Source organism: Camelus bactrianus, chromosome 33, assembly GCF_048773025.1.
Source record: "Camelus bactrianus isolate YW-2024 breed Bactrian camel chromosome 33, ASM4877302v1, whole genome shotgun sequence".
NCBI classification, from domain to species: Eukaryota; Metazoa; Chordata; class Mammalia; order Artiodactyla; family Camelidae; genus Camelus; species Camelus bactrianus.
Window position 1 is genome coordinate 20,625,112 of NC_133571.1, and position 72,089 is coordinate 20,697,200.

General features: G+C 45.1%; 1 long non-coding RNA gene across 2 annotated transcripts; it reads left to right on the forward strand.

Moving 5' to 3' along the window:
• Positions 1-1,383: 1,383 nt before the first annotated feature.
• On the forward strand, positions 1,384-18,100 carry LOC141575845 (uncharacterized). 2 transcript variants are annotated; one of them, XR_012503782.1, is made up of 3 exons: positions 1,384-1,961; positions 7,342-13,185; positions 15,877-18,100. It is a non-coding gene; the product is annotated as an uncharacterized LOC141575845 (long non-coding RNA). The 2 variants fall into 2 exon arrangements; XR_012503781.1 differs by lacking the exon at positions 1,384-1,961 and having other exon boundaries at positions 1,975-13,185.
• Positions 18,101-72,089: the final 53,989 nt, after the last annotated feature.

Below are 72,089 nucleotides of genomic sequence, written 5' to 3' on the forward strand. Positions count from 1 at the left end.
TCAAAAGGCATGACACTGGACTCATTCCCCACTGACAGAGGGCGAAGGAGAACATCAAAGCTTTCAGTGTTGCAGGAAGCGGCATTCCGCCCCTTCACAAAAGCGCGGCCGCTCTCACGTGCCCTGGTGCCTGAGTCTGCACCGCAGCGTTTCGCGCCCAGAATGTCCGTGGGCTATTTACACGTTATGTGGCTTCACCTTCCGAAACTTGCCCTGAAGAGATGGCAGTGTCCAGTTCTAGGATTTAGTGTTTGGCATCTGTATGTCCTCGGGAAAAACATCAGCATTAAGAATTCTTAACATTGGTTTCACACCTTCACGTCTACAAAATGTTTCCCATTCATTACATCACCCAATCCTCTTAGACCCAGTGGGTGGGCACCCCCGGCATCCTGTTTTAAAGATGAGCAGACAGTCTCAGAGGCTTGTGATCTGTCCAGGGAGGGCTACAGAGGTGCAGGGCTACAACTGGAACCCAAGACTCCTGCTCTGCAAGCCTGATGATTATGAAGACTTCTCTGTCTTGTAGTTTGGAAATCGGAATTGGGCTGTCCTGAGCAGTCAGGCTCTGACAAACTCTAAGATTAGGCTTGAGAGCTATTGTGTGTGTGTGTGTGTGTGTGTGTGTGTGTGTGTGTTTTAATTAAAGTATAGTTGATTTACAATGTTGTGTTAGTTTCTGGGGTACAGCAAAGTGATTCAGTCATATACATACATACATACATTCTTTTTCAGATTCTTGCCCATTATAGGTTATTATAAGGTATCGCCTACAGTTCCCCATGCTCTGCAGCAGGACCCTGCTGTTTATCTACGTTGAGTATAGCAGAGGGCTCTTGCTTCTGTTCTCGCTGGAGAAGCCAGCCCCAGGCCAACGCTGGCCTTTCACGAGCACGCTGCCATCACCCTGTCCCTGCTGGCCGTCAGTCCGGCTGGAAATCCAGTGTTGCTCTGCCGCATTTGCTATCAGAAGGGAAGTTAGACATAGGTGAGAAGAGACACCGCCTGCCCCACATTTCAGGAAGGAGACTTGAATTCCCAGCTGTGTTATCTAATGTAACAGGATTCTTTCCAGGTGATTGGCTGCAGTCGCCATAAATCCAGGAACAATATGTTCTTAAACATGTTTGGAATGGCCACCAGGGAAGTTATTGGTTAAGACGACATGTGGCTGGAAGGGAATCATGCACATCTAGGTGGGCCCATGACGAGGTTAGCAACCCTTCTGAAGCCCTGGCTCACATGTGCTGGGGAAGACGGAGGGCAAGGAAGACGGGCTTGCATGTTCCAGGCCCTGCCCTGCAGCCTCTCCCCCTACACCTCTCCCCAGAGCCTGGAATCAGGAGAATCACAGAATCACCCCGGCTGGTCCAGGACAGCAGCCACCCCCTCAGCACCTCCTTTCAGGAACAGGGGCTCCTTTAAGCAGCTGTGGGAATTGTGCGCATGTGTGCGTGTGTGCACCTGCCTATGGCCTGCTCGTGGAGCCACAGAGGGCAAGGGGAAGAGGAACTAAAGGCTGGCTAGCATGCACCGGGCTGTGGCTGAGTCCTGCTCTCCTCTGCTTTCTCGGCCCGACGACTGCCAGGCATGTTTCTTATCGCTCTGTGGATCTGTCTTGTGCTGATGGGTGGGAAGAGGCTGGCGAAGCAATCATCGTCTCAGTGACAGCAGTGACTTTCTGGTACCCTCCACGGATTTCCCACAGTCTTTGCTAATGCCTTGGGGCCCTTCGGGGTTTAGAATTACAGTGAATATTCTTAGGCTCATGCTCACAGGAGGGGTTGTGAAACAGCACCGAGTCCACCACGACGATCCATCCATGATGGGCGTCCAAACACTGACCAGAGGCGAGGAGCGACCACTACGCGAGCCCCGAACGTTCCCGGAGCGTGCAGCCCGCGCCCTTCCCGTCGCTCTGTGTGCCTTCCCTGACTTCATCTTCCCAGCGATTCTAGGAGGTATGGGCTGTTATTATCCTCTTTTGATAAATGGGGAAACTGAGGCACAGAGAGGTTAAGAGACTTGCCAAGGTCACACAGCTAGCACGTGGAGGAACTGAGACTCAGGGCTGTGCAGTCAGACCTCACCAATTCTAAGCTTCTGCCTCTTTTCTGGAAGCGAAGACTGGAGAAAGGACAGAGTCGAGTGATTATTTCACACTAACTCTAGTATCACTAATTAAAGAAATGGATCATTAAATACGAATAGAAAGCAACTTATTAAATATGAATAAGGACTCTCTCCTTCACAAATGGGGGTATTTTTAAGATTTTCTTTTTAATTTTTTACTGGAGGTACCAGGGGTTGAGCCCACGGCCTCCTGCATGCTAAGCACGTGCTCTGCCACTGAGCTACTCCCTCCGGGGCTTTTAAAGTAAAGATTATGCTATGTTTCTATCTCAATACAATTGCCAGCCACAAGCTTTTGGTTTGATCATCATATTTCAAAAGGTGTGAGTGGAAGGACCTGTGGGGTCCCTGCTGGGGAAGAGGACTGTCGTGTTCTGCACACGACGATGTCCTGACCAAGTCAGGCTTCTGTGCTAAGTACGGCTGAGCCATCCAGCCTCCGTTTTTCCTTCCCTGCTGGCCAGCTGGGGCTGAGACACAGGTGGTCTGGGTCTGTCGAAGAGCATTTTATGTTTTTCTACTCAAAGCTCAACAGCCAGAGTGAGGCATCTCTGCCCTCACTAAGTCTGTGTTCTCGCCAGCTGGGCCATCCCCCTGGCTTTCACAAGAGGAGAGGAAGAGAGAAATTTCCAGATGGTAAGCAGAGCCTCCGGGGTCTGGAGCACGAGCACGATGCTGCTGTGAAATACGGGGACAAAGACGGTGGAGGTGAAACCACATGGGGAGTCCAGTCCCAGGGTGGAAGCCGCTCTCCGAGGACGGCCTCACATTTCAGGGTTTGCACCCCAATTCTCTTTTGTCACTTTTAAAAAATAACAATACATCATTTCGAGGATTTTTTTTTTCCCTCTAGGTGACAATATTCACTTAACTTTTGATGATGTTAAAAATACCCCAGGGTCATACTATTTTAACCTGATCCAAAATCTTACATAAAAAAAGAAAGAAAAAAAAGAATGTTGTGGGGTTATAACAATCAACTCTGGGGTCCTAATCAATGCAGATCGATCTGATGAATAAGTTACTTTCCCTAAATTCTTCTCATTTTTAATAGCAAGAGTTCTTCAATTATTAGGAAAATGTGTGTCACGTCATTTTAAGCTATAGTTGCACTTCCTCTTAAGTTAGAAGATAAAAGGGCCAGCAATATGCTGCAAGCAGGAAAAAACTGAAAGCACGGACCTTCCAGAAGACAGTCTGAGCAGGCAAAACCAAGAAACAATGGGGGAGAAAAACCAGCTTGGGTCAGCCTCAGTGTCCATTAATACGCTCTGTAGGATACATAAATATAATGAAATTATATATAACCAGAAAAAATAGAGAATATTTAAATAACATGCAGACATGCCCGGCTATACCGTTAAGTGAAATAGTAAATTACAAAACAAATGTATCCTGTCAGCCCATTTAAAAAAAAATGTGTGTGTGTGTAAATGTCTGTGTGTGTATATGTGCGTGTAAATGTGTGTGTGTGTGTAAATGTCTGTGTGTGTTGTGATATCTATAGAGAAAAACAAACTCAAAAATTACATCTGTAATACTGAAACAGGCGTTTTATTTCCTGGTGGTAGGACTTTGTGTGGTTTTTGGTTTTGCCTCTTTGCTTGTTTGTAAGTTTTTGACAATAAACTATTAAGTAGATACTGACAGGGTGACATTTAGGATTTTATTTTGATTTCCCTGCTGTACACTGTGGTGTTGATATGAAGATGGTTATATTTACCGTCATCGTTAATTCTGCATGTATTACCCCTCACTCATCTGTAGTTAACAATCCTTATCCTGACCAGGCCTTTTGATAAACATGCTGACCAGCTGGATTATTTAAGTTACTTCTTCTCTTGCTGTTTCTAATTAGGCTCCATAAACCAATACCTGTCATTGGCATTTATGATTCTTTGTTACTTTTTCAAGGTCCATTAAGTCATTAATTATTCCATCTCTGCAATGTGTTTTCCCATTTCCTGAGCCATGAGATTTCCAGTTTATTTGCAATGTCTTTGAGCCATATCTCCTCAGGGCAACACAGTGATTCAATTCAACACTTACGTCTTAAGTACACACAAGGTGCAGAACGTGCCACCTGGGAGAGTGGGAATGGTACCAACGGGCAAGACCGAGCAGCCCCAAGTCTAGGGACCAAGAAAAACAGGCGTAAGTAACCCCAGTGCGATGATTTCAAAACAGTAGACAAACACCCATGCCGACTCCTGGAGTCACCCTTCATCTCCACCGACCGCTTACAAAATTCTCCTTTGCTTTATTCTTTTTAAAATATCTTGTGTTGGAAATATCACAAAATGGGAAAGCATGGCATTACACATCTTTGACAGCTATAAATGCTTACAAAGCAGGGACGTGGTTATCTAGTATTTTGATGGTCATTTCTTAACTAAACTCCAACCCACTCGTTCGGGAGCCAGACTGGACAAATGATCGCTTTGTGTTGTCCAAATCCTGGCTCATCCCCGAGTGCAGACCCTCTTGAATTCTAGCCACATGCACACTATTTTGCAGGTGAGGACATGGAAACACAGGGAGGGGCTGTATCTTGTCTTCTTTCCCCAGAAGCCCATTTTCAAGTCCACGTTAAGTCACAGGATTATCGCTTAAGAAGTGGGGCCCTGATCCTTCAGGTGGTTCTCCAAGTGCAGGATTCTCTCCATCACAATTAAGGGTTTAGGGCTTGAGACTGGGTGCGGGGAGGGCTGTTGAGGCAAAGTTTACCCCAACAGCTGCCACGTACGCCCCTGAGCAGATGAGAAAACTCGGCTTCGAGTGCTGTGTTTGTCACCGGTGTCTCTATCTCGTACATGAGCAGCGATGATCGGTATCTTGTTGCCTTGGAGACTGTCAGACCTGGCATCTCTGTTTATCTGCAGAACACTCGGTGGTTTCTGAAAACAGGTGTGGCCTGGTTGAGCACAGCGTAGCCACAATCTTTTTTTTTTTTTTTTTTTAAGAAGTCGCTTTGACTCTGGTGGCTTTTACCAACTTTCCAAATGTCACTCAGTCTACCTCAGAGGCTATTTGTTAAGTTGCTGGTAAACTAGTCTCCTACCTGCTTTTTCTCTGTTTTGAGAGATGCAGTACTAGATAGACAAAAGGAAAAAAAAGAGCTTGTGGAAGCGAAAACGGGTTTGAAGTGACAATTGTGTGTTAGTTGCAGTCTGTACAGGACAATCGTTCTGGCCCCCTCACTGGTGGTGTGGCTTCTGAGGTAAATTGCATGAAGAAAACCAGTCCTCGTTTGGTAATCTCTGCGGGGTTACAGAGCGGAGGGAGCAGACACAATTGCCAACCACCAGATACACGGCCCCACTGGTAAGGAGCTTGTGACCAGTAAAGTTACGGAAAGTACGTTAATACTAGGTCAGATTGAGCAAGAGAAACAGACCTTAATCAGCGATGAACTTTTCACTAAAAGGAATAAAAAGAGACAGAGAGAAGGGAAAAAAAAAAAAGAGAGACAGAAATCAATATCCAAACAAGGGACCATTTGGAGAGTCATGAAAATCAGTAACTATGAGAAGAGTTGGAGAAACCAAGTCTGTTTCGCTAGAGAAGAGATATTTTAAGCAAGTCAGGAGAGCTGACTTCAAATATTGGGACAATACTGTGACGTCAGTAGCCACATTCGTTGAAGTGCCAGAGAGCAGAACGAGGTCAGAATGGCAGACTTACAGTTTAAGAGGGGACAGAATTCAATTCCATGGAGGCAAGACAGTCTAACAAGAGCCCGCCTACCAGTAGCAGAGCAGCTGCCCCAAGACGCGTGAAAAGTCCCACCCCGGGAGCCAACGCCTCGGTGCGACTTGTCAGGCTTGCAGCACAGGATTCCTGTACTAGGAGGGAGATGGGGTTAGACCTCTAAGGTCCTTTCCAAATATAAGATGCTATCCGTCTAAGCAATTGCCAGTCAGAGTCTTAGGTATCGCCTTGGGCACTCCTCTCTGGGTCAATGACATTTAGATTCACTTCCCCCTCACCGTTAGATCATTGAGGAGGTTCACATCTTTGAATCAGCAGTCAGCAGAAATAGTGATGGAGGATAAACTCCCAGACATTCAGTCTGATTAACTGGTACCGCAGAGTCTTGTTGAGGAAAACGCAGGGGCCCATCAGGCCAGTTGGAGTTGAGTGTTACCATCGTGTGAAATCAGCCAGGTGCCCGTCTCTTTGCCTCCTCTAAGGAAAAAAGTCATTTCCATCTTCGGTTGTTTGAGTTTGGAGATGTTTTGGTATTCAGTAGGGGGTTTGTTTGTTTGTGTGTTGGCCAGGAGTTCTAAAATGCATCATAATAAACACGCGGGTGGCTAAACCACTCTTGTGTCTCTTGTTGGGGAGAGTTAAGAGCACACAGTCTGCAGACGAGTTTTGGTCTCAGCTCAGTCCTTTGTGAGCTGGGTGGCCTCGTGCACATGGCTTCATTTCGTGGTCCCCATTCACTCCTTTCTGAAATGAAGTATTTTACAAGTTTAGAGGAATCAAGTGAGGAAATACACGTGAAAATACTTTATATGCTCTAAAGTACCTTTCAGAATTTAGCTACAGTCATTCAAATTTCCTCATCTGTATGTTGTGGTCAGTACTAAACAGAAGCAGCCCATTTTCCACTCCATGCATTAGACATCATTTTTTTTTTTTTTGCCTCAAAAGCAACACTTCTTGGTCTTCCCATAAGTTCTGCAGAAAGACAAATGATTGTTGAGAACTGTCATTTTGAGTCTATACTTAAGTGGAAAAAACCTGAGGTCAGCATCTAGAAAATTGTCTTCCTCAAACTCTCAGCTCTAGGCTGGCATCGATAAGCCAACAGACGATTAGCAGGAACTCTTGTGCTTTATGAAGCGAGGCTCACAGTGAAGGCAATCAGCCTGGAAACGGGTAGGGGGTGGAATTCTGAGTATCAAGTCTCCTGCCTCAATTGCTTGTGGTTACTAATGACACTTGGCATCTCAACAGTACCTCTGCTCTAAGGGGAAAATGCTCAGAGAGCCCCTCCAAGGTCAAGTGGCAAAAAGAAACTTCCCCAGGAGAAGAGGTGAACCATTTCACGAAACAGGGTTTAGCAGAGTTGCTCACGCGCTTGTGGAAGTAAACTTGTGCGGCCCGGCCGTATCAACCATCTCTGCCAACAGGTATTTGGCTGCTTGATTCAGGCCTTTCCTGCATAACATGGAGGCTGTCTGTGCTGTTTTCTTTCAGCACAATCACAGAAGACATGTGGCCACAGAACTTCAGTCTATTATCAAAGGTGCAGTCAAATGTGACACTTCTCAATTGCGGCAACAGACACACCCTGGAGAGAGAGAGCTTTACGCCTTCACAAGTAAACAGGGAAACCGATGCCTTGTGAGCTCTTGTGCAGACCAAGGCAACTGTGTCCTAACTCTGAAAGCCCAGCTTAGGGCTGAGCAGGACCGTGCGCAGTGACAACACCGAGAAGCTGGCTTTTGCTGGTGCATTTCCCCGCCTTTTACAAACGGACACCTGAGTCTTTGAGCTGCTGCACACAGCACGGGGTTTCACACCGGGGCCTCCCATCTCCACCTGCTTTCAGGACTTCAGGCTCTCGTTGCCTGACAGCAGATTCTTCAGCTAGAACTTTCTGTGGCCCGTGCTCCCCTGACACAATTCTCAAGTGACAGGACCTGATTCTTCCAAACCTTCTGCATTCATTCACCTTCATTAGGATCCCCATCTGAGGTACCTGCTCTGAGTGTCAAAAGCGAGCTTCCAGAGATTGACTCTTACGTGAAAGGAATGACTTCAGCAGCAGAAATTTGGTGCATCATTGCAAAAGCCGGCAGGAAAGATTAGTTGTTGACAAAACTCTGAGGACCTGCAAAATCAGAGCATACAGAAAGCTGCCCACCTTGCTCAGGCCGGGATTCCGAGGTGCGGGAGAGGACGCCCTCATCCGCTGTTACACGTTCCCGCCATGGCGCTTCTGCCAAAGCAAGAGGGGGCGGCGCTCCTGGGCCGACACACACCCCAGGTGTCTAGCCCGTGCGGTGCGAGACTAAACTGAAGACGAGGTAGCCAGGCCTTTAGGAACAATGGTAGGAAACAATACCTTGGTACACAGATGCTCTCAATGTCACTGGCTTGCGGGGAGCACTAAATTGATGCCTTTGGGCATTCGGTCATTTGCACTTAAATTTTAGTTACTTAAGCACGTATTTAACCAACGCTCATTGCGCGTTACTATATGGCAGGGGTGTTCCGGTCACTGCGGATCTAGCGATAACGAGGCACAGCCCTGCCCTCCAGAAGCTCACAGTCTGCTGAGCAGACACGAAGGAAAAGCAAATTAAGAGGCAGTGCTGATAAGCTCTGGGTGCGGTGGGGACTTAGAGCGGGGGCACCTGCAACAGTCTAACGGGGTCAGGAGAGGCTTCATGGAAGACGTGCTATCAAAGCTGAACCCCGAGAGAAGCCACGCAGGGCTGCCTGGGAAGACAGACGGAAGGCTGGCTTTCTTGGCAGTGAGTCCAGCATAAATGTGAGAGAGATCAGAGCACATGAGAGAAGGTGAGTTTTCCAGCGTGACCAGACACAGAGCAGGAGAGGCGGATTTGGAGAGAAAGCCATGAGGATGACTGTATTGGGTTTATGTGTTTTTGATGTCACTTACAGCCAAAGGCCTGGCCGGGTGGAACCTCCCTGAGGGTGCATCTTGTCTGACTTAAGGTCATGGAATCATGATGTTAGAAGGAGTTTAGTGGTAACCTGATACAAGACCTGACCCCAGTGCTTAATTACCGTACATGACATCTAAACAGGTCCCCAAGAGCCCACCCCAGAAAGCACCTGCAGTGTGGAGACTGAGCTGCAAAACAGGCAAGGGGCAGCTGCACAGAAACAGGTCAGCTGGGCAAGCCTTGCTGACTCGAACCAGAAGCAGCTGCTGCCTCACTTTAAGCGATGGTCAGGGACTTCCCACTGGGCTTCGGGCGGAGCAGCTCCTGCTGGAGCTCATGAGACGAGTACCCTGGTCCTGACCTGGAGACAAGCCCAGGGGTCTACCTGTGGCCTCTGGTCAGCTCTCCAATCCACTCCCCATACCACAACCAGCCTGATTATTTCAAAACAAACATCAAGTTACCGTCTGTGAAACCTTAAATGTTTGAAAGGAACAAACCATCTTAAGGGGACTCCCACTGCTTTTAAGATGAAACCTGAATTTTTCATGTAGCCTCCAAGTCCCTGTAGATCCCAGCCTAAATCTCAGATTCATTTTGGTAGCCCTGTCCCCTCCCTCTGGCCAGACTAGCCATATTTTTGATTCTTAAGTTCACTACCAAGAGTGTTTACACCTGCTGTTCCTTCCTCCTGGAAAGCTCTCCCCGCTGCCCGCTTCAGCCCTGGCTCGGGGAACTCAGGCGTCCATTCATTCTGATTTGAGTCCTTTTGTGATATGAATGCATGGTACCAATCTCAGTTTTTAATTACATATTTATCAGCACAAGTATTTAATTAGTACATTCATACTCTCTCTCCAGGCTACTAACCCCAGGAGAGTGGAGACAATCTGTTTTGCCCATTATTGTATCCCCAACGCTTAGCACGTGGTCAGGCTTCACAAGCTATTGACTTGAATGAATGAATTTTTGTCCTGATTCATTCAGTTTTATAGCATATAAAACTTTTAAACTAAAAAAGTGAGATCAGATCAATTTATACATTTCACCCTCAATCTTCTTCACTAAAATGAAATTGAAAGTTACCCAAAACCGTGATTTTCCGGGAATATTGCCAACGTGAGTCTCTAACCAAACAGTAACTTCTTGGTGAGACTTGGCAGCTGTTTCTAAAACATAAACTCCTGCCTCACCTCTCCCTATTCGTCTTCACCTGCTTTAATTTTTTCCTTACCGCTAATTGACATTTAAATAAATTTAAATAAGTGTGTCTATTTTATTGTGTCTCTTACTAATAGAAGGTTAGCTCCGTGAGGGAGGAAAATTTGATTTTTTTTGTTCACAACCATATTCCCAGTGCCTAGAACAAAGCTTAGGACACATTAGGATCTCAATAAATATTTGTTATCAGATACTGTATCTCAGTTCAGCACCGTTGGACCCACCAATTCCGGTACGAATGTCTTCTCGACAAAATCAAATATGCTGCGAGAAAATCAGCTTTTTCTGATGGGATGGGTTTTACAGACTGGTGGTGTCCAATATGGTGTCCACCTGCCACATGTGGCCGTGGAACTCTGAAATGTGGCTAGTCCAAACTGAGATGTGCTCTAAATGTAAACTATACACTGGATTTCAAAAAATTAGTACGAAAAAAAGAATGCAAACTATCTCATGAATTATTTTATATTGATTGCTTGTTGAACTGATCATACTTTGGATATACTGAGTTAAATAAAATATATATTATTAAAATAAAGGTTTTTTGTACTTTTTTAACAAGGCTACTAGAAAATTTAAAATTATACATGGGTCAACTATATTTCTATTGGAGAATGCTGTTCTTGAATATAATATTCCAAGGCCTAAAAATATTTTGGGGGGAGTGAATCTTAAGATGCAAATCAAAATGTAAAGAGTCCAATCTTTTAATCCTCTTTGAAAGAGTTCATGGTAGTGGCGTGTAAGGAATGACAGTTTCAGGAAACAAATTCACTTTTACGTGGAGTTTTAATGTCTTTCTTTTCCAATCATGAAACAAAGGAATTTTGGTAGAACCCAGAGTGGGCTGGGGAGCCTAAACTCAGAGAATGGTAAAGGATTATTTATTTGTTTCATTATCTGGCATACAATTATTATTCTCATTGTCTTAGGTTTGAATGAATTCACGAACAAGACTGACCTAGTTTGTCTTAATGTTTTTATCACCCTTGTTATGTTTCAGAGCTGTATTCCTCCTACAAGATACATGCAGGTTCTTTAGAGGTGTTATGGCCACTTTATAGTCAGAGCTGAAAAGCTTGTTTTCCCGTGAGCCACTCATCTAAAAAGGGTGGGTTAAATCAAAGAAGGTGACACCCATCAAGGCATCAGGAAGCCCGGCGCACGTGAGTGTCCCTGGGACTCACACAGAGGAGCATGTTCACTGAGTGTCTTTTGCGCTTCTCAGTAGGCTTTCCAGATGATAACGTGTTGAACCTATCTTTGAGGGGTGCAACGCTTTGTGTTTAGTGAACACAGAAACAGTTAATTTCAACATCATGTGGTAAATTCTCTGATAAAGAGAAACACTGGGTGCAATGAGTGTACAAAAAAAAAAAAAAGAACCAGTCCCAGCTTGGTCAATGCCTGTGCGTGCGTGTGTGTGCGTGTGCGTGCGTGTGTGTGCGAGGTAGGGGTGGTGGGGGACATAGTCAGGGAGGAACAGCGCTATATTGCCAATTGAAGATCGATGTTATCAATGACTTAATAATTAGACCTTCCTCGCTTATCGCCACTTCATGACAGATACGCGAGACTAGTTTGAAAGTGATGACTTCCTCCTTATCAGGACTTTCGCTGTAACTGTTCGAATGGTTTGTGCTAATAAGGAGCAAAGAGATCAAGGGGATAAGACGGCTGTGATGGAGGCCCTCTGCATTTCTTTACTTTCTAAGAAATTCTGCCATCAAGTAGGGAGGCTCTCCTTCTTCCTTAACTCTGACGGCACGGGTGCTCTGGTTACTCGGCCAACCGTCTCTGCCAGTCCACGCGTCCACCCAAGCACCTCTCTGAGCATTTGAGCAAATGCAAGATGGCTTCTTGACAGAGCCTTGGTCTGGCCTGAAGGGGTCCTCTGGGGTCCATTTTTGGAGGGGTTGGAAGGCCTCTTATCGGTGAAAGAAGAGGCCACCTTCTCAAATTCTTAGTAGAATATCCAAACTTTGTCATCTGCACATCCGGGATCAAAAGCTTGTGGAAATTCCGTCAGTCAGGAAGCTGCTCTAGACCCAGCTATGGATGTGAAATGTAAATTATTGACTTTTAACTCCTATCCAAATCACAGGTAAATGAATTCGTGTTCAGAGAAAAGGAGCTCAAGGTATTCTAAATTTGATGATTTTTATCAAATAGGATTATCAGAAAGCAAAGGTCCTACCCTCTTCTCCCAATGCGAAATGTCTTCTCCTAAGGTTCCAGGCTATGTCCTTGACTTGCATCCAATATTTAGTATAGTTAAATATATATTATAATAATAGTAAATTATTATTATAATTAATAAAATAGTTAATTATTCATTATTACCCTACACTAAGCCATTGTTAAATAGATAATTCATTAAGTAGCTCAATGACCTTCTTGCATCCAAAAATTCATTTTAACTTAGAATATGTAAAAAAAGGTTTTTATTTGATGAAAACACCATAACCCATCATGTTTTTTTTTATTATTATTATTTTAATCACTTTGCCTTCCAGAGAGCCCAGGTAGAGCTCATGTTCTAATAAAGCAACACTTTATTAGAACACTTCCCAGAGGGGACCCTACAGGTCACTCCTGAAGATGCTTTTCAAAACACATGTCCAATGGCAACAAGTGTGAGAAAACAGATTTCCAATTCCATGGGTGTATTAGCCATCCGAAGAGATCCAGCAATAAATGTTTGAATTTGTTTCATCCAGCCTTTCCTGAATGTATTTGATTCCAGAGCTCTGTCTTTGCATAATTGCCCAGAAGCAGCACGGGAAGTCGGGAAGGGCTGACCGAGGGCGTGGAATGACTTTGTTTCTCTCCCCTTGCTAGAGGTATTATGTTCCCATTCCTGGATCTGCCTTTTACATAAATATTACAGGCCTAGACAATAAATATGTTGTGAGCATGGGTGTGTCTGCATATGTCTGTGGGTGACAGAAGCATAAATACACATACAGGAAGGTATGGCTTCTGTTCTTTTTGTCTAATCTCTATAGCTGCCTTTTACTGATGTATGGTGGTGTGTATGTTTATTACACAGAAGGCCTCAATTTCAGATGGGCCTGCCTGACAGGTGATGCCCAGTCTGCTCCCGGCAGGACCTGCACCTGAGCAGAGCCTTCTAGGGAAAACCCGAAGCCCGTCAGGAAGTGGTCTGCCGTGATGTGAAGCGGTAGGTGGTGAGTTTCCTTCTGAGTCAGGGCTGCCACAAGGGGGTCCCCAGGAATTGACATCTCTCAGAAAAGATGTAGAGGTGTCAGTGCTGAGGTCATGACCGCCTGTCCGTTTGCCGAGGGCCCTCTAGGGCTTTTCCCGAGTCACTAAGATTAATAGAACCTAAACCAGATTCTAGTCCAGGTCCTCCTCTCTCTCTGAAACCCCCTGCTCCCCTGTTTTAGTACTTCCTTGGAGTATCTTGGGTTGCCCGTTTGGGGTTTCACATGTTCCTACCACGAAAGGCACATCCCTGTGTTACGTCCAGAACGGCATCATAAAGATGCGCCCCACCCCCGCCCCGTGTTCGATTTGCATTTTCTTCCACATCTTTATCACGAGAAGACTGAGTTGAAAGATGCTCGAAAAATACCACACGCCTGGGGCAGCACTAATAATGCCGCCTCCACTCTTCTCTGCTCTGCTTGGTCTCAGTGCCCGTCTCCGGAGGCGCCTTTCTGCAGGGCTATGCTGGGCTTGTTCCTAAAGAAGCATGCCGCCCTGCAAGGACCTCGTGTGGCTGCAAAAGGGACCTAGAACTCTTGACGCTTTGCTCACGCAAAGATAATTCGCCGTTTGAAATAGCCATTGTTCTCAAGTGTACTTACGTGTGCCATCTTTCTTCCCACCGGCCTGCGTGTGTCTTGAGGGCAGACGTTCTACTGAGCAATCTTTGCATCTTCATTGCCCAGGAGAGCTCAGCTACACACTCACATCTTAATCAATGTGTGTTGAGTAAATGAAGAAATAAAGTTGGCACCAGCGACCTGGGAAACTACAGCAGATTCATCCATTTGAAAAAGCAAAGCCGCCTTGACTGTGTGTGAGCACACCTGGCTGTCCCGTGTGGCTGGATTACTGCGTTCTGTTGAATCTTATTCTGTGGTTGGCTGTATTCCTCTGATAACTGTGTAAGTTTAAAAAGCTAAAGCTCTAATCTGTTCTTAAAAACAGTGATCAGTACATATACGTAAACTAAAAAAAAATAAATCTGCAGTGTATTGTATATACGTGTTTACGTGCAGTATCATGTGCACGTGCAGTCACACTGTACTGATTCTTCCTAGTAAAGCTGAAAAAGGAAAAAGAAAGAAAGAGAAGGCAGAATCAGGACAGTAAAGAGTTGGGGCGCTCACTGTCCTATCAGGATGTGCTGCCGCTTCACATCTGACCTACGCCCCACCCGCTGCAGCTGAAGGACATTTCTTCTGGTTCTGTCCTCAGTCAGGACCGAAGGCAGATGTCATGTCTGAAAGGACTCTGTATTCTGACACGGCTGAAAACCTCCAGTCATATTCTTTTCAAAGCTTTTCTCTGTTACTGAAACTGCTTCTAAGATTTCAGAAACACTGGCCAGTTTCTCCTGTGTCAGCTGCTGTCTGGAAACTCCTACTTAGGGAAGAACTTGACATCTTAGAGCTCCTTACCTCTAGAACACTCCAAGTAATTCCAAGCTGTCTGTTCTATCATTCTACTTTGAAAGCTGGGGAACATCAGACCGCGTGAAAGGCAGTGAGTCCAAATAGGATTCATACCCTCAGTGAAAGGTTGACTTTTTCTCCAACAGCCAACACTGTTTCCTGGACTAAAATTGTCATTAAAAAAAAAATCAATATTTCTGAAACTTTGGCCCCATGAACCAGTCTCCCCGGGTGCTTATTAAAAGATTATATTTTACCAGAAATATCAGTGAAATCTGAATGAAGTCTGTAGGTTAGTGGATAATAATGTGCCGTGGTTAGGGTAACAAATTAGCATCAGGCTTCTGGGTACAAACCCAAAATAATTGAAAGCAGAGACTCAAATGGATATTTGAGCTCCATGTTCACAAGAGGCAGAAGGTGGAAGCCACCCACACGCCCGCTGACGGCAGGATGGATCAACAGCATGTGGTGTGTACATTTGTGTAAGATTATTGCTCAGCCTGTTTCTTCCTTTCAGGAAGAAAATTCTGACATAGGCTACAACGTGGATGAACCTTGAAGACACTATGCGAGATGAAATCAGCCGGTCACAAAACAGCATATATCGTTTGATCCCATTTCTATGAGGTCCCTAGAGCAGTCAGATTCCCAGAGACGGAAAGTAGAATGGTGGTGTGACGGGGCAGGTGGCGGGGTGGGCGGCCGGGGAGAGTGGAGAGCTGTTGTTAGATGGTACAGATCGGGAAGGTAAGCATGCTCTGGAGATGGGTGAAGGCGTTGTCTGCACAAGCATTTGAGTGTATTTAATGTCACCGAACTGTACATTTATGTTTAAAAGTAGTTACATAAAAAAATTTTATATTCTATCTATTTTACGAAAACTTAAAAAAAAGACACATTAGAGGAAGTGAGATGAAAGGTATATTGATTTCCCAGTGCTGTATTTGCAACTTTTTTGTAAATCTAAAATGATTCCCCGAAAAAAAGTTTATTGAAAAAATAACCATAAAAACACTATGGGACGATTAGATGAACGTCACCACCACCACCAAGACAAAGACGCTTCTGGCCTCCATATGAAACTGTTCTCAGGATCTCTGGAGTAGAGGTGCTGAGGGTGTAAGAAGCCTCCTTTCTAATAATGTCAAAAATTTAAGAACAACTATTTTTAAGACGTTCCTATCAACTGTTTTGCAAATTATCTTCTTTCTTCCTGCCTCTTTTAGTCGGTGACAGAACAAAATCTACACTTGAATTCCTGAGCAACCAGTTTCTTCTGTGGATGCTGCTTTGCCTCTGTGCTCAGATGAAGCTGCGAGTTCAACACGGGCCACTGGGGCTGCCTGTAACCCTGGGACTAATGGCGTTGCCAGGCGTCTACTCCATCCTTTCTCCACGGCCCCTGCTTTCCCTCCGCTTCCACGTCTCGACCTTGTGAAAAGGGCTCCCTTCCTGAGAAACTTAGGAACCATGGACTGACTGGGTCACGACCAAGCTGATTCCTGTCTCTTTCCTCACCCACGTACAACGACCCCTTTCAACAAGGGTCAGCGCCAGATGTGTAACTGGATACAGAGCAACAAGCAGGAGAAGAGGGCAGGAGCGTCGGGTCATGCTGGGCCCCCGCCAGGCCTTCCTGCTCCGATGCTGCACCCCATAAACAGGAGGAAAGGGACATGCTGCTGTCACGGCCGTGGGCGTGTCGGGTCGGGAGCTCTGGGGCCAGCCAGCAGGTGCTGGTCCCCCACGAAAGCCCAGCCACTATGCTCTCAGCACCTCTGTTGACCACTTGCAAAGCGACAGAATTAGAAGAGAGAGACTCTCAGGGCATCTCCAGCTTTGAAACTCTATCATGGGATAAAAGACCATCCTGACCTGAAGCATTTAGGCCACTCTCCTTTGGGGGGTGAGACTTGCATCTTTTGCAGCTCAGAATTTTTGAATAAAGAGCTGGCAGTAGGGTGACTCAAACTCAGCTTCTGAAAGCAAGACAATCATATAACTTACTCAATTTCTCCACTCCTCCTAAAGGGGGGGGGGGTGCGAGGAAAGAGGAAAGTGGCATCTGAGAGACACTCAGAAGTGACTTTGTCCTTTTGTGTGTGTGAATGGCTCCTAGCCCATTGCCTGTTCTGCTTGAAGAAAAGGAAACTGGGACGAGGACAAGCTGAGTGTTCAGAGAAGATGGGGAAGGTGAGGCTCGGCGATGGCCCCATGCTTTCTCCCCGCTTTCCTCCTGACCATTCATTTCTGATCCTTTCTGCAAACAAAAGCTCCCCCGGAGAATCTCATGACTCTGACTGAGCTGACCCAAGCTTTGGAGCTTTGGAATCTGGGATTCTGAGATTTGGAGGTGGCACTCACGTTTGTTGCTCAGGGTCGGAAGTTTGAGTGTTTGATCAAGTTTGGGAAGGTGGCGGGGATAAACAGTGCTCAGGGCCAGTCTGAGCTGCAATACAGAGCTAGCTTTAGAGACAGAGGAGCAGGCCACCTGCCAGTTGACCCCGAGAAGCCAAAGGAGAGAGCAATGACACAGCAAAGCCGCCATCTCTGGATGAGGGACTCCTTTGCCAGAGTTGCCCTTCACAGGATGAGCCCGACAGTGGAGGCAGAGCAACTTCCTTAAGTGTCTCCAAGCTCCCCTTGGTGGGCTGCGCGGTACAGGACTCTTGTAAGTGGCACCGTAAGCCTCCCAGACGTTTGCCCTCCACTCCTCCTGCTGCCCGGGCTCTCTTCTAGAATTGGAAGATTGTTCCGCCCGGTTTGTGGAGCCCTGATTTCATTCTTGCTGCTACCGAGGCTGCTGTGATGGTTGGTGGATGGATGTCTTCAGGTCTTGGAGGCTGGGCAGACGATGCTTTCACCGTGACTGACAGTGACATCTCAGAAGCACTCCGTTTCTCTGACTTGGGGACCAAAGGAAAAACACGCACGTTGAGCCACCCGCCTGTGGCCGAAGAGACTGAATAAGCGTGGAAGAAGCGGGTCGCTGTAGCCAATGGAGGAAAGGGCTCAGCACACTCCTTGCAGGAATGGCCACAGCTTCCCATCCCCAGGACAGCCCCAGGACAGAGGGCCCAGCTCACAGGCTGGGCGCGGACAGCCAGAGGCCCTGAGTGGCTGCAGGTTCCCACCGGGCTGCGTCTGAGCCTGATCTGCCTGCTCTGCACTCCAGATGCAGGGGGCAGTGCGGGTGGTGGCCAGACACGACAGCCTCCTCACTGCAACCCTGCTGCTCATTGGTCTCGTGACCTGGGCGAGTTATTTACCCTCTTCGAGCTTTGACTCTCTGTCTATGAAGCAAAGCTCAAAAGTCCCTCAATTCAGAGTGAAGGAACTGGGAACACCGTAGATGTTCAATAAAGGCATGTGTCCATTCTTCTACGGGACCCTTGATCATTTGGTTTTCCAGCATCTTTCTAAGGAAAAAATTAAAGTGAATTCTTCTCATGAACTGCCACCTCTCATAGCCGTAGGGGAAAAACCACTCTCTGGCCACGGCAACTTCCTCTTGTTCCTGGTGACGTCGCGAACTCCCCGTGTATCCCTGATCCCAGCCATTTTCTGCTCCTTGTCTCAGTGTCCCATCTGTGAAAAAGTCCCCGCCACCTACGGCCCTCAGTTGCACTGAACAGAAGTCCCTGAACCGCCCACCGCACCCAGCTCCGGGTCCCCCATCTTCACCTCCGTGCAGATGATGTCCCCGTGCCCCTGGGTCGGGGGTGCTCAGATTCCTGACACTGACTGTCACACCCACAGGCCATAAGTTAGAGCTTACTGAGTATGACTTCTGCAATAAAGATTAGACCCAGGTGATCCCTGCCTACAGCACGATTACTATCTAATCCTGCCCCATTCGGGGGTTACTGGTCTCTTCTGAGTCATGCGGGATCCTTAGCAGAAGGAAAATAAAAGCTTGAAAAGTCTATCGGAAGTACCAGCGCCCGCACCAGCCACCCCAGACGGCTGCAGGGCGGCGGGGCTCCTGGCTCTGGCTTGGATGCTGACGTCTGGGGGCCCTGCCCGTGAGCTCGGAGGCAGAGAGGCGGCCACAGGGAGTATTTATATACTTGTATCTATAACCGCCTCAGCACAGAACGTGGCTCAGTATAAATGCTCACCACAAGGGAAGTAGGTCTTGATTATTATTATTCGTGGAGGAGAACTAGCCAAGGACAGACAGCAGCAACCGAAGTGACAAGATAGCTGAAGTTTTTCTAGGCTCATCTCTGCATCTCTGCATCTGAGTTTCCACGGGGACCTTTGTGGTCCCCGTGGAAACTCAGCCGTGCCTCTCGCCGGCCACTGGACCACGGGGGGCACCAGCAGCCCCGGGAAGGCAGGCGTGTGGCGGGCTCGGCGCCACCCTGGTGCAGAGCACACAGAGATGCCAGAGCGCTCCCCGCCCTCACGGCTGATCTTATCGGCCCCGTCGGGGAGGTGAAGGGCCTGTGTGAAGGGGTTCGTGCCTGTTCATCGCTGTGGTTGCCCCAAAGTGGAGCAGGCAAGGTGACACTTGAAACCCTTTTTTTTTTGCAGAGAACTGCACAAAAACTAGCAGCTGCTGACAGTCAGTGGTTCCATTTCAGATGAAGAAAAACACCCACAGATGGTAAAGGCTGCTGAAGAAACACCACAAAACACAGAGCAGCACACACACACACACACACACGCACGCACACCAACAACGAATTTGGCCCCGAAGGCTCAGAGGGCTGGAGGAAGCGTTCAGGGGCCAGTAGAGAAGCCAAAGCTGGAGAGGAAGGGTTGGCGGGTTGGCCGCGGAGTCGGGGGAGTGAGGTCACAGCGGGAGGATGCTGCGCGGCTTTCTTGGAGGAGAACAGTTCCGGGAGGGAAAACAAAAAAAACCTGACAGTTCTCAGGACTTGAAACTGAGCGTTGCTACTTCAGAGAACTGAAAACAATCTCTTATGAAGATGAAGTTAAACAGAGAAAGAAAAGTCCAAACCCGGGCCTTTAAGGAGGCGATGGCTATTTCCGATCTGCTAAGCAGTCGAGTGGGTGGGAGTGGACCACGGCTGACAGTTCTTACAATGATCTTTGTGTAAATAAGATTTTTATATAAAGAATGTGTATAAAGGATTTTTTTTCTCTCAAAGTGCAAAGGCAAATCCTGACTTGATTAATAGCCTTTGAAACATCCAAATGTATGCGCGTCTCCAAGCTGCATACATCTATTTGTCAAACACAAGACCAAAGTGAATGAGACAAACCTTGTCTTGTTCTCATACAGTTTTTTTTCTTTTTTTTTACCTAGTTGGGGGAAGAGACGTTAAATAGACACTGAAATACATAGTAGTGATTTTTAGTGTTTTGAAAAAGCAGTGTGTAGTCCTACCAAAGAGAACATCTATTTTTACCTAGAAGTTTGAGTCTATTCGGTAAGAATTTTAAAATCAATGATTACATGTAGAGCTATGTAGAAATGACTGAAATATGATCCTTACTTTCCAGGTGCTCAAAATCTTTTAAGGGACTCAGGCATGCTCATACATTAAGAATATTAATATTGGAAAGAAGGAATGCGAGATTAATCATTCAGTTTATTTTAGAAGCTACTTTTTTTTTTCTAGAAAAGGATGCAAGTTGCCTTTCTGCTATATAGATATTTGCTTCTTTCAGGTCTGGAAGATTTTTTATTAAGATTAGAAGATGTAAAAGACATTGCCATTGACCTGGTGGAAACCATCCAACTCAGGGACACAGTGTCTTAGAGCAGAACTTCTCAAATTTTAATGTGCATCCAAATCATTTGAGGATTTTGTTAAAATGGATACTGATTCAGCTGGTTGGTCTGGAGTAAGCCCTGAGATTTGGCACTTTTGGTGACAACTTTGCATATGATGAGGATGCTGGTGACCTGTGGACCACATCTTGAGTAGCAAGGGCTTAAAGGAAGGGATCCAATCGTACAACATTAAGTTCAACTGGTATTCTTTCATTCAACACACATTTACTGAGTATGTCAGCTATGGCATTGTCTTACGTTAAAGGTTAACCAGCCCTTCCCTACTGAAGGAAAAAAAAAAAGTATTCACCAACTAGAGATTTCACAGATTACAGCTGTTTGGAATCTGGGTAACCATTTTATACCTGGTGTAAATACTCAGAGAATCTGTGAAAGGAATCCACCAAGATGGCTACAGAAGCATCCAGACTTCTGAGTCCAGTGATCGTCTTTGTCAATGGTTTCTCTGTGGTGGATGAGGCGGACAACAGAAGTGATCTGGACTGAAGTTTACACGGCTGTGGTTGGTCTGGAACTCAACACAGCTGCGTTCTGAGCACTCAGTTACTGTCCAGGAGAGATCCTCCCTCTAGAGCACAGAGCGCTGTCTGCCGGTCTCGCCAGCTCGCAGCCTTTCCCCCATCCACGTCCTTCGACTCCGCCATCTTGCATGAAGCCTGACAAGAGAGGCCATGGGCCTGCTGCCACCTCCTCCCACAATGACATTTATCACCCAAACGAAACTTGACACTCGAACTGTCATTTCAGTGAGAAGATGATAAAACTCATTTAACCTTTCCACTCCATACGCTGATAATCCCCTCTGTGCCTGATGAATCTTGGTGAGGTTTTCCAGAAGAACAGACTCAAATTATGCAGGCTTCCCGGGTGCCTGTCTTTCCCTTTCATGCTAGGAGTTCGTTTCTACCCAATCAGTTTCAAACTTCACACAAATGGAATTTCCAAACTCAAACTGGGTTTGAAGAAAGCACCTTGAATTCCTCCCACTCACGTGGTGAAGAACGTCAAAGGCCCTGCTAAACGAAGAAAGGAGGGAATAACCGAGGCACACATGAAGCCCTTCCTCCACTCCACGCGGACTGTCAGGGAAGTAACTGATGTGTCTCCCAGGGCAGCAGTAGCTTCACACCACCGACACTTTTTGTTCTGATGGGAATTAACCCTGTCACTTTGTCTAATTCTCCGGTGGTAAGACGCAGTCCCTGGCGGAGACCTGTCATTGGGGCGCGGTGGCTTGCACTTGATGGCAGTTGTAATATTTCATATTCCTCAAATGAGGGACAATCCTGAGACCAGAGGAAGGATGGATGGGTATTTTTATTTTTAAAGGAACAATTGTTCATTTTCTGACTCCAAGTGAACCACTGTTGACACTCTCGGAACGAACTAAGTGATTCAAACCCAAATCTTGATAAGAAGAAGGGCCAGTCAGAGGTTTGAGAAACCATTTGCATAAAATGCTTCCAAGTATGCTGTGCTTCATTCATGTTACAAATATTGTTATGAACATTCCTCATGGGAATGTTCACTATTACCAACCCCATGCATTGTTTTTTGGGGGGAAACCCAGAAAAGGGGGAGCAGCAGCTAAGAGAAGATGTGGGAGATCTCAGACACAGAAAGGACAGTCTATGAAGCAGAAAGAGCCTTGGCTCAGGGGTGACGCACGCCAGTCCTGCTTCTACTCTGAGCTGCCTGCAAGCATTTGAGTTGCACCGACTTAGCTCCTAATCGCCTCATTTGTAATTAAGAGAACGGGGTCTTTGGTCTGCTTTATGGCTTCGTGTGATTAAAACCTTCCCATCGTCTGAGGAAATCGTGCATCTCCCAGTCCTTTATCTTGCAGGTGATGGCAGCCTTGATAACTAAACCACTCGAGACGTGAGATCCGGGAGCTGTGATGTGAGCTTCATCGTCAGATCCCTCACAATACGTTCTGTCTGTCACTGCTTCTCAAACCAGGGGACAATCTTACACAATCAAAAACACATGTCTAGATATCTCTGAAGGTGTCTCCAGAGGGCATCCTCTTTCTGCTTTAAGAAAAGAAAAACTTTCAAGATGACCAGGGTCAAAATAAAATTACTCTCTCCTATTCATTTTATTCTGAAATAAATTTGAGAGCTTGGGACAAAGCAGCTTGAGGAAAACATCATAATTGTATTCTGTCATTTCTGACCTCTGGGTTTAACAGGGTAGTCATGGGAAGAACATACACATAGTACAAAACTAATCTCAAAATTTGTCTGCCCTATCTCGTGTGCCATGTGTAATAATCCTGTGATGAAAGTTATGTCCTCCAATTTATACACAAAAAAAACTGAGCCTGGGAAGGCAAATTACTTCCCAAATACCATGCTGCTTAAAACATACTAGAGACAAGACTTGAACCCGGATCTGTTGCGAGTCAACCTTAAGTATCTATCTCAGTTTCCTTCCTTATAAAAACGCATCAATAACACCTAAATTAGAGTTTTGAGGAGAGAGTTCAATGACATGATGTATCTGAGATGTTTAACTCAGAGCCGGTGACATAAGAGGTCCTCGTACTTCATTGCCTTCTCAAACGCATGGCATTTGGAGATAAAGCTTCTCTCTAGAGGGTGGCAAGGGGGACCGAGGAAGCAGTGCGATGAACTCTCCGGAGACCTTTCTCCAGGTCAGTTATCTTTCAAAGGTTCCTGTTATTACTTTCCAAAAGGCTTTGTGCTTATGAAGCAGATATGGACTGAGAAGGGCTGGCCAGGCCCCACGGTCACCCTGCAGCCCCGCTGGTGTTGGGTCAGCACACTCGTGTCTCCGCACGGGGTGAGCACCCTTTCTGGAATCTTGGCAGGAAACGCTCCTCCCCGCCCCCGCCACTCTGTCCAAGAGTCACGGGTGATGAAGATGTTTCCTGCCATTCTGTACCGGACAGAGAGTCACTTAACCCTGCTTTCATTATCAGCGGAGTAGCCAGCAATTGGACCTCCGCCCCCTGGAGCGAGCGAGCTGCCAGGCCTGGAACTTTGGGCATCACCCCCGTCTTGGTTGCAAGCGAGCAAAGCTGTCACCTTCCTGTTTTATCTACACATGGTGCTCGCTTCCTTTGACGTGGATTCTTACACTCAGGGTGGGAGGGATTTCTCGAAAAACAACATGTGTTGTGTGCCTCTGATTCCCTGTCTCCCCACCTCTTTCTCTTTCCTTTTCAAGGCTCCAGTAATTGCTAAATGGCACGTCCTGAACACCCAACACTCTCGGCTAAAAATACCAGAGCATGTGCTTATCTGCGTGGCTGCTTCCTCCCCAGGGGCTTTACAGACGTTATCTCATTTATCCTTAAAAACACCCTGTGCGGTAGGATGTGGTCAAACAGCGCTCTTCCAGCAAGGTGAGGACGGCCTGAAGAGGAAAGGTCAGCATTTAAGGTTCTATTCCGAGGCCCAGCAGACCAGCTCAGGTCTTTAATGTCTCAGCTTAAAATCCCAGTCACTCCGCATTTCCCCCTTGAACTGTGGGAGTCCCCGTAAGGCAAACACAAACCCCAGCATCCTGGCGCGCAGGAAGGGTCCAGGCTGAGATGGACTCGGAGGCTTCTGGGCTGCTGCTTCTGGGGCCTTTGCTTTCATCACATCTTTCAAGATAGGGGAGCCTCCAGCCCTCAGTCCTCACTCCAAGTCACTGCGTGTTCAGCCCAGCTTACCTCGTCTGCTGCCATGGCTTCACCCTCACGTGTGTAACTAGTGGTAACTACCAGCTTTCCATCTCTCTCTCTCTCTCTCTCTCTCTCTCTCTCTCTCTCTCTCAGGTGATTATATAACTAAGTTCTTTCTATTCCGTAACGACATGACATTCCAAGCAGAGCAAGTCATGTTCATCCTCACTTCAAACACCTTCGTATACTCTCTATTCCAGGACCTAAAATAATGACCCATCCAAAAAAGCTGGGACTTCTGGCAGACCCCACCCCACTATTCCTGCCATGTGTGAGTGCTTGTTGGGCTAGATGCCTTCCAGATGCCCCTCCATGCAGATCAACTCCGTCCTCCCAAGCACATGCCCAGGGAAACTGACTTACGGGACAGAAACAACAGAGCTCCCTTGGCCTCTGGCGGTCAGTGGGGCTTGGCCACTGGGGAGCCTTGGCAGGAGACTGGAAGGAGGCAGGAGTGAAGGCACTTTGTGTATATTCCCCTCCTCCCGCCCTGTGGGGTCACCAGAGACTGGCTGTGTCCTGGACCTGCGGCCACATGCCATCATGCATCCCATTCTACACAGCTCTTGCTGGGTTCCAATAACCATCCCTTCCTGCTGCCCATCAGGTTTGGAGGTGGTGAAGACACCTACCCAGTCATTGTCACCAACCTCAGGGCCCTGCTCAGTTCCCACTGCATTTTTTAAGCCTCACCCACACGCTCTGTAAGTAACCCTTGTATTAAACTTATTACAACATCCAGCTAGATTGTACTATCTCTTTCCTGGTGGGACCCCCAGTCACCAGTTTCTAACTTTTCCATCCAGCTCGGATGACTGCATGTTAAACCCTCAATACGTCTGCCCTGATTGCTTTGTCTCTTCCAAGTCCGTCCCCCTGTATTCTCCTGGCCACTGTTCAGACTGTCAGTACCATCTCTAAAATGCCCATGTAATTGCATTAATCCTGTATAAGCCCACCAAGGGCTCTCTGTGTCCTTCATCACAGACTTACTTGTCTGTCTGTCCATCTTTCTAGAGTAAATCTTTTATCACTACTTGCAGGGCATCTTGCCATCTATAAATATTTATTAAATGAATGAATATTGAATGGGACTTGATGTCTTAAGGAAATTATAGCTGTTTCCTTTTACAGTATTATTTTCCATTTAAGTGCAGTTTCTCGTCCTACTGAGTAAATCTTAAAGCTGTGGGACTACAAATACCTGAGACTAATGTTTTACCCCTCTGTTGTTCAGAACTCTTACCAATGAGGGGTTAGATCGTGATGAAAAAGCAGAGGCTGTAAACTAGCTTTCCTGGATTCAATTCCCGGTTTATCCACTAATCCTGTGACCTTGGGCAAATTACTGAACATTTTATGCCTCATTTCCTAGCTTTTAAAATGAGGGGAGTAGTATCATCTAACTCATGGGTTTGCCACAAGGATTAAAGGAATTAACACCTGCCAAATGCTAAGAACAATGCCTGGCACATAGTGGGTACACGATCCATGTCAGCTCTTACTTAACCAGCACGTCAATCCTATGGTATCTGTCTGTTTGTAGTCTGTTCAGCCTACTCTTTTGTGAAAACAGACCTCTACCTGCAAACCTTCTAACATCAGAGACCGTGACAGCCCCCCCACGGCTGTGACCGCACCCTCCCCACCTCAAGTTATCATGCACCTGTCACTTTCCGCAGCCTCTGCTGAAGACGTTCTCCCCAAATTATCTTCCTTCTATTCCTGGCTTGTCAGCAGCAAGAGGCAAAAAGAGGGTGGGTGCTTAGAATGTCTTTGTGTATTATAATGGATCCCCTCGTGATCTTTCCCAAAAGAATATTTCCTTCAACATTGAGACTCTCCCTTTCTTTCTCCTCTCTTTATCTTTTTCTTTTTCTTTTTTTTTTAACTCGACAATTATTTATGGACAATTTTGTACGTGCTAGCAGTCACCTTGACGTCTCTTTTTTCCGTCTTTGCCACCATGACTTTAGGATGCCTTGGCTAATTTTTTTTTAACTCTTTTTCTTTTGAAGAGACTCACTCCTGCATCTTCATTCCTTCGAGACTCAGAGAAAAACGTACATTTGGAATTTGAAGAGTAAACTTACCAAAGCAAAGCTTTGAAAACCTGATTATAAAGTATATGTTTATAAATACAACCTGAGAAAAAGCAGGTAAAAAGATCAAGAAAAAATTAGTAAACTATCATTCTAACCTCCTGAAAACATCAGCACTAGTACTTTATAACTTGTCTTTTTCAGTCTCTCTTAGGTTTAGATGTATTTTTTTTTCAGAGTTGAGACTGTCTTCTATACATATTTTGTATCCTGCATTTTTCTATTTTGTGAAATAATCATCACTGATCCAAACCATGGGTAAAGGTTTTAATGATACTGTGAATTGAATTAATTTAATTCATTGGCATCATCATATTCTATTCTTCTTTTACACCAGTGATATGAATTAGGAGTTTAGGATTAACATATACACACTACTGTGTAGAAATCGATAAACAAGGACCTACTGTACAGCACAGGGAATTATATTCAATATCTGGTAATATCTATAGTGAAAAACAATATGAAAATTTTATATATATATGTGTGTGTGTGTGTATATATATAAAACCGAATCACTTTGATGTAAACCAGAAACTAACACAACATTGCACATCAACTATACGTCAATCAAAAAAAGTAGAAAATACATTTTTAAAAGAGCAGCTCCAGGAGCATGGCCTGTTGCCCCCTGTCCCTTCCACACCAGGCTTCTCAAGTTTCCTTTGGTGCCTGTTTGCTTTAAAGGATGAACTCAAGGCAGGCAGCCCTACCGAACAGCCCACCCTCACCGCTGGTGGGGAACAGCGTTCTCTGAATCAGGAGTAGCTTCCGGTAAATGGAGCAAAACAGAGATCTTTGACACGTAGGGGCCAGAGAGACGTTCTTGAAGGAACAATGGGACACACCGTGGACTATTTACAGAATCCGCTGCCCCGTGTTGTGGCTACAGTGTTGCCGGGCAATTTGTATTGTCTAGTTTTCAACCCCCAGGCCTCCCTCTGCACCCCCAGCCCCACCAACCGCCTGCTCAGCTATTGTCATTGATGGAACCATCCTGGCCTCGCCTACCACCACCCACCCCATCATTTCCCTATTGTTCGCGGGCCGGCCCTGACCCCTGGGTATTTATAAAGGCCATTTCCCTCTGCATCATTGTGTGCTCAGTGGCCCTCAGCTCCCCACATTTCCTGACAATGAGGGGGGGCTCGGTAACAGCCCGAGTCCAGGTCCTGACTTCCTCCATGTCCTGTTTACTGCCTTCTGCAGGCATCTCTCTGGCCTCTCCGCAAGCAGCGTCCACCAGCACTGATCCACCCGGCCCAGGCTGCCGTCATTTTCTAGTCCAGCCGCGTGCCTGCAAGAAACTAGCCCAAGAGCCAAGGGCTTCCATGTAACGGGCTGGAACCCCGAAAAGTGTTTGAGTCTCTGGATTAAGTTGCTGGGGTCCTGAGTCAAAATCAATGATGTTGGGCTCGGAGAGAGACACACACAGCCTAGTTCTCTCTGTTTCCCGGCATGTGCAACTGGCGACCTTGGCGAGCTGCACTTTACAGTTTGGATCCTGGAGTCCAGAGCCTGAGGGTCTGCACTGCTGGAACCAACACAAACTCCAACAAAAAAACAGGCTCTTGTGGGCAAACGTCAGGGAAGGCGAACATGTGCTTGGCAGAAATGTGGCATCTCCTTGTTTCCTAGGATCTTTTTTCTTTCTTTCTTTCTTTTCCCCTTTTATTCCTGCCTTGCTCCCTGTGGAAGAATGGTCTTCAAGGCAGGACGAAAGCCTCAGTCACAGGTGGAAGTGAAGGGAAGGGAAAGGGAAGGGCTTGGTAGACACGAGACTCTACTGTTTCAAACTTCTCAGTTCATTAATTTAATTTGATAAGGAGCTCCTCCCATTTCCCACAGGCAAGATGAGAGAACCAAAGCTCAGTCAGGGTAATGAAGAAACTTGCTTAAGTTCACGAGTCAGTTGCCAAGTCCGGTTCCCGCCTAAAAACATGGCAGTGTACAGCTTTGGTCATTTACTCATGCTTGACATCGCCCTTGACCAGTCCTCTCTTCCCTCCGTGCCTCCACCGTCTCCCCATTGCCTCTGCTCGTCACTCATTTGCTCTCCAGGAGCAGGGGAGGACGCATGAGCTAACGTCAGCCAAAACGGGCCAACTCCTCTCAGCAGGACTTAAGGCTGAGCCCTCCAGACCCACAGCTGTTAGAGCAGAGCTTTCCAGGCTCCGCCCACTGGGATGAGCTAGCGCCTTGTTAAATGAGGCTCCAGCCTGGTTTGGCTTTTTGTGATGTTCGATCTCTCCTGCAGCGGAGCCCGGCAGAAACTGAGATGTGGGCTGTCCCTGCTGTGGATCACTGCGGGCGGAGCTCCAGGTTCAGTGAGAAACACAGGCAAAGGTGACTGGAGCCACCAACGGACCAGCCCAGGCTGCCCCTCATGCCTCGATTGTTTGGTTTGGCAAAGCCGTCATCTTTTCCTAATGTCTGGGTACCAACAGACACTTTTCTCCCAGGGGCCCATCTGGCCACTCTCTTGGTCCCAGATCACGACGCATTCACATTTCCTCAAGCACTCCGGCTGAGCACGGATGTGTGTTTGGTCTGGGCCGCACCATCGTCCAGTCTGACGCCTCCACCCTGCCTCCTCTCCCAGAAAGCATCCTGTTTCGTTCCTGGCCCAGCTGCTGCTCCAGATGGTGCAGCTCCCGACACGCAGTGGGCCAGTCTTGGGACTGGTGACAGGGTGAGTAATGCACAGGCCAGCCAGCGGGTCAGAGGGCAGCGGCCCCTGGGATCACATCTCCTTAGATGCGAGACCCACTCCCTGTGATCGCCCAGTGGAATTAGTTCCCAGAGCTGATGGGCAAGATAAAGCACATTAGCAAAATGTGCCCTCTTTGATTTGATGCCACAGGGGCACGAGATTGCCTGGAGGACTTGAAATGTTCACGGACCCTCTTCTGAGGCCACAGCCGCTACATGCTGTCCCTTGTCAGCACCAGGGTCATCGTGTAGCACTGGGATGGCAAAGCCAGAGGGGGCGCAGGAAACCCCCCTTTCCTAAACGAGAAGGCAGTCCAGGGGGCTCCGGGGGCCTGTTGGAATCTGCCTCCAACCCTCCTGTCCACCCCAGTGACCTCTTCATCTGCATCCTGTCACCATGTCTGGAAAAGGCCTCCCAGGGCAGGAGGGAGCGGTGCGAAGTGTGAGCTCTGCTCACACAGGGATATCGCTGTTTCTCAGCTTCAAAAGGATAAAAAGAACAAAATGCCAGAAATGAGCTCCCCGCCCTAGCAGACACACCCTCACCTGCAGGTGGGGGAGACATGGTGACCACAGTCACCAGCCCCGGGGACCAGCTTCCTCTCTGCCCCTCGCTCTAATCTACCCCACATTAAGCTAACGTCATGCAGCCATAACAATAAATATTAGAAAGAGAAAAAGAGCACAAAAAAGACAACATCATCCCCGAATAACCCTTGTCACACCCATAAATGTGCACCTGCTTATTTTCTCACCACAACACCGCTCCAACTAGATGGGAGCAGTGCTTGATGTGTAAGATTTTTCGTAGACTCAGCCCATCCGTAAGTCAGTCATCCATTCAATCCTTCACTCAACAAAGAGGAAGATTAAGATTCAGTCTGCATTTATTTATAATATACTTTATGCCAGACATTCTACTAGGTGGCAGGTCATCCTTCTGAGGAATACTGTGTTGCATCCTGCAGCTTGGGGGGTTGGGGGAGAGACACATTAAAAACTGCACAGCCTGATGTGAGTAAATATATATTCAAACGCACACCGTTATGTACACATAAAACAGAAATATACACAGAAAGCCTAAAATCGCTCAGGATGGGTGAAGAGAACATTAAAAAAATCCTCACAGAGTAGATAATATTAGAGTGGGTTTTTAAAGGGGACTGGTTCTGGGGGTGCACACTGAGAATGAGGAGTCCCAGCAGACAGAGGCGGTCGCCTGTCCCCAGAGCAGAGGAAAGAGGGGGTCAGGCTGCTCAGGGAGCCGCGGGGAGTCAGGGCAAGGCGGGCAGGAGAGCCCCGATCCCAGGAGCATGAGCGCCACGCTGAAGAGTGCGGATGTTACCCCAGAGGTACTGGGGACCCATTCAGTGAATGAATAACAGAATAATAGGATTAACTTTGCAATGAACAAATATTCCGATTCTCAAGCCCAACATGAAGTGAGGTGAGACAGGCAGCGAGGAGGCTGTGGAACAGTCTAGACCTGTGCTTCCCTTTGCTGAATGCTCGACTGGTACCAGCATTTCTACCAACAAATATTAATGAGAAGCTCCCCGTCTCCAGGCGCTGTTCCAGGCACTGTGGACACAGTGGTCAACAGGATGGACAGTCCTCCTGACAGGGCACTTCCTGAGACCCCGCCACACGTCAGATGAGCGCCTTACACGTTGTGCAGCACTCAGGCTCAGAAGAAAGCTCGGTGTTGGGTACTGTGATTTTCCCCATCTTCCTGATGGGAGATCAAGGCTTAGAGAAGGTAAACGACTTGCCTAATTCACTCAATCAGTGACTAGTAGAAAGCTGACTCACATCCAGATAGGTTCATCCCTAGGCTCGCAGAGGTATCTGCTATTCTAGATAATTCTTCATTAGACATCTCAAGGGCTTGATCATTTTAGACATTTTAGATCCTTTTAGATCTTAAGACAGCTCTGTCTTTTAAGATCCTCCTAGGCCTCAGGGGGTCTTATTTTCACAGACCCTTTGTTGCATTTTGTATTAAGATACCCCTAAATCATGTATTGAATATGATGCACACCAAGCTCTGTGAATGAAGCTGCAGTCGACTAGGTTTAAACAGCACAGCATCTTGTGGCTGTTTGATGAAGGACTCATTAATTTGGATTTTTCTCAGCTCCGATGGAGTCTGACATAATAGAAATTGGATGTTGTCACAGGAAGTAGAAATGCAGATTGGTGGAGTTACAGAAGGCTTCTTCGGAGGCACCACTGAATAGGGTCTGGAAGGGTGAAGAGGAGAAAGTCAGACAAAGAAAGACAGAAGTCAGGCCAGGAAGAGTCCAGGAAGACTGTGATGGGTGTGCAAAGAGAAAGGTCTGAGAAGGTCTGGTGGATCTGGGAGCTTTCAGAAAGACTCTTAGACCCTATGGAGACAGCTGTCATTCCAAACGATGCTTCCATGTGGCGAGAAAGGTTGCTTACTTCTTACATGGAGGTTTGATCTCTAAATAAATAAAGAATAAAGCAGCAGAGTAGGCGGGTTCTACTCCAAGAGGCATCCTTCAAGGCATGTCATTCAGTGGTGTTCATATTACATAGGCTAGCTGGCACCTTATGATTTAGCGTTGCCTTCAAAGCCTGAAGCACGTGGTTTTAAATATCCTGACTACTGGTTCATTTTTGTTCTTTTAGGTATGAATTCGATTTCCGGAGACAGCCTAGATCTCAGTGAGAACCCAGGATGGAGACTACTAAGAGCAATGATGCTGGACAAACCATTTTTGGTCAACAGGAAAACGATCATTGCAATTCAAAGTCTGCTGGGCACGTTGTGTGCTCCAGGTTCTATGCAAAAGGAATCTTCTCCTCTAAAAAATTCTATGAAGAAAATACAGTTACTTTGATTTCGTCTTTATTCATGAGAAAAAAAGAAGCTCTGAGAGGAAAAGGGCTTGCGCTGGGTCATGTAAAAGTTCTGAACTGGAACTAGGTTTGAATCCAGGACCTGAGCTCTTCACCGCTGTGCTCTTCTGCTCCTCTGCAATACAAGACTTTATTTTTTTCCCTGAGTTTAGAGCCTTTTTTTTTTTAACTGAAGTACAGTCAGTTACAGTGTATGTATTCCATACATTCATTTTCATATTCTTTCCCATTAAAGGTTATCACCAGATATCAAACATAGTTTAAAATGATGCCTTATAATGCAGGCTTGCAGTAAGGCCATCATATAACCTCCCTACAAGTTAAGCATTCTGACCGCTGGAGTCCTGCCTGATAATTCATCAGATACACAGCATTGTGCCTACGTCTTACGTAAACAGGGCTTATAGATCCCTCTGTGTTGAATTGCTACAGATTACTTGGTGTAATTAATAGATTTATTATTTTTTACTTGTACTTTCATTTTTTTAAATTTAGGAACTAGGAATTATTTTCTAGTCTTGAATATTCTCTTTGGCCTTAAAAAACCCGGGAGTTAGTGGGGATGCAGTGTAACACCTTGCTTGTAGTTTTTTCCAAGGAGGGGCCCCAGAGATGTTTAGAATCTCACAGTTGGATTAAGTACATAGTCTCCCAAAATGAATACTGAACTTGGAAAAACAACCTTTGGCCCCATTATTATTTTTTTAGCCCCATTATTTAAAAGCCTCAGAATTCAGAAGTACAAGATCTCATACTCGGAGGCAATGCTGCCGCAAGTCCCTGGTAATTGTCCCGGTTGAGTTTCCTCGCCTTGGCTCTGGTGCCTGAAACTCCATCCAACGTGTCCTTTCAGTTTATCTAAAGCTGTTGAGAAAGCAGACAGACTCTCCCTGTCGTCCTGAATTATTCACGGGCAGGGCACAGAGCGCCCGCCCGTCTCCCAAGCCACACTTCGGTGTTAGGAGTCGTGCATTTTACCCACTGTGTATTTTTAGGAACAGAGCAAGCCTCTGCTGCAGTTTCATTTATTTTGCTTTTGAAAATGGAAAGAGATTTCCCTAAGTCCTGGAAAAAAAAATTAGCCAGGAAAGAGAACACCAGAAGAGAAACAAAACTTCAGACAGAAGCGTGGAGGAAGGAAGCGGAACCAGAGCCCAGATGAATTCCTTCCGCTCCCCCACTTTCAACCTGAGCCTGCCCCCCGAGCTGCGGGGGGCCCCGGGCGGCAGGGCCTCCAGCCGGATGACTGTGCGCATTTCCATTTCAAAGGGAAACACACCGACTCACCGACCGCGGGGGTCCTCAGAGAGAGAAGAGCTGAACTGGGAAGAAAGGGAAGTGGGGCTCCTTGGCACACGTTGAAGAATAACTCAAGCTCGAGCAGCTCAGACCTCCTTTTCTCATCCCCAGTTACAAGTCATCTACGGACCTGATGCAGGAAAAACGGATGCAGGGCGTGAGGAGGGCCGTGTCCCGGGCTTTGGTTGAGCCCCTGGGACGTGCCCCGTCAAGTGTGGGTCCTTGGCTTCGCGCAGGAAAGAGTTCAAGAGCGAGCCACAGTTGAGTCAAGGTAGATTTATTTAGAGATACATCAAAAGGCAAGAGAAAGGCCACGAGGTGCGGGGGTGGGGGCTCAGATTAGAGTGAAAGTAGGTACACGCTCCATAGACAGAGCGCGGGCGACTCGGAAGAGGGAGAGAGAGGGGCGGCCATGAGGCCCCGGGTTGCCAGTTCTTAAGGGCTCAGTGGCTTCAAATGCTAATAAGTGGAAGGACCAGTCTAACTAGCCTGGGGAAGGGGCTGGGATTCCCAGGAAGTTGGCCATTTCCCACCCTTTGACCTTTTGTGGCCAGCCTTGGGACTGCCATGGCGCCTGTGGCTATGTTAGTCACCACGTTAATACATTACAATGTGCACATAATGAGGCTCAAGGTCTGCGAGAAGTCAAATCTCCCACCATCTTGAGCCTCAAGGCCTCCTGGGGGTTGAATCTTTCACCATTCTGGTGTTAACTGCTGTGAATGGCTGTGCCCTGACCCTTCCTCACGCCGATGCCTCAAGGCAACCCACCCTGGCCCTGTCACGCATTCCCTGGAGGAAACACATTTCGGGAAGCCTGGGATAGTCCGTGCACAGAGCTGAAGGACAACGTGTCAGAAAACAAATCCGTTCTACCTTTCAGGTCTCAAAAGGACAATGTGTGACCCCCCCAAGGCCACCAGAAGGAGATAACCTTCCCTCCGCTCTTTGCACACCTGGGATGCTGGAAAAGGAGAAGGAATCTCCTTTCTGAGCACAGAAGTCTCCTGAAATCTTTCCTCACCGCGCACTGGAGCTGAACCGCTCACAGTCGAAGTGCAAAGGATGGAAGAGGAGCAGGAAACAGCAGAGACGTGGGGATCCAGGCCGCTGGGAGCACCGCTCAAATACCGTCCCCTGAACACGGCTCCCTTTGGGAGGACGCCTCGACGGGGCGGGCGGCCATGGCACGGCTGTCGCGTGCTGAGGTGTAAGGTGAGTGAGCCGTTCTTGGCCTGCAAGGAAAATTACATTCATTAAGCAGCCTTCCCTCCGGGAGTCAAAAAATGACCTTCAAAATAGCCTCTGCGATCAAGCCGTCTGGGTGGGAAGACCCCACCCAGGCCAGGAAGCTCCCCCCAGGGCTATTCATCAGGCCGGAGCTGGGCGAGTAATTAGTCTCCCACTGGCCGCATAACCCTCCCGGCCGAGAGCCCGAGGGGTGAGTCCAGGTGGGACCACTGGGCCGCGTGTGGGCGGGCAGCTGGCTCAGGCAGGACCACAGAAATGGGAGGCTTTATTTATTTCAGTAATAAGAATAAAACAGCAGACGGCTGCTCTTTTCACAATAAGATCACGTCACGGGAGCCCTCGGTGCCCAGGTGACAGGCCTGGCCGCCGGCTCTCTTTCCCGGGCCTCCCCACGGCGTTCTGGCAGAGGTGGGCCCCGCCGGCCGCCCTCGGCCCGGCCCTCTGGGGCTGAGCATGTGTCACCGAGAAGCCGCGCTTGCAGGTGTCTCCTGGCTGAGCCCGAGCGAGGCCGAGAGCAGAGATTTTGCAGCAGGAGGCCCTGGACCTGGAGTCCTGATGGTCTTTGCTGAAAACGTGCACCAGGTTCAGGGGAAACAACAACTCCCCAGAGCGAAGGATCCTAAAAAATTGTCATTTTATTTAAAACAAAGACTTCAAGACTGAAAAGAAATACCATCTCTGCGGGCGACAATGAACCGCGCCGCTTCAATGACTGGCTCTGAAGTCTTCAGGAAAACAAAGCGTAACACAGCCTCGCCTCTTGTCCATCATCCGTGATCCAAACTCCTGTTCTACTTTCAGGAAGCTTCTTTCCGTGACTCTAGTTTACCCAGAACTCGCTTTTCTCTGAATCCCAGCAGCATTTGTCATAACAGCAGAGGTGCTGATCGCTAACCGTGCTGAGTGAGCGCTCCTCGCCGGGCAGTGTTCTAAACGCTCTACATCAGTTAACGTGGCTACTCCTCACGACAACCTCGAAAGATGGGTATTAATACCACCCTCCTTTTATGGGTGTTGATGCTGAAGTGTGAAGAGAGTAAGTAACATAAAGGTCACACAGCTGGCACGCCTGGATTTGAACCCAGACGTCCGACTGTAGACTGCTAATCTAACCACTTCACTTACTTTCTCCCACTAATTAATTAGCTGATGAATTCTCTCTTTTATTTTCAGTTCACCAAATAGTCCGGAATATCCAATATGGCAGGCTCTTTGGTGAAACACTGTGTGAGAAATGCAGAAGGACACAGAGCCACCTGAAACACGTGGCCAAGGTCCTCATCGCCTGCAAGTGCATGTGATAAACGCCCAAGTCAGAACACGGTGAGGACAGGCAAGACCCACGTCCTAAGTAACGGCTGCCTTTGGAGACCTGTTCTAGGTCTTAGGAAGAAGAACCCAACCCTTGCACTGGGACTTGAGGGAAATAAAGCCAAAAAAGATAGCTTTTCAGACAGGAACATTTTCAAGCATGACACAGCAAAATGCATGTTTGCACAGAACAACTTCCTCAACTGATAAGTGGGACGTATGTATGAGTGAAACCGTGGGTGGTGAGGACCACATTGGTAGGTCGTGGCCAGTAAATGAAGATTACTTAGTTTAGGGTTTATTTGCAGTCCAAAAAAGGAATCAATGTGAAGATATTTGAGCCCACGAATGACTCAACGAACTTGTGCTTTGGGAAGAGAAAGCGGCAGTGGGCGTGATGCTTAAGATAAAAGGGAGAGAAGAAAAGTGGGTGGGGGTGGGGTGGGCAGCTGGGTGACCATCACAGAGCTGGCAGGAGATACTAAGTCAAACCAGAATGAGATGGTGATGGGGAACCCACAGGAAGGTAAATTCAGAGACCTGTGGAAAAGCTGCACCTAAGAGCCCGTCGATGGGGATGGTACCCAGCTAGGAGGCTGGGGGAGTACTGTACCATGAAGAGAAAGAGAAAAGTCGTGAGGGTGATCTGGTTGTTGGAAAAGAGGGGAAGATTCATGTCTGAGAGAGTCTGAGCTTGAGATACATGTAAGTATGAAAGGCAGGAAGTTGAAAATGTTAGACCACATCTTAGGAGAGATTTCAAATGTCCCAAAAGAGACTTAAGCATCCTCCACATAATGGTGGCAGTTATACTGGGAGACAAAGATGAAATGGACATGGAAAAGGCTACAGAAATTGCAGTAGATTTTTTTTAATCATAGAAAGGAAAATAATGCAGGCTTTAAGCTCCCTGAAGGTATCACATTTCCCTGCTGTATATCTAATGCTTTAGATCACAGCTTGGTACAGAACAGGCATAAAATAGTTATTTGTGGAAGGAATAAAGCTTTGTAGACTCAGGGCAAATTAGAAAAATAATCTGTTTGGACAGTTGCAAAAACTTTAAATTCTGCCCTGTACAGCACATTGGTAGTAAAACTAAGCTAATGGGTTTTTTCCAGAAAAAGCATTGGGAACATTCACATTAGACCTGATGACATCAAAATTCAGAGTTATGGGAGCGTCCTGGCCACACAACCACAGGACTGAGAATCAGCAAGGCTGCACGCGTGGTTTTCTCTACGCCCTTGGCAATTTTCAGCTCTCAAGTGTCAGCTCTCCACCTGCCATCTGTAAATTGGGGACAGAATTCTCAGCTTCAACCCTACAAAGGAACATCTTTTCAGACTCCTTGCGGAGAATCTTAGATATCATTCTAAATGGCAGAGTCATTGTCAGATGATGCGTTTGACATTTTGTAAAATCCCTTTTGTCTGAGGAATCGTTCCTAAGAGTTGCTTGGCCTGGTTTACCGACTAAAGAGGGCGGATGTTTCATTAGGGCTCCAGCCAACCTTCCCCTGTCAAAGAAAATGAAGCAGGAAGATGGTGTGTACACTTGAGATTGGTGGGTCTTCAAGATGGTCAAGCACCCTGAGCCTTGCCCCACTCCGGTCATGGAATTTCCATCTTAATTTTCAGGTCAGCTCTCTAAGATCTATTTGGGGCAATGTGATGACTCTGCAGTGGTTTTTCTCTGGTGGTTCTGTGTAGATTGAGGGATGTTTGAGGAGATAAACAAGGAGGCAAACAGTGTTACCACAGATACCTGAATTTGTTTTTTTTTCTCATCAAAAGATATTCACCACACACTGGTTCTTTTTATCTGACTTGCACTCTCACCTAATTCTCAAACCAAACTTCTGAAAATTTAAAATTTAAAAAAAAAAGGTTTCAAACACTGCTTCATTTCACCGTTTTGCCTCTTTGCTGTCTTTTTATTTCCTGCTTCCCCACGAAGTAAAGGATGGAGTTGCCTCACCTCAGCCCTATCTGCAGAGGGGGGATGTTGAAATTCGCTATTTGGGGAGAACATAACGCTTCGGATGTAGATTTGTTTCATTGGTCTTATTTTTCGGACCCAAAGTGGGATCAAAAGCTTTAACTAAGATTACCCAGCAATTAGCGAGTGATGGCAGGAAATACAATTCATCATGACAGTATCCTAGGAACACAAAATGTGAGAAAATGAAAGACCATCTCCTCATTATCCTCAGCTCCAGTAAGAAACTAGATTACAAGTTTAGAAATAATAATAATGAGAAGAATTTTAAAAATAAGGTTAAAAAGTGAAATTGGGATTGGTTTTGCAGTGTTTTCATAAAATTCATATGGGGAGAGGCAAGGGGATGGTCTCAAAATCTACCCATTTAACCAAAATGTCCACACCTCTACAAACTCAGTTTTTTTCTTCTCTATCAGATGTGAGGAACGCAAAAACCAGAAGCATGGAGCCAGCCTGAATACCTTGCCCCCTGCCCTGTCCTTCAGAGCTAATCAATTTTTTTTCACTCAATGGACCCATGTTCAGTTTTAAGTTTGCCACCCCCAACACACACACACACACACACACACACACACACACATACACCCTTATCCATCTATCATGTCACAACTATTGACACCAAAGGGGAATTTTGACCTAGAGAAGGGGTATTTTATATATGTAGAGTTCTGTTACAATTATATAATCAAGAATTACTGTTTCTATGTTTTCAGCGTAAGACCTGTTTTCGTTAAAGACACCCACGCCTACGAGTCAATGAAAGTGAACCTGTTTTTCCACGCGGATGTCTGAAATCCTTTCAACTTGCATTTTGCATTGAAGACCCAGGTTCACGCCACACTTTGGGATAAAGACTCCAGTAATCAAGTCATGGAAGCTTATCTGAAATGACAACCAAGCATCCTACCCAAGGGAAAGAAAAATTGAATTTTCCACTTGTTCTTCGGGGCTGAAGGATGAAAAGAACCCACAAAGCGTAACTTACGTTTCTTACCTAGTAAAAACCCCAGAGCTACACTGAAACCCAATGTGGGGTTGCTTCCAGTTTATGATAAGGAAGCACCGAGGGCAAGAGGGAGCATCACCTGACTCATAGTCCATTTCCAGGCCTGGTACACGTGGTGCCCACGCCCACAGGAATTCACACGCACTCTCAATGGAAAGTGTGAGTCAGGAGCTATAACTTTACAACCAAATTGCCAATAAAATGATGCTCTTAGAAGTTCAGCAGCTTTTATTAGCACAGAAGTTTTAGACTTACAGGCCAAGGATTGATCTGAGACAGAAGCAAGCCCCGTTTCTGTCTCAGGATCCTTAATGCAAGAGTGGTTCACAATGGGAAGTGCATTTATGACAGAGCTGTGGCAGAATGTGACATCACCTGGGCACCTGAACCTCTCCCTATGCCTGGAAACACCAGACCACACGAAACAGGCTTACCTCAACACAGAAGGGCCTCTGCTCCTTTGAAGAGGAGCCTTGGATCTTGGAATTGTCGGTGGAGCCTAAAGAGAATGGTAACATCCACCTGCCACTCTTGAATTCTCAGAACACAGCTATAAATACCCTAGGAGCTTATTTGGGAGAAAATGTGTGTAAGTTGATAAATGTATAGCTTATGCATCTAAAGCAATGTGCAGGAATCAGATCTCACCCCTGCGTGTGCTCACAGGGGCCAGACACATTCCCCTGGCATCTGCACAATCTCGGGAAGGATGCTGCGATGCAGTGCAAACAGCATCCATCTTACCTTTAGAAGACAAAGGTTGGGAATCCAACTCTCCGTTTTCTGTGAGCCACTTTCCCTTCCTGTACTCACTTTCCTGTGAGTGGAGAAGACTGAATCTGTTGACTTTCAAAATTCTTTCCAGTGTGGAATGTTGTAGCCCTCAGTCACTAAGTCCTGCCACGCAAGGAAGACCCCAATATTCTAGGCTCATGGGCTTCAGTGTTCGCTTCTCCATCCTCAGGGGAAACTGACTGTAATCCAGGTCTTTTCCATTTCCTTTGATTTGGTTTTTATTCATTCAACCATCTCCGTTCAGGAAACATTTATTCAAATGCAAGGCACGGTGCTAGGTGTTTTTACCCTACTAATAATTCTCCAAAGCCCAGCCTGTGTGCTGCGTGCACTGAGTCTCATAATATCCTCGTGAGTGTAGGCAAGTCAGACACGCCGGTTTCCACTTTCATAACGAGGGTACCACCAGGAACTGGCGAGCATAAATGTTTAGCAATCTAAAAATTATAAGAGATGGGGCCAGTCACTACATCTTTTGACTCTTGGACTAATTTCCAGTCCAATATTCCAAACAGCCTCAACCAAACAATATTTTGCTTTTTTAACTGAACATTATTCAAGATAAAATATTCTCCAAAACCTCTCAATTAAGACCAGTGAGTCAGGAGATATTTTATCTTCACAAAAACCCCACAGAGCTCTATGATTTGGCCCAAACAACATAACCCAACGTGCGGGAAAGACTTGAGACTATGTTATGGTAAATTCAAGTACCGTCAGCCACAAATTCAGCAGAATTCTCACAGGCTGAAAATAAAGATTATCCATCATTTATTTTCTAAAATATGTCAGGCAGCTGCAGTGCTATTTTCTTAATATATATCTTTCTGAAATGCCTACGAGAACCCTGCAAAGTAGGTCTTATCATTTGACAGATGAGAAAAAATTGAGGCACAGTTAAATAACATGCACAAGGTCACAGAGTTAGTGAGTGACTGGAATGAAACTCAAACCCAGGAATGTCTGGCTGTGAAGTCCAAACTCTTCCCATAGTTTGTAGGGAGATTCCGTGATTCCCAACTGATAACCTGTTCTAGGTCACATCAAGCAATTTTTTTGACCACTGTCCTTCAAGAATAATCCTAAAGAAGTACGTACATCTGGATGGGAAGTGCGAAGAGGTGACGTTTGGGGGAAAAGCACATTCGGAAACAGAATAATCAAGTAAGTTCGGTGTAAGGACACCAGGGTCAGTAAACTCCAACCAGAGTCTTACAGAAAGAAGACGTCCAGCTAGCAGTGGTCAGTATTCATCCTTAAACAGATCACACAGCTTCCTATATGGAAAACTCCCATTTTTATTGAAGTATAGTTGATTTGCAATGTTGTATTAGTTCCAGGCGTACAGCAAAGTCATTCAGTTATATAATACGTGTATATTCTTTTTCATTAGAGGTTATTGCAGGTTATTGAATATTGTTCCCTGTGCTGTTCAGTAGGACCTTGTTGTTTATCTATTTTATATATAGTAGTTTGCATCCATCCCAAACTCCTAATTTATCCCTCCCCTACTTTCCCCTTTGGTAACCATAAGTGTGTTTTCTATGTCTGTGAGTCTGTTTCTGTTTTGTAAATAAGTTCATCTGTGTTTTCTTTAAGATTCCACATAGACGTGATACTATATGATACTTGTCTTTCCATGACTTACTTCACTTAGTATGAAAACCTCCAGGTCCATCCACGTTGCTGCGACTGGCATTATTTTACTATTCTTTTTTATGGCTGAGTAATTTTCCATTATATATATATGCACCACAACTTTTTTATCCAGTCATCTGTTGATGGACATTTAGGTTGCTTCCTTGTCTTGGCTATCATAAATAGTGCTGCTGGGGTACACGTATTTTTATGAGTTAGAGTTTTCTCCAGATATATGCCCGGGAGTGGGATTGCTGGATCACATGATAACTCTATTTTCAGTTTTTTAAGGAATCTCCATACTGTTTTCCATCGTGGCTGCGCCAAATGTGGTGCACATTCCCACCAGCAGCGTAGGAGTTCCCTTTTCTCCACACCCTCCTCAGTATTGATCATTTGTAGCCTTTTTAATGATGGCTTTTCTGATCAGTGTGCGGTGTTACCTCATTGTAGTTTTGATTTGCATTTCTCTGATAATTAGCGCTGTTGAGCATCCTTCCGTGTATACACTAGCAAACCCTTCTCCAGCACAGTGGTACTAGCCAGTCCCCTTTTTTGAGAGTTCAATGCTTGAGGCTAGGAGTTTCCTAGCTGTGCTAGTCAGGATGATTAGGTTGTGCTGCAGGAAGAAGTTAACCCTCAAAATCTCGGTAGCACAAGCACAAAGTTTTATTTCTAACCATGCAAAGTCTGCTGTAGGTCCCGTGGCTCCCCGGGGCGACTCTGCTCTGTGAGGTGGTTCAGCTCCAGTCCACTTCTCCTGCCTTCTTCTGTGACACACGAGGCCGCCAGGTGGGCAGAGCAAAGGAAGGAAGAGCCACAGGGCCAGGTGCTGTCCCTTAACTGCTTCAGCCCAGAAGTAGCACATGCAACTTCCACCCCCAGCCTGTTGTTTGGAACTAGTCACATGACCTCATCTAGCACAGGGGGTTGAGAAATTTGAGGAGCACATGTGTTTTTGGAAGCTATAAATATCTCTGCCAAAGAACTTTTCAAGGACAATAAACCCCATCCCCAGTCATAATGAGAATGGACTTTTTTTTCCTTCATTTTTACCCCTTCACCCTTTACCCTTCTCCACCCTACTCTGTGCCCTGTGAACCATACACACTGCATCATATATCTCACCTGCCCCTTGGCTTCCTCTTGTGTTGGATCAGTAGGGAGTACCTGTAGGAGGGGAGACTGAGGTCCAAATAATGACCCCTTTTGAGTCCTGTGGCATCAGTGGGAGTGGGGCTGAGAGTCTACTGTTCTCCACTTCAACTCTTTGGGTCTGGGTTCCAGAAACCACTCCCTTCCCTTATCCCTTTGGGGAGGCCAACAACCTACTCTTATGAAACCGAAAGTATCATATTTCATGTGTTTTCCCCACACTCTGCCCACATCTTTATAATCAGTCTCTCTGCTTACTAAATTCCCAGTTTCTGTTTGTTCCCTACTGAGACCCTGACTGACACAAGGGAGCTCTGAGAAAGGAGTACACACTCTAACTGTTGAAAAGAACCTTTATTAGACTTCACTATACTTAACTCTTGAATTAGAAATGTGTTCACCATTAATAGAATCCACTTACAATAACCTCATAAATTGGTGTTCTTTCTCCGTTTTCATCCATCCTCACCATTATCAGAAAAACGGTTTCTATTTTTCTGATTGCATGTGTCTTTGTAAAACCTCTAGTGGCTTTTCATTCCCGTAGAAATATATCAATGCGGCCCACCTGCATTGGTGAAGGCTCTCTTCTTTACTCAATCTAACAGTTTAGATGATAATCTCTTCTGGAAACGTCCTCACAGACACACCTGGAAATATTATTTTGCCAGCTATCTGGACATTACTCAGCCTAGTCAAGTTGACACATAAAAATACCACAAGTCCACTCTTGGTCAACTTGGCACCCATATGCATCTCCCTAAATCATACTTCCTCACCATATAAAGATAGTAACAAGGTCACAGTTCTGCCTAACATGATGTAGCTATCTCATGTATAACTTAAAGCACACTAACCTCTTCCCCAGAAGAGGAGGTGAAATCCTTGAATGATATTTACTTTTCCCCTGATAGCTCATACCTTAAACACTATGGGATAAAATTAATCACACAAATACCAATATAAAATCAATACATCTAATGTTACGTGATTTTTAAAATGAGAGGAAAGAACACAAATAAACTTGCTTAATAGGTATGTATACACACACAGGCATAGTCCTAACAAAACCAGGAGGCGACGCTGATGACAATTTTAATCCTCATTCTGTACCTGGTCTCATGCTCCTAGCTTGGATTTATAACCATCTTCTTCTGTTACCCCTTCTGTTCCCTTTGCCTTCAGCAAGCACCTCAGCTGGTCATGGTTCTTAACCTGGTGGGGTGACCCAAATGTTCATTCCTTGTTGTGTTGTGGTAGCTTTCCGTTGGCCATTGGCCTTAGTCACAGGACGCGGTGAGGCCCTAAGGGGTACCAGGCATGCTCTTCCTTACCCCCATTGTAAGCAGCAGTTCAGTTCCCCGCAGCAGTCAGGATCAGTCACCCAGCCGACATCCCAACTCCCTTCTTTGTCTGTTGATTCTGAGGCATGAGGACCCCACAGTGGCCGGGTCACTGTCTTAACTTCCAGTTCAGTGGAATCACTGTTGTGTCTCCTGGTGGAAACATTCCTCCTTCTGGAACTAAGACCTCTAGGCCAGCAGGGCATAAAGTCCTAAGAACAGGAAGCAAAAATTTGGCTAGTGGGTCACTAAGGATAACAGTAGGCGGGGCCCCTCCCACCGCCCACTCCTCAGGTCTTAGAGCCGTGAATGCCGGCTGTCAGAGAAGCAGCACCAGGCACACTGCTTCAGAGCCTCCTGTGCTGTATCTTACAATGGATTTAGCTGTTTTATGTCTATTCCTCCTCATTAGATTTTAAAAAATCTTGAAGACAAGATTTGCATTTTAAATATTTTTTTTATATCCTTTGATACTTACAGAGTGCCTGGAACATCTTAAATGTGAGTAATGGTATATTGAGTGGCTGGATATATACATCAGGATAAAGTATCAACTGCTCCCTAAATCAAAAGGAGACCTGGAGAGGGGAGGGGGAATTGGAGAAAGGTGGTCAAAAGGTGCAAACTTCTAATTGTGAGATAGATAAGTCCCAGGGATGCAGTGTGCAGCTTGAAGACCACAGTTAACACTGCTGTGTGATACACAGGGAAGTGGTTAGGAGATGGACCCTAAGAGTTCTCCTTACAAGGAGACTTTTATTCTTGTGTTTTTATTGTTATTTATATGAGATGATGAATGTTACATAGACGTATTGCGATCATTTTACAATATAGGAAAGTCAAGCCATCATGGTGTACACCTTAAACTTATACAGTGGTGCATGTCCATTACTTCTCAATAAAACTCAAAAAAAAAAAGTAACATGTCCATGGGCCCTAGAGATGCATGAGGAAACTGGCGTCATTTGCTTGCTCAGGAATCTGAGGGGAGACAGAGAGCGAGGCAGAAATCTTACCACTCTTCAGCACATAATGGTGCCTATGTTAAGACGGATAACCAGCTCTTCCCGCCCACATCAAGAAGACAACAGATGCCTAAATTTGCACAGGAGCAAACATAATTTATATTAATGTTGTGAAATAACACCAGGACACTGAGGAGTGGTGTGAGCTGGAATCCGACAGTTCGGGAACAGTAGATGACCCTGTGGGATGTTCCGATCTATTTAAGCACACGTCACGTTGTTTCATCCGTAATGACCCCATGATTTTAATTCCACTGAAATAGTTCTTTGGGGCTTTGGATGCACTTTAAGATCCATTTCTTCCCTTAAATGAGGACAATCTCATAGTTCAAGTAAATTTATGTTTTAATGTTGGGAAACCAATAGAAAATATCATAAAAATAAAATCTCAACCATGCGTAAAACGGTACGTGTAATAGAAAACGGGCAGAGGGCGTAATTAGGAACCACTGGCCTATGCCGCTTGCGCAATTTATTTGTGGCAGTGAAAGGCATTCATCTTCTGAACAAAAAATACATTCTGGACAAACTGAATACTGAAAAAAAATGCAGCCTTCTCTTCTTTCTTTCAACCAATTCAGTTGAAGACGAAAGTATAAATGCTTCTGAGGGAAAAACACAGTGTGGAGGACGTTGGTTATTAATAAGGTCACTTACGTGGTTCAGATTTGAATTTATGTCAATCTTCCTTAATTTTTACCATCTGTGAAGAATTGGTTTCCTCCTTTCCTCCTCCCAACGACTGTAAGCTTAAAAGGAATAAACAGATAAGGGAGAGGTGCTGTGACCGTATCACAGGGTAGAAGTTGGAGCTATTACTTAGAGTTGTTTTCCATCATTCTCTTACACTCATTGGCCTCTAAACTGTCCATTTTCTTTATTACCATTCTATCAGTAGTAATAATTGTATACACTATGCTGTAGTAAGCAGCTGATCCAGCTCAAATCCAAGGGTCAAATTCAAGGCAGTCAATCTGAAAATCTCCCTTAAAACCCCCGTCAGTGATAAGAATACTGACAGTCAAAGCTCTTGAACCCATAAAGCAAAGATCTGAAAGGCAGGAGGAAAAACATAGAAAAGACTGCATCATAATCTGAAAACCATTTCCCCACTCCAAAGAAGATAAAAATCTGACCACAGGTAAGCAAAGAAGAACCAGAGAAAGGTGACTAGAATTTCAGTACTTGTAGTTCTTGGAAAAGGACCTTCACCTTCTGCAGCAACACCCAGGGAGAGATGCAGGGACCAGAATCCCCAGGGGAAACTTTGAATCTGTATGCCAGGGGTAGTGCAGAGGCTACCTCAGAGCAGAAGGAATGACTGCCTAGCTTCCCAATGTCGTAGCCCTGGGAGCTGCAAGACTTCAAAAGAAACTCATTATTGAAGAGACTGCCTTCTCCATCGTATATTCTTGCCTCCTTCGTCATAGATGAACTGGGCATAGATCTGCAGAAAACTCTCATTCAAAAAGACACATATACCCCAGTGTTCAAAGCAGCACTATTTACAATAGCCAAGACATGGATACAACCTAAATGTCTATCGACACATGAATGGATAAAGAAGCTGTGGGGTGTGTGTGTGTGTGTATGTGTGTGTATGTGTGTGTGTGTGTGTGTGTGTATGTATATATATATATATATATATATATATATATATATATATATATATATATATATAATGGAATACTAGTCAGCCATAAAAAGAATGAAGTAATGCCATTTGCAGCAACATGGATGGATCTAGAGATTATCATATTAAGTAAGTCAGACAAAGACAAATATCATATGATGTCACTTATATGTGGAATCTAAAAAAACAAAATGATGAATTTTATTTACAAGCCAGAAATAGACTCACAGACCTAGAAAACAAACTATAGTCACCAGGAGGGAAGGGGGGGAGGGATAAATTAGGAGTTTGGGATTAACAGATACACATTACTATCTATAAAGTTGATAAACAACAAAAACCTACTGTATAGCACAGGGAACTATATTCAGTTTCTTGTAATGAGCCATAATGGAAACGAAACTGAAAATATATATGTGTGTGTGCTTTGCTGCACACCTGAAACTAACATTGTCAATCAACTACACTTAGATAAAAAATAAGAATGAAAAAAAAGAAACCCATTATTGACACCTGAGCTCTAAAACAGCCATTACTGAGTGTATTAGTCAATGATAATTCCATATATATGGCCCAAAGCTAGCCGAAACCCAATGAACAGAAATGATAGTGGTCTAGAGAGCTCATGAGGTCCCCACCGCATTCCAAAGATTCCACCCACCCTGCCCTTTGCGCAACAACCAGAGTTCCCTGACAGTTAGCGAGTTCAAAGCCCTCTCTCCACATGGACACGTTTTGCTGGAGAATCCACGAAGCAGTCATCTTCAGCAGCAGGAAACCCAGAAACATCTGGCTTGCATTCCAAGCTGTCAGTCTCGCTCACTTATTAATAACAGAAGGGGATGACTAAAAAACTGGATAAAAAGGTTATCAGCTCCTCTTCTTTCCTCCTCAGCATCTTTCCGATGGCCTTGATTGATGCCAGATTGCATGGCGAGGGATGGGAGTGCTATTTTTAGTTGGCTCGGAATCTGAGGGACTTGCATTTCTGCTTGTGAACCTTTATAAATATTTAAGAGAAAGGAAAAGCATGAATGGAGGAACATGTGGTCTCACGGCTATCCATCAAAGCCGTCTGTAGAACTCACAGACACGTATGTGCGTGCAGCCAGAGAGCTGTCTGGAGGTACAGGGCTGCATGCGTATGAATAAAAGAAAACTCTCAAAGCCTTGGAGAGAACTTCAAAGTCAAGGCTAGTAAGGTGCACATGCTGGGCTCCTTATTCAGCTGCCTTCGCCACCTTCAGCCTCTGTTTTCCGACTGGAAAACACAGACCAGGCGTGTTCACTTTCTTCCTCCTGAGAAAGGAGAAAAGCTGAGTGTGAGAGGAGGTCCGAGAGTTGGGTTCAAGTGATGGGTTTACAAACAAAAACCAACGTTTATGCGCTGCACGCACACGTAAGCGTGGTGCGTTTGCACAAACCTGCAAAGCGTTTCACCCACTGGGTTTCAGGATCCCCGATGTAAAACAAAGGCAGGGCTGACTTCCAAATCTAAACGTGTGCTTGCAGAGAAGCCCTCTTCCTTCTTATGACCTTTATCCAAATTGTTTCCTTGGTTTCAGAGAAGTCTCAAATGTCTTGCGTTTTGTTTTCCGGTACAGCACATGGAAAAGTCAATTCAATAGGCATTTCCTGAGTGTCTGCCACACCAAAGACCCAGTCCTGGCGTGTGGGAGAAAGGAAGCTCAGGAGAGGGGCATGTTCTCTGGGAGAAGGGTGGGCAAGGTTCACCCCGGTCCCTCAGGTACCTCTTCAAAAGGCGGCAGCTCCCTTCGAGAGAGAAGGTTGGTCATTTTCTTCAGGGAAAGAGCTGCAAAGGGTCCGAGTTTAATCACGATTTCATCCATCCTTTCCAGCTCAACAAAACCACCACCTACATACCTGCAGAGCCCGAAGGGGGAGCCAGGCCATCCACTCATCCATCCAACAGATTGCTCAATAGCATTTACTGAGCACCTACTGAGCAAGGACTGAGAGGGTGGCATTAAAGGAGCAGCGGCCACTCTCCCTGCGGGTGCGGAATGCGCTGTCCGGTTAGGAAAGCCGGCGTTCCAGAGCACTCACACACCGATGCGCACACACGGGCTGCCGGGGCACGGAAGCCCACGGAAGGGGGCCTAAGCATCCCGGGTACACTTAATCCCTTTACTGCTCTCAGCCCCGCCCTGGGCGGGGCCACAGGCCATTCTTCAAAAGCATCACAAGTGTCTGAAACCGGCCCAGCAAATTCTTCCAGACTTGCCATCCTCCCCGACGGCTACTTCAAATTCCTGTCAGCCCTGATGGCTTAGTTTTGTATCTTGGACCCCTTTTTTCATCTTTCCGTGTCCACGTCTTCTGGCTGCAGACTGTCCCCTGTGGTTCTCACCTGTCATTCCTTTTGGATGCCTGTTCAGGTGGCCACCTCGCCACCATTCAGGTGAGAGCTGGCACTACCTGGTCTCCTGCTCCCCGACCAAGCCCAGCTCTGCAATGCCACCTGCCCCAGCCCCTGGACCCCCCGCGCTTGGTCACCCACAGAAGAAGGTAGCACAGGCATGCCGAACCCCTAAGGGGTGAAGTAAAGGGTATGGGCTCAGGGTGGGGATTGGCCTTTAATGCCCGGCTCAGACTTGGTGCAAAGCTCTCTGCTCAAGTGGACAGGATGTCAATAATTTTCTCTGAGGATGAAATTTTAAAAAGACAAACGAAGGAAAGAGATTAGTTTGTGAAACTCCATGGGCCTCCCCAGAAGTACAGAATAAACTTGGACTTCCTTTTATTTAGAACAAGAAAGCAGTGACCATTTACCCCCACGTCTCCTGCTGCTCGACGGGCCTCTAGTCCACCCTGCAGGCGCACACCCAGGTGCCCTCCCATACACTCCCCCTCTTCCCCTCCAGCGGGTCCCTACAGTGCTACCAAAATTGCGCACGTCGTCGCCGCCCTTGGGAGCTCGTCCCTGACCCCCACCCATCAAAGAACAGCTCATTTCCTAGCCACATGTCTCCTACAGCATCTTCTACTTTTATTGGCATGAATTCACTACTTCAGCAGACATTTGGGGCACCTAACTCCCTGCAGGCTCTGAGATGGGTTTCTGGCAGGACGGTCTCCTCCGCCAGGGTGGATAACGTGGGAAAGAAAGCACGTCTGTCCTTCTGGACTCACGCACACACCTCGTACATATCAGGCACTCAATGTATGCCTTGCTCCACCGAGGAGATGCTGTGAATTATTTTCTGAAGGAGCAGGAAACGGCAGGGAGGAGACCTGAGTGGATGTCTAGGGAATTAGACTCCGTGAGCAAAATGGAGCTAAATTTGATTAAATGAGTCTGTTGCAACATCGTATTTCCATTCCAGAGTGGAAGCCTCCACTTTAGGGCAGCTAAGCCCTCATTTCTAAGCCTCCCTGGGGGACCTCATAAGGGGATGTAATCTGTTCCACAGGCCGAGTCCTCCTTCCCCTTTTGGCCTCTGATTCTTAGCATTGCAGAAAGATTACTCCCAGAAATAAACTGACCTTTTGAAAAGTAACTGAAATCATGCATTCCAGCTGAGGACAATGAACTTGATGTTCAACAAAATGTAAGTTTCTGGGCCAACATAATGACCTTGCTGGCTGCTACTCTGTTCTCTTGTGTTTTTTCTTTTTTTCTGAATAAACATAAATGTGATTCCCAGACATTTGTTTTAATAAAGACACTTTGTGTTCTTGCTTCCTACCTTAGGCAAATGTTATTGAAGTTCCAGTGGGGTCCTTCATCTCTACCTTACATCCCACCTGGAGAGTCATTAAGAAGGTGGAGTTCTCATTTCAGAACTGTGACCACCCTCAATGACTTGTGTTTTCTGAGATAGAGGTGGGTGCACAATAAAAACTTAATTCTATGATGATAAATGTAGAAGGGAAAGCACAGGGCCCTTTGCTTTGAGTCAGATTCTTTCACTGCTGATGATAAAGCCATGGGTATCTGCACCGCCTCTGACAGTTTACCAATCTGTACTTCCCGGTGTCTTACATCATCCTCCCCCAAAGCAGGGAGGTGTTTTACTATTACCACTGTCATCTGTATCTTATGGATGCAAAACTAAAATTTGGAAGCAGTATATGATTTGCCAAAGGACAAACATAAAGCAAGTTTGGAAACGTGTGCGGTGGCAGAAAGCATTCTGGCTACAGCCAGACAGAACTTGGTTTGATTCCTGGGCCCTCTGCTTACCAGCTTTGTGGTTTTTCAACCATAATATTACAACCAATATTTATTTAGTGCTCACCATGTGCCAGTCAATATACTAAGCACTTGGTGTGTCTTGCATGATTTAATCTTCATAAAAACTTAGGAAGTTCGTGAGGTTCCATTTCCATCATGATGCCCACTGATGGCCGAGGAAACTGAGACACAAAGGGGTAAGAAACTCACCCGGAATTTTCTAACTGATAAATGGGGGAAACAGGATTTGAACCTCAGTGATCTGACACCAAGGGGATGGCTCCTAATCACTGGGAAATACTGTTTCCTGCTAAGTTAGTTTCTTTGCTTAGCCTCAATTTTCTCATCTGAAAAAGAGGAGAGAAGTAATGGTACTTACTTTTCAGTGTTGCTATGAAAATTAGAAATAGTGTCTATCGAGTGCCTAATGAAATTCCTGGGACACAGGGAAGCCTTGATAAGTTTTCAGATTTTACTAACCCACGTGATATTTTTCCATGATATGCTATGCCCGGACTTCTTATCCTCAACCCACATGGGTCCACAAGTGAGCTGCAGGGAAAGAGCTGTCCCTTTGAAACAGCATCCAAAGTTGTCTGCGTGTGTGCATGTGAGTATGTGTGTGCATGTGTGTGTGTGTCTGTGTGTGTGTCTGCATGTGTGTGTCTGTGTGCACGTGTGTGCACGTGTGTGCATGTGTGTGAGTACGCATGCATTTTTCCAGAGAAACCCTTTAGTTTTCATCAGTCTCTCAAAAATATCCATGCCTCCCCCAAAACAGTAGCCCCACTGTCGAATAACCTTGAAAAAAGTCGTACACTCTCTGCATCTACTTTTCCACCTGGAAAACTACTTAAATGCTTTCTCCAGTCAACATCCTCAGGAGAAATGCATTTGCCGCTTCAACCTACCATTATCCAACTTTTAAGCACAGGCTATAAGAGAATCTACTTATTTAGCTGGTACAGTAGAGTTTGAGAACTTGAGGAAAGGAATTTTGCCCTGTCTTTGCCCTCCGTTCTCTCCGCGGGCCGCATTTGGGGCTGGAGAGAAGTTTTCATAGGCACATGTGGGTGTGTGTGTTGACACGGCCCTCGGGGTGAGGGATTTCTGGGAGCCAGGCTAAAAGCCCGGCCTCAGCTGGCTGCCCTCCACTTCTCCCAAAGCAACGTTCTTGTTTACCCTGTTCCCTAATTAATGGCGTCCTAGCAAACAGCAGACTGCCACAGGCAGTTTTACGTCTCATGACATTTGGCAACCGTGTAGACTGCTGGTGAGTCCTTGTGGCACTTGGCTTTGTCACCAGAGCCAGGGAGTTTGGCGGGGGGGGTGGGGTGGGTAGGGTGGCCTTGACAGCCTCCCGGAGACTGTGCCCCCCTGGGCCCTGCCAGGCAGATGAGGAGAAGCGGGTGTCTCCGCAGCCAGCGTGCTTAATGGGAATGGACAGAGTCAGGGAGTCCAAAACCTCACGTGGTCAAGGGACCGCCAGCTGAGGCATCTGATGTTCATTTTTATGAGATTCACCAAAAGTTCAAACCAGCCCCGTGCTCTTTTTAGTGAAGGAGTCGGTCGTGTGATTACCGAGGGCCTTATTTAATCAATCACCCACTCAGGCGAAGAATTCGGGAGTCAACAAATGGTATAAACATTGTGAGGCTGTGAGGGCACCTCCTGTTTCACACTCCATTTCTTCACCTTTTCTGGGCCTTCTATTTCTGCTTCTCTGTCACCAATCCCGCCACTTCCTTCCCCTGGTTCTTTGAGAAAAAAGAGCTGGGTTTAAGGAGCCCAGTGAGCAGAACTAAATATTCCTGAACAGAAGCAAACTAGGACATCTCCTTGAGTCTCGATGGTTCTTCTCAGAGTCTGGGGAAGGGTAGATAAGCTTCTCTGCAAACCCTCTTGCTCCTACATGCTTAGTTAGTGCTTTGCTGTTTTGATGTTTTATGCCTTTTAATGTTAAAATTATGATTGTTCAAACTTATACAGCTCAATTTACCAGCATCTGTGATCACCTGTAAGTTATGCAAAGGAGGATGAAAAGTGACAATAATGTTCTTACATAGTATAAAGCTTCAAAGTTTTAGACGCTTATTGTATTTTCTGATCTATAACCAAATGTGCCAGATTTCACATATACACCCCCAAACTTTTAATAATCATTTAAGATCCGATATAGATCAGAGAAGTCAGGTAATAAGCAAAGTTTGGTTTATTCTGAAAAACTAGATAACACTTAGTGGTGGTGAGAATAAAATTTCAAATGTATGGTCTCCCTTATCTTAAAGAAGCTCTCCCCAAATTCGCTTCCCACTCAGACGACCCTGTCACCTCTCACCTTCCCTCCGCAGCCACATTTCTTGCTCCCCTCCCACGCATTCCCCAAACCCTGTGGCCTGCCTTCTTCTCTTATCACCTGTAGAAACTGGCTTCTTAAAGTGACCTAACCATCTTCAAATACCCCTCCTGGGCTCAGACCTCCTTGTCTGTTCATCATGTACAAACCTCCACAGAGATGACTACTGCCCGCTCCGCCCACAGCCTCCCACCCCTTCTGCCACTCGGCCTCCTACTGGTTTCTCTGCCACGTATTTTGACTTTACCATCAGCCCATTTTGTTGAACACTTTACCTGAATCTTCCCATCAAATGTACTCCTAGTCCTCAGTTTCAATGTATTCACTTCCCTAATAGTATTTATTAAGTGCTCATGTGCCAAGGCTGCTTCCAGGAACATGGCAAACTGAGAACCTGAAAAACTTCCAGCCGCAAAACCCACAGAAACACTGGGTAAATATAAAAGAAACCGCTCAAATAGGGGAAAAATACCCAGGAGACGTCAAAGTAGGAGGGAAATCAAAGTCTGTCCGTGGAGTTACCTTCTCAAGCAAAATCCAGACTCACATCTGACCACCCTCTGCACAGCCTTCTTTGACAATGTGATTAAAACCTCAAATTTGAGATGCTGAAAAACAGAGCTAAACATCTTTCTTCCCAAATGTTCTCTCTCATCTGTTCTCCGCCGAAGTAAATGGACTCATATATCTTCCAGGCAGCCATTCCCAGCGTCCCTAAGCACCCTTTGCCTTGCCTCCCTGGTTCCTGCTGTAACCTGGTATTTAGTGGGCCTGAGAAGGGACCTGGCGGCCCTGGGTCAACAGGGTTAATTCTCACTAATTCTTCCCATTGATTGAGTCTGTGTGGCTGGACTTCTGTCTTGGTTATCTTACAGATTCTCCAAATCCTCTGCTGAGACCAAAGTCCTTCTGTGCTAAGCAAGGACCCTGTCACTGTCTAATTCTTACCAAGATCTTCCTTGGGGTCTTTTGTGCCACAGCAGCGTGACCTCGGTGGTGCTGTCATGTCATTCTGAGCATCACATGTCCCTAAAGATCCCTACCGGTCACACTAACCTGCAACTTTCGATCCCCCGTCCATTTCCCTTAGCCTGGATATTGATGCCAGCACTCTCAGCACCTTGAGCGATGACTGCCCAACACGCCTTCTCCTCTGTGCGAGACGGGAACAGGCCATTGACTTGGCACAAGTATTTCAGCTTCAAGGAGTTCTCACTTCCCTCCTTCCCACCCAGGAGGCCCACATCCCCCTAAGGTTCACCAGATGCACATTCTCATTGTGCCTTTCCCCGCCCCAAAGTAGGGGATCAGCAAGAAGCTGTGACAAGAAGAGCTGGAGTGCAAGGTTACGCTGTGACAAGCTAATGTGGCCACAGATGCACGGCAACAACCCCCTGAGTGTGGTCTGGCCAAGCATCTGAGGGTTGCTCAGTTATAATTGGCCCCCCTTATCCATCCCACGTGTGCTCCTCTTTCCTTTATCTTTACTTTTGAACCATGATCAAAGGTGTGTCCCTCGGTCTCTGTCCCTTCTACCTCTTCAACAATGTGCACCTCCTCACATCTCCCAGGATGACTCTCGGAAAATCAATATTGCAAGCACGCCATGAAATCTCCTGTGCTGTCCTGCACTAGATAACCATGGCATGAAACGACTGGTCTACAAACCAGCAGCTGGTTGGAGGCAGAACAGAGATGATTCTAAATATGCAATTTCTCCCTTAAACAAGAGGAAATTAGCTCCTGTTGAATTACAACCGCTTGATACTGACAGAATAGCTTACTAGGTGTTTAACATAGTAGAAATGCCGGATGAATAACAGATGGAGTCGTATTGTGGCTTCTAGTCATAACTCCAGAGAATGAATGGACCCAAGTGATTCTAAGCACCCTGGACAGTTCCTTTGCTCACATCAGTTCCTGCCGCTTGCATCTTCCCATTTGGACACATGGGTCATACCATCACTGTGCAGGGTTTAAAATCATACGTCAGAAAGTAACTCAGCTGTCGTCTAGCACAACTCCTTTTTTGGGAGGTGAAGATACTGATACTTAGGACTGAATTGCTTTGTTCAAGGTTACTACTATCTTGTCTGGAATTAAAAAAAAAAAAAAAAAAAAAAACCTCAAGCGTCCTAAGTCCAGTTCTGAAAGTCTTCTCTAGAACATATGGAGGTTCCTTGACTCCCTCTTAATTATCACTCGAAAAATAAGAGAAGCCAAGAAATTTGGGATACTCCAAACATATTTATTTGTCAAAGTTAACTTTCTTTCCTTTCTCACTCATCTTCATGATTGGAAAATGTGGTCTAGAAAAGACATGTGTCATCCTGTCCAGATTCTCCATACCTAGAGATTAAAATCTATTATTTATTTATACATTTATTTCTCCCCCCTAACCTCTGTAGATGACTGGGATATGAAGATGTCAGAAAACCAGGGTGTCCAAAGACCATGCCCCACCTGCAGGAAATCACATTCCCTTTAAGGCATTATCTTGGGGAGTAATGGAATTGTTCGGGATCTTGATTGCGGTGGTGGTTTATAGGTGTGCACATCTATCAGAAGTCATCAAACGGTACGTCTGAAATATGTGTAGTTTACTGCTCAGAAATTATACTGCAATAAAGCTGTTTTTTAAAACCTCTTTTAAAAGACGTTGTCTTATATGTCCATAAAATACGGTTGATTCAAAATGCTCTTAGTCTAATAATCCATCTTTGAATGCTAATTGCACCTCGAGTTCCAGCACACATTTGTGCCAGTAACCTCCTTTCAAAGCCATTAGGGCCTTTTGCTGTTGTTGTTTTTGTTGAAAGCTGATGCTGGAGGTAATGTACCCATAGGAGACTCTAAAAACCCATTTTTATGTAGCATTACTTATACCAACCTAGTCTTTCCTCTCTGCCTTACTGCCCCACTGGCAACTTTTCTTTTCCATCCATTTCTATTAATAAATGTTAACACATCACATTTTAGGCTCTGCTAAGATAAAATACTGTCAAAATAAATAACGCCTTTTCAACAGCCCCCTTCACGTCCTCTCTGCCCATTTTCCCATAGTCTCCTCCTGCAATAAAAGTTTTCTTCCTTTTTTTCCTGTCCTTGGTCTTGACACTCTCTTTTCCCTACCACGTTTCTAAAATAGTATTTTTTACCAATATGACTATTCGAGGCTACAACTACTCCCAATTCTTATTATCTTATATATCCCTCTTCTAACCTCACTTCTCATCTTTTTTGACCCCCTAAAGTAAACGCCTCACCAGCTTCCTCACCCCAACGCCCAACTGGCCCTTCTTGTCTTCTGTGGGACCAGAACTACTGCAAGAGTTCCTTCTGCTGCTGGAAAGATGAAAACAACAGTTGACTGGGCACAGCCGTCCATTTATTTTGTATCCCACCCCTCCCTCCATCGAGAATCCAGACTATCTAGCATTTCTTCCTTGAACACAGTATGGGATATAGTCATCAACACACACACTTTTTTGAGCACCAACCCTTATATAGGGACACAAAAGCTGTAAGTCATGACATCTATCACCCAAAAGCCATGGGCCGGGCATGAAAAGATAATCCAGTGCAAGGTAATAGCGTCAAAGACAGGTCAGAGAATGTGTAGTCCGTGATGAATAAAAGGCTCCAAGAAACCCTTCCTGGTCAGGTCAGGCATGCACTGGCCCTGAAAGGAGGAGAGGACACAGCCAAACAGAAAGAAAGAGGGAGATCATTCCACAGGTTATTTCTTGATTTAAAAAAAATCAATTTGATATCACTCATATGTGGAATCTAAAAAAAGAAAAAAGAAGACACTAACAAAATCATCTACAAAACAGAAACAGGCTCACAGGCATAGTAAACAAATTTGTGGTCATCAAGGGAAAGGGAGTGGGAAGGGATAAATTGGGAGTTTTGAGATTTGCAAATATTAACTACTATATACAAAATAGATAAACAACAAGTTTCTTCTGTACAGCACAGGGATCTATATTCAATGTCTTGTAGTAACCTATAATGAAAAAGAATATGAAAACGAATATATGTATGTGTTTGTATGACTGAAACATTGTGCTGCACACCAGAAATTAATGCATTATAAACTGACTATACTTCAATTTCAACAATTGAAAGACTTTCAACAATTTCTCTAAGAGACAGAAATATCATATATTTGTGTCCATTAAAGCAAAATTCTAAAAATTCTTTATATCAATTTTCTAAACATTAAAAAACATGAGCAGAGTAATTATTCTTGGCATATCTTTGTATATTTTAATCAGTTTCTTAGCCATAGCAGCCTCTAAAATTGTGTCACAAATATGTTTTTGATGAATGCATTTTTATTAAGGTGGTACTATTATTTTTAATTTTCTTCTAAAGTTTCTGGCAATTTCCTTAAAAGACGAATTTTTGTTAAATAAATTTGAAATCAGTAGAATTGTCAATTGCCTCTTCTTTAAACCATATTACTTTTTATTGAGAAAACTGTACGGGTGCTCAGGCGAGATCGGAGCAAATTCTGCTACACAGGAGATATTCTTAAGCCTAATTCTTTGTAAGAAAATGTACAGATATTTCAGTTCAAATATCTTCAAAGTTTCTGTCTTTTGGTTTCCACTCAAATTACTATTATTGATAAATATTTTTATAGGACCAATTCTTCAGATTAGATGTCTTTCTTTACAGCATTTTAAAATGATTCACAAAATGTAAATGCTGCGAAGTTTCAAGTCTTCTCAACTTCACTTCTGTTCTGGTAGAAAATATGAATGCATCTAATGAAAAACAAAAGTTTCATTAAAAGAACCTTCCTAAAAGTTGAAACATTTCAAGGCCTCATTGAATTTCAGAATTAAGTTTAGCTAGTCGGAGCTCTCACAGGATCATGAGGTGAGCCACACCCCTACATTCATATTCAAGATCACTGCTTCTGCGTTTGTATTCATGTTCAAGACTTTCCTGCTTGCAAATTTTGATTTTAGTAATTGCAATTTTCTAAACATTGAAAAATCTGAAGTTTTCAAAAGCTAATATTTTGTGGTGTGCCAATTATTGAAAATGTTAACAAAAGATGTTCAAATGATTCACAATAAAATGCAATTAAAATGAAAGAACTCATTTACAAAAACATTTCAATAAGTCGAAGGGACATGTAAGCCAATTACATAAGGTTTCAACATGTGGAAGTTTTGATTTATGGAAGGCGGCAACCATATATTTCCTTTTCTTTGCATTTTTTATATTCGCATCAGCATAATACAAAATTGAGTTTAATTATTTTAACCATATTTATAAAAATAGTTGTAACCATTATCAACAATAGCTTCTATTTTGACTGTACAACATTGTGGCCTTTTTGGATGGACACAATTTGAATATGTCCCCTTCTGATTCCACATACATTCCTGTTCTACAGGTTTCTTCGTGGAGTGACAGCACTAATGCTATCACGACAGTCGGCGCCCCTAAAACCGGCATTTGAATCACCATCACGAGGCACACAGCTTTGTCTCAGTGTTGGAATTTTTACACTGAATTCACAACAGTGTCCAAAATAATGTTAGAAATTGCACCTTTGAAAGGATGAATTTCCAAAAGCTTTACTTGATTCACTGACTGGGTGAAAGACTATTTTTGGCCTTATCTTAATGGATTTTCCTTTTGAAACATGTGACTCAGACTTCTTCAACCAGGGTTCTTCAGGAGAATCAAACGCTAATGCTTCAGAGCACTGGTTGTAGGCAGCTGTCTGCACGTCTGGAATGATGCTCGCGGTTTACCGTCTTTGGCAGAATCAAGAAGACAGTCTCTCAAATCACTTTCCTGTGTTCTGTGTCTCAGATGAGAAACACACTGATCGCAGTAATAGAAAACTGTCATCATTGAACTGCTAGTGAATATTTTCTTTTGTAAATGGATCCAACACAGTTAACGGTATCACTTCAGTTTTTGAACTACGTCCACAAGAAAACTTGGAATAAAAAAAAAAAAAAAAAAAAGAGAAATTAACTCAGAAGAACAATCATTTAAAAAGTGTATATGAAAAGCCAAGCTTCACATCATTGTATGTGAACACGCCTTCTAGAACCGCAGTTATGAAATCACTGCGTCCAGGAACAGTCTTCTTAAACCACCAATTCCCGCCTGGGTGCCGATGCTTCTTCAGCAGATCTGTGGGGCTTTTTGTTTCCATGTGGTCAGGACGGCACCACAGCCCCCGGGGCAGATGGTAAATGTGGACAAACGTTGTGTGAAAGTTACACATTCCTCATCCTCTTTCTTGGGAATGAAAATTTTCTACTTAAATTTTTCATTAAACAGGCACTTTTCTTCTTTTTCAACTTACTTCTTTCTAAAAGGTTTATTACACTAAAAAAAAGAAGAAGAAAAAGAAGAGGAAGGAGAGGAAGAAGAAGGAGGAGGGGGGGAGGAGGGGAGGGGGAGGGGAAGAAGGACCACACAACTGGATAGTGGCTGTGGACCTGTACCATATATAAGGTGACAAAATCACGAAGCCAAAGGCATTCACCCTACCCACTACAGGATCTACACAGGACTTCCCAGCTCCCAGCTCACACACGCATTTCACATACGCCTAACAGAATTTTGCCGTTGACCCTGCCAATGGATGGCCTGGAGCTTCGAGCATCTCTTCGAGGCCTTGGCAGGAGTCAAATCACTACCGGCTGGCACACCAAGCGGCCAACCAGGGCAGCAACTTCAAACGCCTCTCCCGGCACCACTCAAGACCAGAAAGACTGAGCCACCCTACACTGCTTGTATCTGAACACATTTCATTTTATCCATGAGGCCCGGACATCTCTCCCTTGAAAAGGAGGCATCTGTTAGTTGTGTCTAAAAAAAAGGTGGTTTAACTCCACAGTAAGCTGACACCTCTGCTCACTTCACATGTGGCTGACACATGACGAAAAAGCACCAGAGCAGAAGTGTTAGCACCAAAGCAGGGCTCCTCCAAAGCCAGCCTCCCAAGGCGGTGTTATCATTTTAAGGCAACAGTTAATATTAATACTTTGTTAGAGAGTGAAAAATACACAGCAGATGCTAAAACGAACAGCGTGCTGGGTAACTGGCAAAACCCGGAGACTCGTGGGCAAACTGAGATAAAAGGCAATCTGTATTATGAGCAAACAAACAAAATCACTGCAGGAGAATTTTTCTTAAAAAGATTTCAACTTGGTATGACAGTGTTCAACCAAGATCATGGTTTCATGACATGGTTTCTCGACTTTAAGAAAAAGAATCTCTGCTGAAGTGTGCATGTTCCCAATTGCTTTGCAAGGTATTAGGTTGAACAAAATGAAACCACCATCTTTATATTTCAAAAACAGTTGAATACCAGCAACTTTGTATTAGCAATCTTAACGCTTTGAGACCACCCATAGTTCACAAGACACACTGTTAAAGAAGAGCAGGATTTTAGAGAAAAAAATAAAACATTAAGAAAAAATACACACATTCCAGAAAAGAACTGGAAGGCGGAAGAGCAAGAGCTGTAAAAGTTGTATAAGGGTCTTTGCTCTAATTATGTTCCTAAAATGCTGTTAAATGCGTCTTGAGCAAGATTTACCTTGAAATATTCTCAAGAGGGTGTGAGCTCAGCAAGCGGGAAGAAACCAGAGGTTCCTGGAGGACACCAGTAATTTGTCTGGCACTTTGCAAAGTGAGAAGGAGAATTGAAAACTGAATGGGATTGATTAGAGGAGAAAAGAAAGAAAAGTAAGAACAGATTCTCAGGGAACTCTGGGCCTTGCCCTGAGGTGTACCAGTCACGCACTTAAACCCTTTAACAACCCAACCCTGTTTAACACATGGTAACGCCCAGCTGGATGTGATTTTCAAGTCTCCTCTTAATTTTTCTCAGGTGCTGAACTTGTAAGGCCGCATGTCATGGCTGGACTGTCTAACTCTCGGCTGCACCACAGTGTTATTTATTGCAATAGTGAGTTATGAAAGGACACTATCTTCCTTTAATTGGGGACAGCAGGCAGCATGCAGTATTGGGGGGCGGGTAAGGGACTGGCCTGAGCTCTGACCGGTCACAGAGCTTTCACAAACTGGCTGTGATGCCCCGCAGATCACCTCAGCTCTCTAGACTTGACCAGCGAAGGGGGAGCTGGGACCAGGTGAACTCGGAGGTGTTGGCTCTGTGCAATTTTCCTGAAATTAGAATAATGCAAAATTCGCAGAAAGGTCTTGTTCCAATATCTGTGTTCTCAGGTGGCTCTCTGAGAAGGAGAGAAAAAACAGAGCAAAATCACGGAAAGCTTTAAGCAAGACGGAAGAAGTTACAGAATGAGCAGTGTCAGGGCAAAAAGATGAATCTGTCTGTTTTCAAATTACTTTTGACCAAACCTGCCTATCAGAGCTCTGAAAAGAAACATCATTTAAAGAGTTTATTTTTGCTTCTTGCTGAGATCTGTGTGACTGAAACTCAGCCTTGTCTTTTTTTTGTTGTTGTTGTTATTTTTTTATCCTTCTGCTGTTTTTCTGTTTATTCAGAACTGAGCATTTGAGAGATATTTTAACTCAAAAAGAAAATAAAATAAAACAAACAAACTACGGAGTCAAGTTCCATGTCTGGACATTTTTCTTATAAATTCTTCTGTCTCTCTCTGTCTTATTTCGGGGGTGGGGGAGCACATATTTGAGGAACTTCAAAGCATATGTTGTTAATCACTCTATTGGCATTTCATTAACGTTTGCGATTCTGACTTATTAAATCTAAATGAAATCCTTATTGGAGACATTTAATATAGACAGCAGTATGCTATGAGTAGAGGAAAATATCCAAAAGGATGGAGGAAGCTGATTTCCGTGCATGTCTTTCAGGGTAGCTTTCTTTTCCAGAAGGGTGTCCCCCAAGAGCAGGAAGTGCCATTGTTCGTTTGCTTTTCGATCAGAGCTATTTCGCCTGCAGTTAACCTGTTCGTGGATATGGTCGTTTTGATTAGAGACATTAAACGGGCCATACATGATTGTTTGGTCCTCATGGTCTAGATGAGGAAACTGAAAGACCAAGGGTATGGGATTTGCTAAAGGTGTGACATGGAGTCACACCTCTCCACTTCTGGCCCTTGGTTTATCCACTACATAAATTAAACGTTGCTCACTTCTGAAAGTTCATTGCCATCCTGCCATCCTAGATTCTCTGTGTCACCTGATCCTCGCTGTTTTTGTTTTGTTTTCCAGTAACTTGAAAGTTTTCGCCTTCCTCAGTTGAAGGCGGAGAGTTAGAACAAATGAGTTCATCTCTCCAAGACCATATTAGAGAGAATCAAGCAGGAGGGGCCACGGAGGTAGATTTAAGAACAGTTACCCCCGCCCCTTCACCCTAAGGAGTCTCTTTGTAGGTACTTCCCCACTGTTCCTCCAAAGACTAAAATGGTGAGAAATATGGGAACTGTTTTAGCAAAGTCTGTTATACCCAGCCTCGTTTGCACTAGTGTGCCCACAATCACCCCTTATTCACAATTCTGAAATAAAAAATAAGAAAAAAAATCTGAAATTAAAGGTAACTTTTAGTGACATTAAAGTTTAGTTACATTTAGTTACATTAAAACTCATTTGGCAACAAAAGCTGATATGGACCAATATGTTTATTTACAGTCTTTATTTATCCCAGTATGAAAACTCAGCTAATATTAACGCATTTGTTTAAAAGGGTGTGGCTCCAAACACTGTTGAGGTGTATATAATGGCACAGGTATATTTCTGAAATTCACGAAATCTCAATTACAAGGCATATCCGCCGATTTTGGATTTTGAATAAGAAATTACGGACCTGTATGTGAAAGGGGTGTGTTTTCAGGACCCCGGAAAAATTCGAAGTATGATTTGTGACACTCAGGTGAGATGATCTAACTCAACTCTGGGTCTCAGAGCTAGGCAGAAGTCTGTTTGGGTGACAGTGTCTTGTATGTATGCAGAACGTGTGTTTCTATGTCATACAAGAAGAAATCACATTGATTTTCGCTGAGGACACTGCAGGCAAATTCCTTCCAAGAACTGAAATTCTTTTTGGAAAGCATTCTTTCTAAAAGCTCCCTTGCTTAGATCTAGAAGTACTTCTGCACTCGGAGCACACACTTATGAAAATCCATAAACTGACCTGACTCAGCACACACAACAGAGCTAACCATTATACTAGTGAAAAATTTCCCAAGTGTCGTTTTATGGAAAACAGTACTGAGATGGAAAAGAAGACTGTGACCAAAAACGCCTGAGAAACCCAAACACTCTATCCTGCTCTAGGAAGCTGACAATGCACATTAGCCTATTAAACCCTCTGGAAAAATCCTACAAAAACAATAACACAAGCAATATCTGTTTAGCTCATTTGACCGCAAAACTCTTCATTTCCCAAAATACCTTATAACATCTCGAGGTACATCAACATTTCCATAAAACAAACACTGAAGCAGTTACTCGCTGCCCATTGAACACTACTAGTAATGCTGAGTTCTCTGGCATTCGGAAACCGATGGCGGGCGGAGAAGGACAAATGGAGATCAGATCATGGAGGAGAGATTAGAGACACCAGAGTGAGGAGATCAGTCTGGAAAACAGAAGACCTGGAATTTTCTGATCCCTCACTGATGACTTTCTTCAAATGTTTCCATTAATATCTTGGCTGGAGGGGTAGAAAAAGGTCCTTTAGATAAACCTTTCTGGTTGGCATATTTCAGCTGACATACTTTTTTTTAAATTATGGTAAAAATACACATAAAATGTACCATCTTAACCATTTTTTAGCACACTGTTCAGTGGCATTAAGTACATTCACATTGTTGTGCAGCCATCACCACCATTTATTGCTGGAAAATTTTCATCTTCCCAAACTGAAACTCCAGTGTGTGGGGGGGTATAGCTCATAGTGATAGAGCATGTGCTTAGTATGCACAGGGTCCTGAGTTCAATCCCCAGTACCTCCTCTAAAAATAAGTAAGCCTAATTTCCTCATCTACCATGGAAATAAAATAAATAATACAACAACGAGCCCAAACTGAAACTCCAAACCAGTTAAACAAAACTCATTCCATCCTTCCCCAGCTCCTAGAAACCACTATGCTACTTTTTGTCTCCATGAATTTGACTATAATAGGGTACCTCATATAATTGGAACTACACAATATGTGTCCTTTTGCGACTGGCTTATTTCATTTAGCATTGTGTTCTAAGGTTCATCTATATTGTAGTATGTACCATAATTTCATTTCTTTTTAAGACTGAATAATATTCTGTATGTGTATATATATATACACATTTGTTTATCTATATATATCACATTATATATATATATATATCACATTTTGTTTATCTATTCATTCGTCAGTGGACACTTGGGCTGTTTTCAGAAAAGATCAAAGGTTCCTCTTTGGGGAAACTATCAAATCCACTAGAAAAGATTCTGATATATGGGGGGAGGTCTCAAAAAATAACCAACAAAATCACCCCATAATGAAGCCCACCTGTCCAAAAGCCCCACTCAAGCACAAAGAGATTCTGAACAGTCTTTAGTGTATCATTTTAAAATATGAATAGAAAAGCAAGGAACATCAGAGATTTGAGGAAATTCTGTAATAGGAAAGGTGTATCGTAACAAACAAAAACAACACAGACAGCTAAGGAAAACAAAAAATGTGTCTATAATTGAGATTCTAAGACAGATAAAATTTAATGAGACAAAAACATACAGCTATAAAAAGAACCTTCAGAGAGGTTATCTTAAAGAGCTCTTGATTATTAAAAATACTACACTATATTACACAAGATCTTACGGTAGCTCACAAAGAAAAAAATGTGACAATGAATATATATATGTTCATGTATAACTGAAAAATTGTGCTCTACACTGGAATTTGACACAACATTGTAAAATGATTATAAATCAATAAAAAGTGTTTAAAAATACTACACTATTTAAAAAATATATCAATGGAACCATTGAACGAGATTGAGGAATTTCTCTGCTAAAGTAAAATGTACAAACTAACTACAGAAATGAGAAATAGCAAATAACTGAATTTAACTTTAAAAAAAATCTAGAAGGGCTGATATCCATAATAGAAGATCCAGAAAGAGAAAATGAGGGGAGGAAATTATCAGAGAAATCATGCAAGGAATTTGCAAGGAACCAAAAAGCATGATGCCCAGATCGAGAGAGCTCACTGAGCACCCAGCCTAGACACAGACACACACCACTGTGAATAAGAGTTTAGAACGCTAGAGGTGACGAATAGATCTCTAATAACCATGAGAGAAAAAAATATACAAACAGGTCACCCACACAAACAAAGGATGCACGTCTGAATGGCCTAGAGATTCTAAAGTCAATCTAATTGCCAGAAAACAAGGAAAATGCTTTCAAATTATGGGGAGAATGATCTACTGAGAGTCTATTTCATCAATATTATTGATTGAATATGAGCAAAAAATAGAGACATACTCAGCATACAATCTAGAGCAAAAGTACTTCCAAATATTTTTCTAGGGTTGTGGGACTACGTTTTTCCATCAAAATGAGAGGCTAGATCAAAAAGGAGGAAGACATAAAACAGAGGAAGCAGACACACCAACAAAGGAGAGAGGAGGGGGCAATCAGACCCCAGGATGATGTGGGAAAGCCCCGGAAGACGTATGTTCATGGGCAAACAAGACCACCAGCCCAGACTGGAGGAGGACGGAAGATCACAGGAAATACTTCTCTAACAAGAAGGCAAAAGTGATTGAGTATCGGATATGTTTGCAAATATTGAGGAAAAATGAATACCTCTGGCAATGTTTAGGTTTGGTTTTTTCCCTAGATATATAGGAAACTAAAGAAACAAAAAACATAAAAATCATTAATTCCAGAGGAAGCAAAAATGTACAAGAAAGGAAATATAACCGTAGTAGTCTAACTGGCTCAGCTGCACACAGGATTGGCCTAGAATGGAAAAATGTGGAGCTCAAATACTGTGCTAATAAAAAACATCATGTAACTTATGTTGGGAGAAGGAGGGTGGGGAAATACGTGTACATGGGCGAGAGGGTGTGAGGACTAAATCATCTCTCATAGTAGGAAGTTCATAGAAAATAACTGAACATCCTAGAAAATGCATTATAGATTGTCCATGCTTATTTTGTCTAATTTTCACTTCACTTTCATAAATACCCCAACACTAAAATTCAACTCCCACACACGTCAATAGCAAAAGTCACCAGTGATCTCTTTATTGCTAGGGCCAAAGGACATGGACACTTTGTAGCTTTTGTGTGCCTTCTCTGCAGCCTTTGACTCTGTTGACCTGAGCTCCAAGATGTAAACATTCAACTGCCCTCTCGACATGTCATGAATGTCCCAGAGGCTCCTCAAGACTGGCAGGTCAAAAACTGAACTCCCTGACCATAGCCCAGTCCCCACCACTCAACTCTCAGATTTATGGCTTTATCCCACAGTCCCCATCTTAGTGAACAACACTATAATTCAAACTATTATGGAGCAGACCAGACAGAAAGCTGCTCAGGGAAAGCATGCTTTGCAACGTCTAAAAGACTACTGGAAACAAATCGAAAAAGTCTGCATCAACCAGATTTCAGATTATCAGATGTCAGATAAATTACTTTTAGTAAAAGAAGGTAAGGTAAGTTTTCCAAGCAACACCAGTCAAAAGAGATGCTCACTAAAGGAGGCTGAGAGTGTACAGGGGGTACCCGACTTCTCCACCCAATGCAGAGATCTCTAAATAAATATCAGATATGTAACACAGATCTGTTTGACCCGGTACCACATTATATTTACCTAATGGAGACACCCAGGTCTCACAGCCTGGTTTACCATTACCCCAATCAGCTGCCTACATCATAAACCTGAGAATTGTCCTTCTCCACACACCCTGCCTGCAGTCCATCACTACTGGGTCCACCTTTTTAATCTCTTTTCAACTACCCATTAATTCTTTTAACCCCTTAACATCATTTCAAGTCCTCGGTTTCCCCCTTATCTTTCCCACGTTTCTTTTTGGCACCCCCTAATCAATTTTCTTTGCTATCAGTGTTTTTCCAGTCTCATCTCCTCCCCATCCATCCTTCACAAAGGCTTCTGGTGATTTTTCTAAGATGTTAATCTCATAATGTCCCCACACAATTTATAACCTTCTGATAAATAAAGCCCAAACAGTGTTACAAAGAAAATCATGCTTTTCATGACTTGACTGTCCAGTTTCACTAGAAGAATTTACTGCCAATCCCTGCACAGATTTGTACACACTCATTTTGTGCCCAGCTGTCCACAGACACACACCTCCACCCAATCCTTTGATTCTCTGCCCTCTGGGCATCTGGGTATTTAACCTATTTACTGCCTTAAGATTCTGTCCTCACTGCTACCTACCGCAGGTTAACGCTTACCTGACCCAAGTGGCCCTCACAACTGTCACATCCAGGAAACCCTCCCTGTACCCCAGTCTGCATCAGCTGCTGCTCTTCTGTGCACTCACAAGACCCTGTGCGTACCACGGTCTTCTACGCTATCAAACCGACTTGCAATCTTCTTGTTTGTTTGTTTGTTTTCTGTCTTCTTCTTGGAACTAGACTAAGTTCCTTGAAAGCTGAACTCACTTAACATTCCCAGAGCCTCATCCAGAGCAATTAAATAAATTAAAATACATTGAGTGGATAGTGAATCCTCACAACTGTGCAAGGTGTGTAAAATACGTTCTAAGATCTCAGTTTGAAAGCTGAGCAAACTGAGTTACGAGAGATGACGGCCCCAAAGTGAAAAGAGCCAAAGGAAAAGATTAGAATTGGCGCCTTCTGACTCCCAGTGCCCGAGCCAAACGTTCCTGAATCGTGCTGCAGGCTTGGCTTTCCCTCATTTGTCAGTGAGTCCTCACCGAGCTCTCGCTCTGTGCCGGGGACTGCTCTAGGCACGGACGGAATAAGGCTAACAGAGCTCCTGCTTTCATGGAGCTTGCGTTCTAGGGAGCCTCAAGGTGTCTATGCCTCTAAGGCTTTGCACGGTGACATTCTAATTCCGGGAGGACTGAAAGAAGAAAAACGAAGTATCTTCCAGAGCTACGGAAGCAGGAGACTCAGGAGAAGCAAAGGCACCTGCGCTTCCTGAATCCGCCCTCTCCAGCTTTGTGCTGGTCAGGGAGCCGCAGCTCAGGAAGATGGGACACACGCCCGCCCGGAGAGCGCTGAGCGCGCTGTCCCTGCCACGTGCTCTGGGCCCTCCTCTTGCACCTGTCTGTGCTGGCCTCGGGGCTCCTGTCTATGGCTTCCCACATCGCTCCATCTCCTCTTGTTCATTCAGGCTCTGCCCAGCCTTCAAAGCTTAGCCCACATCACACCCAACTCATTCTGAAGCCTCACTAATGGACAACTCTTTCCCAAAACTCAACGCCACCAAAAATCGCTTCAGTGATCTGAGTCCCTTAGGGGCAGGACTTTCTTGCCAAATATCATTGAAGTTTTCTCAGGAAATAAATCATATCTTACGCTTCCTTAGAAGCTACCCCCACCTAGAAGTGTAGGGGGCATATGGGAGATAACCAAGCAGCATTAATCGAATGAATGATTGGTGGTAGTATTTCCAGCCATTTCCCCATCGGATGCTCTCCTAGGAGTGATCTAAATGTCTCCCTAGGAAAGGGACACTCTCAAATGCAACGGTGTGCAGAGCGGCCCGTCCCAGAGCTGGTGGCCGTGATTCGGTTCTTCTGAGGGAAACATCCAAGGGGAGGCAAGACAGGCCTGGCACACGGAAGCCAGCCTCTCACTCGCTCCCGGTTTCTCAGACAGGAAAGTGCCAGAGTGAATCTCTCTTCTGAGCCGTGAGGTTAATGTGGCCATTTATAGATAGAAGGAGGAGATTAGGTACGATGAAAGGGGAAGGTTTTTATGCTCGGCGTTTGATCCTGTCTGGCACTCCCCAGAGCTGCCATGTGCTCCACACCTGATAAATACTGCTTTACAAACGGCAAGGAAGAGCATCTAAGGCCATAAATCCATCCCCACCCCCCTCGATTTGTCTGGATCTAAAGGATAATTAAAACCATGCCCTTGCCTTGCAAATGAAGCCTCGTCTTCTGGCAGCCCCCATTTCAAATGAACTTGAGGGCAGTGTCAGTGCAAAGGGCAGCCTGGGGTTGACGCTGTCCAGACTGCGGGGAGCTCCCCCGGCCCCGCAGCGCTCGGGGTGCGTGCACGCCACCCAGGGCTGCTGCTGAGAGCGGGGAGCGCCGCATGCTCGGCTCCGCCTGGGCTTTGAACTCGGTTGATGCGCAGGGCTAGTGAGGGGTGGTTTAAGTTTGGGTTCTTTTCGGGGAAGAAACGTGGGGGAAAAAAAGGGAAAGAGAATCTGAAAGATCAGTTATTCACCTGAAAGACTTTATCCAAAAAAGGTCCTTTAAACCAGAATTTTGACAAATTGTTTTCTGGCAAGTGTAAGACACACAGTCACCACACACACACACACACACACACGCACACACACACACACACTGACTCTACTAAGAGTACTAAATGGACAGGGACTCACTCAGAAGAAAAACTGGAAGCAGTATTTTCCTGTACAGCAGAAACCCCTGCATAGATTTGGGATTCAGCTACACACGCGTGTGTTCTGTGCACACCCACAACCATACCTATTCGGTAACACAGCCCTCAGCCATGCCAAAAGCAAGACCAAGCACTTGGGGTTGAATTCTTTCAGAGATCCTGAACGACCCACCTGCTTCGCTTCCAGGTGAGAGCGCCTGTCATGCTACACAGAGCAGCGTTCCTGAGAGGAGGACCCAGGCCGCTGGGAGACTAGGACCTGCTTCTCAGCCAGCGAACAGAGCTTTGTGTCTTTTGTTCCCTCTCAGCCTCATATAGAAATGTCACTCTCTGTCGTGCTGCTGGCTGTGCCACACTTTCCGTCTCTACCCACTCCCCACCCACTGGATCTCGAGGGATAAAGGTTGAAATCGTTCCAGTCTATTGTGCATCCAGTATATGCCAGGCTCTGTGTAGATTATGACAGGATCCTCTAATTTCACCTCCCAGGAGGTAGTAATATCTGTATTTCACAGATGAGAAAACTGGCTTAGCGAGGCTGAACGTTTCCAAGTTCACACAGCGGGAAAGCAGCATCCTGGATTGAAAGCCAGGTATCTCTCCCTCTGAAGATTTTACTCATCAGCACCACTTCCCTGCCAGCCTCACTCACTCATGTGTATCCAACAGCTCAAAAAGATGTCTTTCCGAGAGGATATCTACTGTCAAACATCCCTTAACCATCTCTCTATTAGTACAGTTATGCTGGTCCGTGTGTCCTCATGTTTGGTTTGAGAAAACAGCCTACTTGAAAACAGCTTCAGTCACAGCTTTGGTATACCCTGATTTTTTCATTTTTTGATTTTTTTGGGGGGGGGGTTCTGCTTTTTTTTTTTAATTCAATCTTACTTCTTGTACAAGAACAGGCCAGTTTCTGGAGGAAGAATCAGTCACGCTATGCTTTAGAACTCTTAAATTCCTTATCCTTTATCCATCTGAATATTCTTGACAGAGTAAATCAATTTTTCTAATTTCCTGCTTATTTCTTCATTTACTTCTTTTTTTTTTTATCGAGGTATAGTCAGTTCACAATGTTGTGCCAGTTTCCAGAGTACAGCACAATGCTTCAGTCATACATGAACACACACATTTTCATTTTCATACCATTTACTTCTTCATTATCTCTCTCTTCAATAAACTGCACCCTTCATAAGGACAGAGTCCACATCTCAAATACAATCACCGACGTACAGACACACAGACCCAGCACATCATAGACATTCAATAAATGTTTATGGTATAAACAAACAATTGCATGTGTTGTCTCAAAGGGCAACAAGGAAAGTCTGGTGTTTACATTCTGCACCTCACACGTGGCGCAAAGCTTTCCACCTATTCCCACCCTCAGGAGAGGAGCAGCCCTGTTACAGCAGAGCTGCCCTTCCCGGCCACGTGGCCCAGCCGCATTTCCCCACATCAGGCCGTGACTCGCTCCGCACCGCCTTGCACTTCATAGCTTTGTTTGGATTTGAGTTCGTGGGTGTGAAGGTCTGAATTGTTTGGCTTTGCTCGGCGACGGAGGCCTGTCTCAGTGACCCAGGCTGCTTACCTGGCCTCACCCCACCTCCTTATCTGCAGCCTCAGGCTTTCTGATCCCCGTGATACCAGTAACACGGTCCCCAAACCCACTGGAATGAGAACGCTGACTCAGAAAGTGCAAAGTGATCTGGGCTTAGCGTGCGCCGCCCGGATGAACGCGGCCAGCGGCCTCAGACGGCATGGACTTCCCCTGACAATTAGCCAGGGCTCACTTCTTGCCCCCCTCGCCCTGCCTGCTCAGCCTGATTCCCACTCGCTTGGCGCAGAGTCTTTGGCCTCCACACCTGCCGTGTTCAGCTCCGTGTTCACAGCCCCTTCTCTGTTCTTCTCTTTCCAGGGCGTTAATTTGCATTGATCATCCGTGAGATGCAGTCATTGTGCTGGATGCTGGGGATATAATAAACACACACACACATCCTCCAGCCTTACAGACCTGCCTCCAGCCCCAGCTCTTCCAAGCCGCTTTCTCAGATCCTCACAGCCTCCATCATCACTTGTTACTAAGTGCCAACTGGGTACTGAATAATAATCTTGTTCACATGGTTTGCCACAGATTCACATGGGTTAGTGCTGTTCTCATAACTAGATTACCTACTATCTATTATCTATCTGATCACAGATCACCTCATTTATTGCTACTGTGTTTCCTTAATAAGCACTGGTATAACTGTGGTGGGCTGTCTTACCCCTCCAGTCAGGAAGTGTTTACAATGAACATTTTTTTTTTTCAAAGCCCTCTGCGCTGCAAAGAAGGAAGAGGAGGAGAAGGAGATGGAAGACTCAGTCTTCCTCCCTTTTATTGCAAACAGCTCAACCCAGCATCCAGGCAAGTACCCTCAACCATGACCCAAATGATCAAGTGGGCGGGTGGGGGTGACAAGCCCGGGAAACACGCAGCGGATGCAACGCTAGCTTCAAGGAGCCTTCCTGGGTACTGGCTATTTGAAGTCCTAATGCTTCTAGCAGATTGGATTCTTTGGCTACGTGTGCGCACTGACATTCCAAGACCCAGAGGTCAGGAGGAGCACGTGTGAGTAACAAACAGGCACTCACTGAGCGACAAGAGTAGGGCCAGGCTGCTGAGAGCTGAGTGCCCTGGTGCAGGGGGACAACCTCG